We start from the raw sequence: 60,948 nt of genomic DNA, 5'->3' as shown, positions 1-60,948 counted from the left end.
AACCACAATGAGGTACCATCTCACAACGGTCAGGATGGCTGCCATTAAAAAGCTTACAAACAATAAATGCTGGAGAGGGTGTGGAGAAAAGGCAACCCTCTTACACTGTTGGTGGGAATGCAAACTAGTACAACCACTATGGAGAACAGTGTGGAGATTCCTTAAAAAACTGAAAATAGAACTGCCATATGACCCAGCAATCCCACTGCTGGGCATATACCCTGAGGAAACCAGAATTGAAAGAGACACATGTACCCCAATGTTCATTGCAGCACTGTTTACAATAGCTAGGACATGGAAGCAATCTAGATGTCCATCAGCAGAAGAATGGATGAGGAAGTTGTGGTACATATACACAATGAAATATTACTCAGCTATAAAAAAAGAACTCATTGGAGTCAGTTCTGATGAGGTGTATGTATGAAATTGGAGCCTATTATATAGGGTGAAGTAAGTCAGTAAGAGAAACATCAGTACAGTATACTAATGCATATATATGGAATTTAGAAAGATGGTAATGACAACCCTATATGCAAGACAGCAAAAGAGACACAGATGTAAAGAACAAACTTTTGGACTCTGTGGGAGAAGGCAAGGGTGGGATGACTTGAAAGAATAGCACTGAAACATGTATATTGCCATATGTAAAACAGATGACCAGTGCAAGTTCGATACATGAAGTAGGGACCCAAAGCCAGTGCTTTGGGACAACCCAGAAGGATGGGGTGGGAAGAGAGGTGGGAGGGGGGTTAGGAAGGGGGGACACATGTACACCTGTGGTTGATTCATGTCAATGTATGACAAAAACCATCATAATACTGTAAAGTAATTAGCCTCCAATTAAAGTAAATTAATTAATTTTTTAAAAAAGGAATGATAGAGGCAAGATCACTATAGATGCTGCATACATTAAAAAATTATATGAGGATTCATGAATAACTTTATGTTAATAAATTTGACAACTTAGATGAAATGGGAAACTTTCTAGAAAAATACAACTTACAAAAATTTTGAATAATCCTGTATCTTTTAATGAATTAAGTCCATAATTTGTAACATTCCGTTAACAAAAATATCAGATTCAAATGGTTACACTGGTAAATGCTACCAAACTTTAAGGAAAGTGATGAACAATTCTAGAAAAAATCTTTCAGAGAAGCCAACAAACCTTAATACCAAAGACCTACCAAAGACATTACAAGAAAAAAAATTACAGACTAATATCCCTGGAGACTTCCTGGTGGTTCAATAGTAAAAAATCCGCCTTACAATGCAGAAGATATCAGAGACGTGGGTTGGATCCCTCAGTCAGGAAGATCCCCTGGAGAAAGGCACTGGCAACCCACTCCAGTGTTCTTGCCTGGAGAATCCCATGGACAGAGGAGCCTGGTGGGCTATACAGTTCATAGCGTCGCACAGAGTCAGACATGACTGAAGTGACTTGGCACACACACAAGGGGAATAAGATCCCATCTATCTTGAGGCAAGTAAGCCAGTGAGCGGCAACTACTGAGTCATACGATCCAGCATGCACTCTATAGCCCAAGCACCAAAACTAGAGAAGCCCTTGCGCCACAGTGAAGACCCAGTATGGCCAAACTAAAAAAGAAAGAAAGAAAGAATATAGATGGAAAAAAATTCCAAATGAAATACTACAAATCAAATACAGTGTTATGTAAGAATGATGCATATCATGGTTTTGTGAGTTTATTCTAGAAAGACATAACTGGCTTAACACTTAAAAAAATCATTCAATATAATTTTAACAATGTGATCATCTTAAAAGATATGGAAAAGGACTTTGCTGGTGGTCCAGTGGTTAAGAATCTGCCTGCCAATGAAGGGGACATGAGTTTGACTCCTGGTCCAGAAAGATTTCATATGCTGCAGAACAACTAAGTCCATGTGCCATAACCACATTGCTCATATACCACAACTTTTGAAGCCCCTGCACCCTAGAGCCTGTGCTCTGCAACAAGAGAAGCCACCAGAATGAGAAGCCCATGCACCACAATCAGATTAGCCCCTGCTCGATGAAACTAGAGAAAGCCCACACAGCAATGAAGACCCAGTGCAGTCAAAATACAAATAAATTAGTTAAAATTTAACAACAACCAAAAAAGATAAAGCATTTTATAAAATTTAACACCCATTCATAATAAAAAACTATTAGCTGACTAAAAATAGAAGGAAACTTTCTCAATTTGATAAAATTATTTACCTAAAACTTACAAATAACATCACAATGGTGAAATAGTGAAAGTTTTCCCCTAACAAGACAAGGTTATCTGTTATCACCACTTCTATTCAACACTGTATTGGAGTGCCTGTCAGCGTAATAAGGAGAGAAAAAAATTTAATTGCAAAGGAAATTGTAAAACTGTACTCATAAATGACATGATCATGTACATAGAATATCCAAGGAACATACAGACTACTAGAATAAGTGAATTTAGCAAGGCCATGTGATACAAAGTCAATATATAAATATTAATAGTATTTCTAATGGCACCCCACTCCAGTACTTTTGCCTGGAAAATCCCATGGATGGAGGAGCCTGGTAGGCTGCAGGGGTCGCTAAGAGTTGGACACGACTGAGCGACTTCACCTTCACTTTTCACTTTCACTTTTCACTTTCATGCATTGTAGAAAGAAATGGCAACCCATTCCAGTGTTCTTGCCTGGAGAATCCCAGGGACAGGGAAGCCTGGTGGGCTGCCGTCTATGGGGTTGCACAGAGTCGGACACGACTGAAGCGACTTAGCAGTTATACTTGTAACAAACAACTGAAATATGAAAATGTAAAAATAATACGATTTACAATGGGATATGAGTTCCATCCCTGTCAGGAATGGAACCTGGTCAGTTCCATCCCTGCCCACATGTTGCAGAGCAACTAAGCCCATGTACCACAACTGCTGAGCCTGGGCATCACAGCTACTGAAGCCTGCATGTCCTAGAGTGTTGTCCACAACGAGAGAAGCCACCACTATGAGAAGCCTGTGCGCCACAACTAGAGAGTAACCTCTACTCATGGAAACAAGAGAAAGCCCACGTGCAGGTGAAGACTCAGCACAGCCAAAAATAAATAATTATGTTTAAAAAGAAAGTGAAAAGTTAAGTCACAGACTGGAAGAAAATATTTGAAATACTGCAAAGGATATATATCTGCAAAGGATTTGTAACCAGATTGCACAAAGATTCTTACAACTCAATTCTAAAACCACTGAGCTTTTTAAAAATGGGCAAAAGATTTTCACAAACACTTTGCAAAGAAGATATATAAATGGTCAAGAAATTAAGTGGAAAGACGTTCAATATCATCAGTCATCAGGGAAATTCCAATTAAAAACACTATGAGATAATACCACATGCCCACAAGTATGGGTAACAGTACAAAGCGTGGAGAGGCTATGGAGCTACTAGAATTTTTATATATTGCTATTGAGTGTGTAAATGGCACAACCTCTTTTGAAAACTTTTTGGCAGTGTCAACTAAAGTTAAACATTATACTTACCTACTACCTATAAAGTTAAACATTCTTCCTACCTATGACTCAGCCAGGCTTCAGCAATATGTGAACCGTGAAATTCCTGATGTTCAAGCTGGTTTTAGAAAAGGCAGAGGAACCAGAGATCAAATTGCCAACATCCACTGGATCATGGAAAAAGCAAGAGAGTTCCAGGAAAACATCTATTTCTGCTTTACTGACTATGCCAAAGCCTTTGACTGTGTGGATCACAATCAACTGTGGAAAATTCTGAAAGAGATGGGAATACCAGACCACCTGATCTGCCTCTTGAGAAATTTGTATGCAGGTCAGGAAGCAACAATTAGAACTGGACATGGAACAACAGACTGGTTCCAAATAGGAAAAGGAGTGCGTCAAGGCTGTATATTGTCACCCTGCTTATTTAACTTATATGCAGAGTACATCATGAGAAACGCTGGACTGGAAGAAACACAAGCTGGAATCAAGATTGCCGGGAGAAATATCAATAACCTCAGATATGCAGATGATACCACCCTTATGGCAGAAAGTGAAGAGGAACTCAAAAACCTCTTGATGAAAGTGAAAGTGGAGAGTGAAAAAGTTGGCTTAAAGCTCAACATTCAGGAAACGAAGATCATGGCATCTGGTTCCATCACTTCATGGGAAATAGATGGGGAAACAGTGGAAACAGTGTCAGACTTTATTTTGGGGGGGCTCCAAAATCACTGCAGATGGTGACTGAAGCCATGAAATTAAAAGATGCTTACTCCTTGGAAGGAAAGTTATGACCAACCTAGATAGCATATTCAAAAGCAGAGACATTACTTTGCCAACAAAGGTTCGTCTAGTCAAAGCTATGGTTTTTCCTGTGGTCATGTATGGATGTGAGAGTTGGACTGTGAAGAAGGCTGAGCGCCAAGAATTGATGCCTTTGAACTGTGGTGTTGGAGAAGACTCTTGAGAGTCCCTTGGACTGCAAGGAGATCCAACCAGTCCATTGTGAAGGAGATCAACCCTGGGATTTCTTTGGAAGGAATGATGCTAAAGCTGAAACTCCAGTACTTTGGCCACCTCATGCGAAGAGTTGACTCATTGGGAAAGACTCTGATGCTGGGAGGGATTGGGGGCAGGAGGAGAAGGGGACGACAGAAGATGAGATAGCTGGATGGCATCACTGACTCGATGGACGTGAGTCTGAGTGAACTCTGGGAGTTGATGATGGACAGGGAGGCCTGGTGTGCTGTGATTCATGGGGTTGCAAAGAGTGGACACGACTGAGCGACTGATCTGATCTGATGACTCAGCAATTCCACTTGGGCACACAAGAAAACTGAGACCAGAAATCCAAAAAATAAAAGACTTGTTAAAGAATAAAACATCTTCTTCATTACACCAAAAAGTGGAAATAATCCAAATATTCATCAATAAGAGAATGGACAAAACTTAAAAACACTACATTGTGTAATGATTCCAAGCACAGAAAGTATATACTGTACAATTTATATGACGTTCAAGAACAAATTAAAGTATCAGATGTTCTCCAGACTTATTGTGGTGATCATTTCACCATTTCACCATATACAAATATATTCAGATGTATAAATTCTGTACACCAGAAACTAAATATATATCAATTACACCTCAGTAATAAAAAAACAAACAAAAATGAAAGGAATCTATGGTGATAAAAGAAAACAATGCCTGCTTCTAGAGGTGGGTATTGGCTGGGAAAGTGCATAAGAAAACTTTGTATGACTCCTCTGCTCCACATCCATCAGGTCATTCTATCTCTGAACCGTTTCTAGAATCATGTACTTTTCATGATCTGCACTGTCCCTACCCTAGACCACATCCCAGCAATCTCTGATGTGCAGGTCAGCAGGACCTGTGTCTGAGGAATGAACGGAAAGACAAGAGCCCCAGAGACTCATCTGATATGACTGTTGTTCTCTATGTGAATGAGCCATTACCACAAAATTTTCATTCCCTACTGATCCAGAATTTTAACTGATTTTCTTTTGTGCCTCAGTTGGTTTTCACAGCATTTCCAGTCCCTTAACCACGGAAAAAGATATTGTTTCTATAGGGAAATGTATTCTGATTTTCAACAATTTATTAAAATTGCTTAACTTTATAGAACCCAGCCATTTCTTCATTGGAGACTTCCCACCTGTTTTTTTCTTAATGGTATTTTTAAGTATCTTTAAATCTTTTTGATGGGTCTATATTCTGTGTTTCCAATCATCTTTGAAAATCACAAGGGAAGGGGCTTCCATTGCTTGTTTTTGTGCACAAGAGCATGGCATGCCGCTCTGGATGCATAGGAAGCACAACTGAAACAGGACACTCCCAGCATGTCCTCTGCCTGCCCTTCGTCTATAGAAAAACTTTAGTCAAAGTTGAGCATATATATGTGCTGTGCTTAGTCGCTTAGTCGTTTTGGACTCTTTGCAACGCCATGGACTGTAGCCTGCCAGACTCCTCTGTCCATGGGGATTCTCCAGGCAAGAATACCGAAGTGGTTTACCATGACCTCCTCCAGGAGATCTTCCCAACCCAGGGACTGAACCAGGGTCTCCTGCTTTGCAGGCAGATTCTTTACTAGCTGAGCTACCAGGGAAACCTGAGTTTGTATATACTCACTTGCAAACTTGCAGTTACCTTAAATAGAGAGAAAATTTGAGTTAAAGTTTAAAACATTTCACAAGAATTTAAAAACGACATCCATGCCAAGTTTGAAAGTAATTAATTACAAGATAGTGAAAGTAGTAGAGCATTAAAATAAAATTACATTTTAAAATACTAATTCTTAAAGGTAATTCCTGTATTATTCTGAAATGGTAAAACTGATTCAGTAGGGAGAGACTACTATTCAGTTTATAAACATATTCATCAGTTTTCCTATAACTAGGAATCTGTAGTAAATTCAAAATTATCCAATTTATAAATAATTTCATTTTAGGTTACACTTCCAGTAAAACACTTTTCAGAATTTTATTTTTAAAAGTACCTATTGTAAGTTCACATTTATAACTGAAAACTTTTATGAAAGATATCAGTCTTTAAAAAGCTACAGGTCCAAAAAATATTGATGCTAAGATTAATTAGAGTTATAAAAAGTTGTAAAAGCAGTTGTAAAAAGCAAAACTGAGAATTCAATAGCACAAACAAAATAGCAATTGATTTATCTCTCATATAACTGACCAAGATTAATAGATCAGATTAGGAGATCCAGTCATTTAGAGCCTCAATCTGATGGTGGACCTACTTCAATACATAGTTTCCAAAGGTCTCTCTAGTTATCAATATTCTAGGCCACAGGTAAGAAAATAGATCAGAAATTCAGGGCAAACCAGGGCAAACTATTGCCTTTTAAATAGGCTGGGCAGAACTTGTCTAGTCACCTCTTTTTACATTCCTAAGTGAGGACTTAGTCATATTTAGACAAATAGCTGCAAGGGGAACTGCCGGGGACCAGCCCCGGCTGATCCAGGGTATTCGAAGCGGGGACGGCGTCGGCGAGGATCAGGAAACAACTGCTTAATTAAACGTTAATTAAGGATATAAAGAGTAATAGAATGAGGATAGCTCAGTGAAGAAATTCAGTGGAGAAAAGAGGCTGAAATAAGGATAGCTCAGTGAGGAAATTCAGTGGAGAAAAGAGGCTGAATAATTCAGCCAGAAGGTAAGAGAAAGAACGACATGGTGAGACCAAGTTTCGGTGAACAAGGCCCGCACTTTATTTTCCAAAGTAGTTTTTATACCTTAAGTTATGCATAGAGGATAATGGGGGAAGGGGTAGAGTCATGCAGTAAGCCAGGCTTTCTTCCTGCAAACTTATCATATGCAAAAGTTTAGGTGATTTGCATCATCTTCTGGCCCGGAGGCCTTTTTCTCTAAAGGTGATTATTCTGAAGTCAGGCGCCAGCCTCCAAAAAGCATTAGATAAAGTTGCATTCCTACAGAGCAAAGGTGTGGTGGGCTATAACAAGAAAAAGAATTAACTCAAGGGTCCCAGGTTACAAACATTAAAGCTACTACTTACACCAACTATATTAATCAATACACTGCCAGGGACACAGCAGGTAAGGGATATGGAGACTTAGCAGCAAACATTGGCCCAACAAGTGAGAATCCCTTCACCAATACAATTTCTAATCAATCTTTAACTGCTCAAAGGACTCTGTATTTAGACAGTTTAGAACATCTCACGCCTCTCAGTTTGGGAGGCTCTGAGCAATCACATGTGGCGGAAAAACCTATTCAGGCAGGCTAGAGGACTTCCAAGGGAGTTTGTAGGTTGAAACACTGTCACACCCAGGAATTATTAACTGGAGCTGTAAGCTAACTCTTTTTTCAGAGAGGTAGTGGGGGACAGCCCCCCGTAAAGTCAGAGGTGTAGGTGAAAGCACAAAGCAGAAAGTAGGCAGACTCTGGTTTTGGGGGTAGATTGCTCGAGAATTTCCAGGGAGACTCCTGAGGCTTGATCCCGCCTTTGCGTATGTCAAGCCTCCTTCCTCATGACCTTTGCCACGGGCGGAGCTCGCTCCCCACAGGGAACTGGGAAATACAGTTGTTATTTGGGTAGCCCCATCGCATCTACAGTCCTATAATGCTATATAATATGAGGAAAACAGATTTCAATGAAGAGTTAGCAGTCTGACACCCCTCTAGTCACTAAAATTCTGTGTTCTTCCTTCTGTTCTGCTCATCCCCACGCCAAGGGAGACAACTCCAAATTCCATCCAGGTGCCAAATCCATCTCAAATTCAGGGATCTCTGGGTAACTTGTAATCACCTCCCTCAGACATGGGTTGGTTTCTTGTGGTTGAGCACCTCATTAATGCAAAGGAAGTCACTTGCTTCTCCAATACCCGATAAATCATGGTCTAGTAGAAGAGACAGGATGATTGTATGAGAACTTCTTGTTCTTTAGTATTCAGTGGCCCTTCCACCACCATAAATCTTGGGCAGTGATAAGATGAGAGGTTAATATTTTGAAATCTCAACGAAGATGCGTTTAGGTAACTGAAAAAAGAAAAGACCCTGCTTTTTCTTTCTAGGAGAAAGTAACACTAGACAGAAGAAAAGATATTTGGTGACAAAAGGCATTCTATTTTGTGGTATTTGATGGTGAGGACACTAGTTAAATAAGAGATTTCTGAAGCAAAGTGAGAAAAGAATCCAGAACAATAGTTAATAGTGGCTTTTTTAGAAAAATGAGAAGTTTTTTATTAGCTCATCTTAATATCACTCGAGAGATAAATGGCATTTTGATAAATAAGAACCATATCAAAAAAGACAGAACCACATTTAAAAAACCCACTTTTTAAAACTACTGAGAATTTGAACTCTCTCCTTAAGCTTCTTTCCCTTTATCCTCCCATTAGGCTATGTTGATGTCACGTTTCCCACTGTGCATGTATGTGTCTGTATGTTCATATAATTCAGACCATATTGTGAGCAGAAGTCTTTCTGACGGAGCCAAATGATTTCCCAAACCGAAGATCTATTTTTAAACATATTTTAAAGTAGTCAAAATAAGACAAGCTATGATCAGCTAAAAGCAGTTCAATGAAAGTATAAACTGTAAAGGCAGGATTTAGGCAAAGAAAAGAGAGATGAGAAATGGAAGGACTTGTGACTAAATTACATGTAAAAAATATTCTCATAAAGGAGAATTATATATGGTGATTGACACCCAGGCCCAAAGCCAGACTGCCAGTGTACCCCCTGCATTTTCACTTGCAAAACACACACATTATGAAGTTGCTCAGAGGATTACAGGTGTCCATTCCCAATTACATCTGTTGCACCATACAAAGTAAACCCTTGAAAAATAACCATTGGTCTGGGAAGGATACTTTTGGGGTGAGGTAAGTCAAAACCCAGTTTTGGCATTATTGGCATCAAACCATCTTCAGTAAAGTTGACTCAGGGAGTAGTACAAGGTGCACAAAGATGCATGGTATCAGCCATAACCTACCTCTCCCAGAACCCCTTCAGATCAGATCAGATCAGTCGTTCAGTCGTGTCTGACTCTTTGCGACCCCATGAATCACAGCACGCCAGGCCTCCCTGTCCATCACCAACTCCCGGAGTTCACTCAGACTCACGTCCATCGAGTCAGTGATGCCATCCAGCCATCCCATCCTCTGTCGTCCCCTTCTCCTCCTGCCCCCAATCCCTCCCAGCATCAGTCTTTTCCACTGAGTCAACTCTTCGCATGAGGTGGCCAAAGTATTGGAGTTTCAGCTTTAGCATCATTCCTTCCAAAGAAATCCCAGGGCTGATCTCCTTCAGAATGGACTGGTTGGATCTCCTTGCAGTCCAAGGGACTCTCAAGAGTCTTCTCCAACACCACAGTTCAAAAGCATCAATTCTTCGGCGCTCAGCCTTCTTCACAGTCCAACTCTCACATCCATACATGACCACAGGAAAAACCATAGCCTTGACTAGATGGACCTTTGTTGGCAAAGTAATGTCTCTGCTTGTGAATATGCTATCTAGGTTGGTCATAACTTTCCTTCAAAGGAGTAAGCGTCTTTTAATTTCATGGCTGCAGTCACCATCTGTAGTGATTGTGGAGCCCAGAAAAATAAAGTCTGACACGGTTTCCACTGTTTCCCCATCTATTTCCCATGAAGTGATGGGACCGGATGCCATGATCTTCGTTTCCTGAATGTTGAGCTTTAAGCCAACTTTTTCACTCTCCACTTTCACCTTCATCAAGAGGCTTTTGAGTTCCTCTTCACTTTCTGCCATAAGGGTGGTGTCATCTGCATATCTGAGGTTATTGATATTTCTCCCGGCAATCTTGATTCCAGCTTGTGCTTCTTCCACCCCTGCGTTTCTCATGATGTACTCTGCATGTAAGTTAAATAAGCAGGGTGACAATATACAGCCTTGACGTACTCCTTTTCCTATTTGGAACCAGTCTGTTGTTCCATGTCCAGTTCTAACTGTTGCTTCCTGACCTGCATACAAATTTCTCAAGAGGCAGATCAGGTGGTCTGGTATTCCCATCTCTTTCAGAATTTTCCACAGTTGATTGTGATCCACACAGTCAAAGGCTTTGGCATAGTCAGTAAAGCAGAAACAGATGCTTTTCTGGAACTCTCTTGCTTTTTCCATGATCCAGTGGATGTTGGCAATTTGATCTCTGGTTCCTCTGCCTTTTCTAAAACCAGCTTGAACATCAGGAAGTTCATGGTTCGCATATTGCTGAAGCCTGGCTTGGAGAATTTTGAGCATTACTTTACTAGCGTGTGAGATGAGTGCAATTGTGCGGTAGTGTGAGCATTCTTTGGCATTGCCTTTCTTTGGGATTGGAATGAAAACTGACCTTTTCCAGTCCTGTGGCCATTACTGAGTTTTCCAAATGTGCTGGCATATTGAGTGCAGCACTTTCACAGCATCATCAATGGACCCTGATTCTGACCCAATGTGTGAAGTCCTATATCATTACATTGGTCTTTTCTGCATGATTCGAAAAAATCTGTTACTTTTTAAAAGTGGATATTTTGTGTTTTTAATTGCACAGGTAACTGTGTGAGAAAAAGAGCCTTTTAAAAGTATTTTTAGTTTTCTGAAATTATGTTTGTGTATTGTCCTCCCTACTAAACTCTAAGCTCCTCTAAGTAGAAAACAATCCACTCACTCCTCACTGTACCCCAGCACCCAGGTCAGTGCATGGATATTTTAAAGAAAATTTCTATCAGTAGCATAGAACCATTTGAAGTGAAGTGAAAGTTGCTCAGTTGTGTCAGGCTCTTTACAACTCGGTGGACTGTAGCCCGCCAAGCTCCTCTGCCCAAGAGATTCTCCAGGCAAGAATACTGGAGTGGGGGAAAAAAAAAAGGATACTGGAGTGGGTTGCTATTTCCTTCTCCAGGGGATCTTCCCAACCTAGGGATTGAAGCCAGGTCTCCTGCATTGCAGTCAGATTCTTTAGCTGCTGAGCCACCAGGGAAGCCCAAATAGCAGAGGGGGCATCCCTGGGTGGGCACGAAGAATTGATGCTTTTGAACTGTGGTGCTGAAGAAGACTCTTGAGAGTCCCTTGTACTGCAAGGAGATCAAACCAGTTAGACCTAAAGGAAATCAACCCTGAATATTAATTTGGAAGGACCGATGCTGAAACTCCAATACTTTGGTCACCTGATGCAAAGAGCCGACTCATTAGAAAAGACCCCGATGCTGGGAAAGATTGAAGGAAAGAGGAGAAGGAGATGACAGAGGGTGAGATGGTTGGATGGCGTCACTGACTCAATGGACATGAGTTTGAGCAAGCTCTGGGAGATAGTGAAAGACAGGGAAACCTGGGGTGCTGCAGTCCACGGGGTAGCAAAGAGTCAAATACGACTGAGTGACTGAATAACAAGCATAGAACCAAAGACCCAATTTGGGGGGTTGAGACCAAAAGGTGGACAAGGGGGCCCCGAAGTGGTTTATCAGATCTCCCAAGAGACAGATGTTCTCCACTTAAGCTTTTGGAGCAAGACTTGCTTGGTGGTGGTGTTGACAGTTTCCCTTCGCCAGGAGGCGTCTATCACTTTAAGATAAACACCAGGAAGTTAAAAGTGAATGGGAGAGGCGAGTGACGGAAATTCCGGCTGCTTGGATCTCCCCCTGAGAGTATTTGAGAGTTCGAGCATCTGCAGCTGAAAAACCGAGAGGTTGTAGGGTTAATCCTTTCTGCTTAAAGCGGGTTGGCCCACTTTTTATTCCCTCAGCTGGGGAAAAGGTTGCGGCTGAGTGGGCGGGGTTTTGGCTGACAGGTGTGGAGCCGAACAGCCCCGCCCCATTGGCTATTGCTGATGTTGGTATTTTGTTGCTTTATATATCTTCGAAAAGAGCCAAAATTGCACTGTGCTCCAGATCGCAGCTGTAGGATCTGCTGGTGTTGAGGCAAAGGCATTGAGTTCGGGTATCCCAGCCGACCTCTCAGCTCTGTGTCTCAGGTCTGGGTCTTGCAGCCGCAGGGCTCTCCCATCCAAGGTGTAATAATTCCCTGTGGCTAGGAGGACACTGGTATCTGGCTTCCTCGAAGGTATCTGCTCTTTCAGCCTTTATTATTGATGCCACGGCCAAGTCTTACCGAAGGATGTTAATTGATGTGTGTTTTCTATCTTTTGTCATCCTTTCTTTCAGACAGGTTACACTGACCCAGCCCCGAAGATCTCTGGAGACCATGGCCAAGAAAAGAATTGCTGTGATTGGGGCAGGTGTGAGTGGGCTCACGTCTATCAAGTGCTGCCTGGAAGAAGGCTTGGAGCCCCTCTGCTTTGAAAGGTCTGATGACATCGGAGGGCTGTGGCGGTTCCAGGTAAATCTCTTGGTTCCTTAATACTTGGAACTCTGGCTGTAACTAGGTGCAAAAGATATTTTATCTTGTGTCAGGAAATATGATGGGCTTCATAGTGATTCAGCCTGCTAGACTTCAGTTTGCTGATCCCTTCTCAGGTTCTATGCAGGTTCCTCTTTCCCAAGGCTGGCAGCAAAAATGGGACAGAGATATCACTTTTTTTTTCCTTTACTGATGACTATGAAAATGGCACAGAGATCATTTTCATTTACAGATCTTCCTTGATTGACAATGAAATTACATCTTGATAAGCCCATCATAAATTGAAAATATCCTAAGCTTAAAATACATTTAATACACCTAACTTGGTAAAGAACCTGCTTGCTATGCAGGAGACTGCCTACAATGCAAGAGCCCACCTGCAATGCAGGAGAGGCAGGATTGATCCTTGGGTTGGGAAGATCCCCTGGAGAAAGAAATGGCAATCCACTCCAGTACTCTTGCCTGGGAAATCCCATGGACAGAGGATACTGGTGGGCTACAGTCCATGGGGTTGCAAGAGTTGGACACGACTTAGTGACTAAACCACCCCCTAACACCATAGCTGCACCTAACCTGTCTTAAATGTGCTCAAAGCACTCACTTTAGCCTACACTGGCAAAATCGTCTCACACAAAGCCTATTTCATAATAAAGTGTTGAATATTTTATAATTTATTGAATACTGTACTGAACATGAAAACTAGAACGGTTGTAAACTGATCAGTTGTTTACCCTCCTGATCTGTGACTGGGTGGAAGCTGCCACTGCCCAGCAGCACCAGAGTATGGTACAAAATATTGCTAACCCAGGAAAAGATTAAAATTCAAAATTTGAAATATGGTGTCTATTGAATGAATATTGCTTTTAAACTATTGTAAAGTAAAAAAAAAATCACAAGTTGAATCATGGTAAGTAAGTTGAGGAGTGTCTAATAAGTTTTGCTGCTATCTGGAAGAGGGCAACAATCTCCATGGTGGCAGGGTGTAACAAAACGACAATATGTGAAGTGGCTAGAAAATTTAGAGTGGTTACTCTTGGTCTGCATTAATCAGTAAGTGATCTAGAATATAGTTTACAGCTCCTAGGAATTCCTCTTTTCAGTCTCTTCTAATCTTACTGTTTTTTGTTTGTTTATTCCTTCCTTCCTTCCTTTTAAAAAATTCTAGTAACTTTAAACAATTCTCTAATAATTCCAGTCCCTGAATAGGATATAAAATCTGGCCTAAAAGAATCAAAAAATTCTTTGAACTTTTTCTTTGCTTGAGAAATCAAATCAGTAGTCCTATCTTCAGAGGAGGGCAGATAGCATGTGCAACTAGATTGTCTTGTCCTTGCACAGATAAAGTTGTTGCTTTAATAAGCACACCCAGCCCTGCAACTAACATATTAAAGTATCATCTAACTTAAATGATAGTTAAGCTTATTATATGTTAAAGAATATCAACCTCTTTAACTTCCTCCAAAGCAACATCCATTGGGTTTACTTCTAAACTCACTTTTTAAAGCCAGTGTTTCATATTTCATAAAGACAGTGTTTGCCAGTTACTTAAAAGTGGTTTCACACCATCCCTTAGTTGAACAACAGTGCCACTGTTTTGCTTCTTGCCTCTGTCTTAGCGACTAACTCTGACAATAGTTCTTATTCAGATCTAGGGTGAATACCCCTTAGCACACAACCCATGCCTCGGTCATAATCAGTCTTGCACGTGGACTGAAAAGACTGTTAATTAATATTTTGTAATCAATAGAAAATTTTACTTTAGAAACCCAGCCACAACATAGTGTAGAGTTTAAGAGCATAGTCTGGGTTCAAATCCTGTGTCTGCACCTACTAGCATTACTGTGACTTTGGAGAAAATCATTAAACCTCTCTGTACCTCTATGTTATCATCTTTAAGAAGGAGATACCCACTTCACAGAGTTATTGTGGAGGTTAAGTGAATAATTATGTCATCACTAATAACAGTGGCACAATAAGTGCTACACACCAGTTGTTATTCAGTAGGCCAAATGTGGGGCCCACACAACTGAGCGACTGAACTGAACTGAAGCCTCCTAGGCAACTACTGATCACTTAAGAAATCGGTTGAAGGTTCACCATCCTACCCGATTATCAGGTTTCTAGCTTTTATCTCCGAAGTGGCTTAAACTTCTTCTCTGTTAAAAACTCAACTTGAAGTTTGTTCTAATGATACTCTTGGCAAAATTTCAATACCTTATAAACTGCTTACTTGAAAATAAATAAGCTATATTTCATCGTAATGCTCTGACTTCTGTTAAGACAGACCACATCTGGGTCTATTATATATAACGCATATTTTTACATATATTATATGCACACACATACACACCACTATAATTCTAGAGCCAAAGGCCATGCCTGGCATGTATTAGGCACCAAACATACTTGCATTTTATAAATGAATCCTTGAAATGGAAAATTTCTTGGGTGGCTGCTTAGACTGCTTATGGAAATAGACCTTCATTCTCATATATCCCAGTTACACAGCTGTGAAGCCTGTGGCATTATAAACATTTGTTAATTGCAGATTAAGCATGTTTCACATGTTGATGCTGGTTTCCTCAAATATTCCTTTGAGATCTGCTTTTCTTTTACCTCCTTGCTTGTTATTTGGAGCCTTCTCCCCCACCCTACCCCCCTTCACATTTTTATAATTTCATTGGGGGTTTCATATATAAGATCATCCCAAAGTGAAGTCACTCAGTCGTGTCCGACTCTTAGCAACCCCATGGACTGCAGCCTGCCAGGCTCCTCCACCCATGGGATTTTCCAGGCAAGAATACTGGAGTGGGTTGCCATTTCCTTCTCCTGATCATCCCAAGCACACTGGAATTCCACTGTTGCTACGAGGTGTCCAATAAGTCACTGGGGACTCAGGGCTTCCATTTTCTTTCTTGTAATAGGTCTCAGGGATTCAGTATGTATGCCTTTCTTCTTGACCTCTTCATTAATGTTAGATCAGACTGAGGGTGAAACATAGGTAGTGATGTGAGACATATTGCTTTAATATTCATTACTACAGTATTACTTTATAAACAAAGTGGCTTAAAATGATAAATCGCTTGGGAAATGTTGAGGTTTTAATAAGTATGCAATGCTGTAGAATAATTTTTAATTTTAGTTAAATTTAGTTTAATTTTGGAGAAGGCAATGGCACCCCACTCCAGTACTCTTGCCTGGAAAATCCCATGGACGGAAGAGCCTGGTAGGCTGCAGTCCATGGGGTCGCTAGGAATCGGACACGACTGAGCGACTTCACTTTCACTTTTCACTTTCATGCATTGGAGAAGGAAATGGCAACCCACTCCAGTGTTCTTGCCTGGAGAATCCCAGGGACGGGGGAGCCTGGTGGACTGCTGTCTCTGGGGTCACACAGAGTCGGACACGACTGAAGTGACTTAGCAGCAGCAGCAGTTTAATTTTAGTTAAATTTTTAAAATCTCAATGTATACCATAGCAATGCTTCTCAAACTTGAAAATGAAAATGAATCACTGGAGATTTTGCTAAAATGTACATTCTGATTCATTAATCTGGGGGTGGTGCTAAGATGCTATATTTCAAATAAGCCCCCAAGTGATGTTGATCCTGCTGATTATTACATTTTGAGTAGTAAAATTCTAAAGTGTATATGTTATACAAAGGTACCATATTGATACAATATAATGTAAAGTAAGGCATATTTAATACATTTTGATTTAAAATATAAAATTAAGTGATAACCACTCTTAGATGGATAGATCTTTTAAATTCTTAAATATATCTCCCTCCGAAAAAGACAACTGAATGGATACAAAAGTACTTAGAAGGTTAACTATAGAGCAGTGGCTGTTAACTTTGGCTGCACACTGAGCAATCACCTGGGAACTTTAATAAACTTTAGCAAATACTGCTATCAGCCCATCCAGATTCTGGCTTTATTGGCCTGGAGTGCCAATAAAACTTTCCACTAGTTATTTCTAATGCCCAACCAACATGAAAACCTTTGGCCTTCAGCCTTTACCCCTGCTTTCCCACATGATAAATGAGGATGACATTGCATCTTTAAAACAAAATCAATAATGGTTTATTAAATAAACATTTCTGGACCTCAGACTATATTAGACGATGGGGAAACAGAATTATATAACCTCCTGCCTCTGCCCTTAGATATTTTGCAATTTAGCTAAGAATGTGAGGAGAAAGGACTTCTGAGGTGGATGGGATAAACTCTGGTTCCCTGAGCCTTCTAGGGCCAGCACATGACCTCATATCAGTAGATTTCAACCTTATCTACATATTAGACAGGCAGTAATTAAAACAGGGTCTCTGGGAGAAGGGACCAGGCATTAGTATTTTAGAGTTCCCCATGTGATCCCTGTGTGAAGACAACATTGAGAACAGTCCTAAGACAGCTGGGGTCCAATGGGATTCTGAGAGTCTGTCAAAGGAACAGAAGGTCCACACTGTTCTCATTCCTCCCACTGAAGGTAAGTCATTTTTCTCCGTTCTTCTGCCCTTACTAATGCCTCCAATCCCTTCAGTTTAAATTACATTACCCTATGTCCCCATTATTTTTTTTTCACATGAATTTCCTATTCAATGCAAGTCATGTGCTTAGGCAGGAAATATGATCAAGGTATGTCTGTATAGGGAAGATTATTCACTGATAGTAGAAAATACTAAAATGCGGGAGTAGAAGCTCCTTTTTCTACTCACTGACCTGATACTGCTCTGCCCTCACTTATAAAGTAGTGAGCTGACAGTAATAAGCACTACGAAGGATCTAATGGGGTGTTTAGAAGGGCTTGAAGGTTTTTGTGGACATACAATATTTCATTGTCTTAATTATTTGAAAATTAATACAAATATATGATTATTGTCACATATAATGGGTAAGATCTGTGATTCATTTAGCTCAGTGACCCCCAACAGACCTGCTGTGGAAAGCATTGGTCTACTCCTTCTATATGGAAACTTCGAACCTTTGGAAAACAAGGACAGACGTGTATTTTTTAGCATTAAGATCGTGAGGTTTTTTGTTTTGTTTTGTTTTTTTATTTTGGCAGCTCTGGATCTTGGTTGCAGCATGCAGAATCTTTAGTTGCAGCATGAGAACTATTAGATGTGGCATGTGGGATCTAGTTTCCTAACCAGGGATCGAACCCACGTCCTCTGCTTTGGTACAGTGTGGAGTTTTAGCCGCTGGACCACCAGGGAAGTCCCTGCGGTGGCTGCTTCTGCTGCTGCTGCTGCTGCTAAGTCGCTTCAGTCATGTCCGACTCTGTGCAACCCCATAGATGGCAGCCCACCAGGCTCCCCCGTCCCTGGGATTCTCCAGGCAAGAACACTGGAGTGGGTTGCCATTTCCTTCTCCAATGCATGAAAGTGAAAGTGAGGTTGCTCAGTCGTGTCCGACTCTTAGCGACCCCATGGACTGCAGCCTACCAGGCTCCTCCATCCATGGGATTTTCCAGGCAGGAGTACTGGAGTGGGGTGCCATTGCCTTCTCTGAGGGAAGTCCTTAATATAGTGTTTTTATTACTTTAGAAATATCTGCTGAATGAATGAAGTCAAATTTAATAGTTAGGAATATTTCTACCCCTGCCCTCACAAACACCTTGTTTTCAAAAGGACCTAACCACTAATTAATTTTTTAATGTGCTATTACAAACAATATGTTTAAATAAACTTTAATTTTAGAACTGTGTTAAGTTTACAGAATTATTAGGAAAATAGTACAGAGTTCCCATATACCTCATGCCCAGATATTGTTAACATCTTACATTAGTGTGATAATATTTGTCATAATTAATGAACCAATATTGATACATTATTATTAACTGAAGTCCATGCTTTATTCAGATTTATTTAGGTTTATTTTTCCTAATGACCTTTTCCTGTTCCAGTTGTCCTGTCTCCTTAGGCTCCTCATGGCTGTGTCAGTTTCTTAGCCTTTCCTTGTTTTTGATAACCTTGACAGTTTTGAGAATCACTGGCTAGATATTTTATAGAAAATCCCTCAGCTGGGATTTGTCTGATGTTTTCATCATGGTTAGACTGGGGTTATGGATTTTGGGGAGGAAGACTTTAGAGGTAGAGTGCCATTCTCATCACACCATATCAGTGTTACACTCTATCACACTTGTCACACTGATTGATGTTAATCTTGATGACCTGGCTGGAAATGGTGTTTATCAGAGTTTGTCACTGTGAAGTTTCTTTTTTTTCTCCCATGTCATACTGTACTCTTTGGAAGAAAGTCACTATGCACAGTCCACATTTAAGGGCAAAGTTGGCTATTCTAGGCTTTTTGTCCTTCCACATAAATTTTAGAATCAGTTTGTCAACATCTACAAAATAGCTAGCTGGGAGATTGACTGGGACTGCATTGAATCTGTAGATCAAGTTGGGAAAACTGACATCTTAAAACAATATTGAGTCTTCCAATCTATGAGTAGAGAATAAGTTTTCTTTTTTTTTTTTTTTAAATTTTTAATATCAAAATGAATCCACCACAGGTATACATGTGTTCCCCATCCTGAACCCTCCTCCCTTCTCCCTCCCCATACCATCCCTCTGGGTCGTCCCAGTGCACCAGCCCCAAGCATCCAGTATCGTGCATTGAACCTGGACTGGCATCTCGTTTCATACATGATATTTTACATGTTTCAATGCCATTCTCCCAAATCTTCCCACCCTCTCCCTCTCCCACAGAGTCCATAAGACTGTTCTATACGTCAGTGTCTCTTTTGCTGTCTCGTATACAGGGTTATCGTTACCATCTTTCTAAATTCCATATATATATGCGTTAGTATACTGTATTGGTGTTTTTCCTTCTGGCTTACTTCACTCTGTATAATAGGCTCCAGTTTCATCCACCTCATTAGAACTGATTCAAATGTATTCTTTTTAATGGCTGAGTAATACTCCATTGTGTATATGTACCATAGCTTTCTTATCCATTCATCTGCTGATGGACATCTAGGTTGCTTCCATGTCCTGGCTATTATAAACAGTGCTGCAATGAACCCTTCTGGTTTCCTCAGTGTGTATGCCCAGCAGTGGGATTGCTGGATCATAAGGCAGTTCTATTTCCAGTTTTTTAAGGAATCTCCACACTGTTCTCCATAGTGGCTGTACTAGTTTGCATTCCCACCAACAGTGTAAGAGGGTTCCCTTTTCTCCACACCGTCTCCAGCATTTATTATTTGTAGACTTTTGGATTGCAGCCATTCTGACTGGTGTGAAATGGTACCTCATAGTGGTTTTGATTTGCATTTCTCTGATAATGAGTGATGTTGAGCATCTTTTCATGTGTTTGTTAGCCATCTGTATGTCTTCTTTGGAGAAATGTCTATTTAGATCTTTGGCCCATTTTTTGATTGGGTCATTTATTTTTCTGGAGTTGAGCTGTAGGAGTTGCTTGTATATTTTTGAGATTAGTTGTTTGTCAGTTGCTTCATTTGCTATTATTTTCTCCCATTCTGAAGGCTGTCTTTTCACCTTGCTAATAGTTTCCTTTGATGTGCAGAAGCTTTTAAGTTTAATTAGGTCCCATTTGTTTATTTTTGCTTTTATTTCCAATATTCTTGGAGGTGGGTCATAGAGGATCCTGCTGTGATGTATGTCAGAGAGTGTTTTGCCTATGTTCTCCTCTAGTTTTATAGTTTCTGGTCTTACGTTGAGATCTTTAATCCATTTTGAGTTTATTTTTGTATATGGTGTTAGAAAGTGTTCTAGTTTCATTCTTTTACAAGTGGTTGACCAGATTTCCCAGCACCACTTGTTAAAGAGATTGCCTTTAATCCATTGTATATTCTTGCCTCCTTTGTCAAAGATAAGGTGTCCATATGTGCGTGGATTTATCTCTGGGCTTTCTATTTTGTTCCATTGATCTATATTTCTGTCTTTGTGCCAGTACCATACTGTCTTGATAACTGTGGCTTTGTAGTAGAGCCTGAAGTCAGGTAGGTTGATTCCTCCAGTTCCATTTTTCTTTCTCAAGATCACTTTGGTTATTCGAGGTTTTTTGTATTTCCATACAAATTGTGAAATTATTTATTCTAGCTCTGTGAAGAATACTGTCAGTAGCTTGATAGGGATTGCATTGAATCTATAAATTGCTTTGGGTAGTATACTCATTTTCACTATATTGATTCTTCCAATCCATGAATATGGTATATTTCTCCATCTATTTGTGTCCTCTTTGATTTCTTTCACCAGTGTTTTATAGTTTTCTATATATAGGTCTTTAGTTTCTTTAGGTAGATATATTCCTAAGTATTTTATTCTTTTTGTTGCAATGGTGAATGGAATTGTTTCCTTAATTTCTCTTTCTGTTTTCTCATTATTAGTGTATAGGAATGCAAGGGATTTCTGTGTGTTGATTTTATATCCTGCAACTTTACTATAATCATTGATTAGTTCTAGTAATTTTCTGGTGAGTCTTTAGGGTTTTCTATGTAGAGGATCATGTCATCTGCAAATAGTGAGAGTTTTACTTCTTCTTTTCCAATTTGGATTCCTTTTATTTCTTTTTCTGCTCTGATTGCTGTGGCCAAAAAACTTCCAAAACTATGTTGAATAGTAATGGTGAAAGTGGGCACCCTTGTCTTGTTCCTGACTTTTAGAGGAAATGCTTTCAATTTTTCACCATTGAGGATAATGTTTGCTGTGGGTTTGTCATATATAGCTTTTATTATGTTGAGGTATGTTCCTTCTATTCCTGCTTTCTGGAGAGTTTTTATCATAAATGGGTGTTGAATTTTGTCAAAGGCTTTCTCTGCATCTATTGAGATAATCATATGGTTTTTATTTTTCAATTTGTTAATGTGGTGTAGTACATTGATTGATTTATGGATATTGAAGAATCCTTGCATCCCTGGGATAATGCCCACTTGGTCATGGTGTATGATCTTTTTAATGTGTTGTTGGATTCTGATTGCTGGAATTTTGTTTAGGATTTTTGCATCTATGTTCATCAGTGATATTGGCCTGTAGTTTTCTTTTTTGTGGGATCTTTGTCAGGTTTTGGTATTAGGGTGATGGTGGCCTCATAGAATGAGTTTGGAAGTTTACCTTCCTCTGCAATTTTCTGGAAGAGTTTGAGCAGGATAGGTGTTAGCTCTTCTCTAAATTTTTGGTAGAATTCAGCTGTGAAGCCGTCTGGACCTGGGCTTTTGTTTGCTGGAAGATTTTTGATTGCAGTTTCAATTTCCGTGCTTGTGATGGGTCTGTTAAGGTTTTCTATTTCTTCCTGGTCGAGTTTTGGAAAGTTGTACTTTTCTAAGAATTTGTCCATTTCTTCCTCGTTGTCCATTTTATTGGCATATAATTGTTGATAATAGTCTCTTATGATCCTTTGTATTTCTGTGTTGTCTGTTGTGATCTCTCCATTTTTCGTTTCTAATTTTATTGATTTGATTTTTCTCCCTTTGTTTCTTGATGAGTCTGGCTAATGGTTTGTCAATTTTATTTATCCTTTCAAAGAACCAGCTTTTGGCTTTGTTGATTTTTTGCTATGGTCTCTTTTGTTTCTTTTGCATTTATTTCTGCTCTAATTTTTAAGATTTCTTTCCTTCTACTAACCCTGGGGTTCTTCATTTCTTCCTTTTCTAGTTGCTTTAGGTGTAGAGTTAGGTTATTTATTTGACTTTTTTCTTGTTTCTTGAGGTGTGCCTGTATTGCTATGAACTTTCCCCTTAGGACTGCTTTTACTGTGTCCCACAGGTTTTGGGTTGTTGTGTTTTCATTTTCATTCGTTTCTATGCAAATTTTGATTTCTTTTTGATTTCTTCTGTGATTTGTCGGTTATTCAGCAGCGTGTTGTTCAGCCTCCATATGTTGGAATTTTTAATAGTTTTTCTCCTGTAATTGAGATCTAATCTTACTGCATTATGGTCAGAAAAGATGCTTGGAATGATTTCTATTTTTTTGAATTTACCAAGGCTAGCTTTATGGCCCAGGATGTGATCTATCCTGGAAAAGGTTCCATGTGCGCTTGAGAAAAAGGTGAAATTCATTGTTTTGGGATGAAATGTCCTATAGATATCAATTAGATCTAACTGGTCTATTGTATCGTTTAAAGTTTGTGTTTCCTTGTTAATTTTCTGTTTAGTTGATCTATCCATAGGTGTGAGTGGGGTATTAAAGTCTCCCACTATTATTGTGTTATTGTTAATTTCTCCTTTCATACTTGTTAGCATTTGTCTTACATACTGCGGTGCTCCTGTGTTGGGTGCATATATATTTATAATTGTTATATCTTCTTCTTGGATTGATCCTTTGATCATTATGTAGTGACCTTCTTTGTCTCTTTTCACAGCCTTTGTTTTAAAGTCTATTTTATCTGATATGAGTATTGCTACTCCTGCTTTCTTTTGGTCCCTATTTGCATGGAAAATCTTTTTCCAGCCCTTCACTTTCAGTCTGTATGTGTCCCCTGTTTTGAGGTGGGTCTCCTGTAGACAACATATGTAGGGGTCTTGTTTTTGTATCCATTCAGCCAGTCTTTGTCTTTTGGTTGGGGCATTCAACCCATTTACGTTTAAGGTAATTACTGATAAGTATGATCCCGTTGCCATTTACTTTATTGTTTTGGGTTCAAATTTATACACCATTTTTGTGTTTCCTGTCTAGAGAAAAGTTTTCATTTATTTATATCTTTGATTTTCTTCTTCTGTGTCTTATATTACCTGGATATAAGTCTTATACATATTTTGTTAGATTTTTACCTAAGCATTTAATTCAGGGAGTATTATTATAAATGGTATGGTTTTTAATTTCAAAGTCCAATTTTTCAATTCTGGTATATAGGAAAGCAGTTGGCTTTTGTATATTACCTCTGTAGCCTGCAGTCCTGCTATAATTGCTTATGGTTTCCAGGAATTTAAAAAAATTCTTTGGAATTTTCTACATAGATAGACAGTCATATCATCTTCAAATAAAAATCATTTTACTTATTCCTTCCCAATATTTCATTTATTGCCATTTCTTACCTTATTACATTAGTTAGGATTTCTAATACAGTGTTTAATAGAAGTGTTAAGAGAGGCTGTCCTTGCCTTGTTCTCAATTTTATGGGTAAATTGTTCATTTTCTCAGTATTAAGTATAATGTTGTTGTATTAGTTGCTCAGTCGTGTCCAACTCTTTGCAACCCCATGGATGGTAGCCCACCAGGCTCCTCAGTTCATGGGATTCTCCAGGCAAGAATACTGGAGTGGGTTGCCATTCCCTTCTTCAAAGTATCATGTTACCTGTAAGTATTTTGTAGATGTTCTTTATCAAATTGAAGGTGTTTCCCCCTATTCCTAGTTGGCTGAAGGTTTTTATCATGAAGGTGTGGTATAAATATTTCTACAAAAATAAAAGAAAAATCCTACCTCCTTAATAAATCAATTTGTTTTTCCTACCTTCAAGTTTTATTGATTCATAATAAATAAAATATATAACAGGGGAGAGATTATGCAATGTGTAATTATGTAAACTTGGGTAGACACAGGCATACAGTTGCCCCAGGCATACATAATATTATATTTGGTGATTACAATGTAAATTTAATTTTGTATATTGCTTTTTCCACTTAAAGTTATAGCATAGGCTATTTTCAGTGTTCCTTTACAGATTTCAAAATCACATTTTTAAGTGTCTCTAAATTCAATCTCTATAATTCACTCATTAATTCATTTCAAATCATTTATTAAGCATCCACTATATATCAGGTTGGGAAGATATATACTTTCTGGAGTAGGAAAGGGCAACCTACTTCAGTATTCTGGAAAATTCCATTGTCAGAGGGGCCTGGCGAGCTACAGTCCATGGGGTTGCAAAGAGTCAGTCAGACACGACTGAGTGTGCACGCACACACACACACACACACACATCAGAAATACAAAAAATAAGGCACAAACTCTACTTTTGGGTACCTCACAGTCATAGTAACAAATGTAGACTACTGTGTATTCTAAGTCGCCTTGATGGCAATATGAGCAGAGAGTTTTGGCAGTTTGGAGGTTGAATGGAGGCATTTAACTCAGTGGAGAGAACAAGAAATACTTCTCTAAAGAAGTCATATTTGATGGGACTCTTGAATGACTGATAAGAATTTTCCAGGAGTTTGTCGGACGTTTGGCGGGAGCAACTGTTAGTGGGTGTCGCTGTCATGTCTGGTCGCGCTCGTCTCGCCCAGGCTTGCAGTTCCCGGTGGGGCGGGTGCACCGCCTGCTGCGCAAAGGCAACTACGCTGAGCGGGTGGGGGCCGGCGCGCCCGTCTACATGGCAGCGGTCTTGGAGTACCTGACCGCTGAAATCCTGGAGCTGGCGGGCAATGCGGCGCGAGACAACAAGAAGACGCGCATCATCCCTCGTCACCTGCAGCTGGCCATCCGCAACGACGAGGAGCTGAACAAGCTGTTGGGCAAGGTCACCATCGCCCAGGGCGGCGTTTTGCCCAATATCCAGGCCGTGTTGCTCCCGAAGAAGACTGAGAGCCACCACAAGGCAAAGGGCAAGTGAGGCCGGTCTCCGCAAGTCCTACCCAGCTCTCCTGTAGAAGGGGCATCTGTAAAATCAAAAGGCTCTTTTCAGAGCCAAAAAAAAAAAAAAAAATTTTCCAAATGAAGAAGCAGTAGTATTACAAAAGTTTAAAGTTGTGCAAGAGTCTAGAATGTTTCAAAAACAATTTAATGACTCAGAACCTTGAAGTTAATTGAGGGAACAATAAATGCAGATAATAAAGTAGATTAGGATTGTGCAACATGCTGAGTTTTAGAATAAGAAATCTGGTTTCCCACATGGAATCAGTGGAAGCCAGTAAGCAGTGGGCTGATAGGATCTGCTTTGAATTTAGCAGGATACTTAAGAAGTGGTGTGGAAGATAATTTCTACATCATACTGAGATCATAATTTATTAAACCATTTGCCTATTGGGAGAGGGGCCATTTTAAGTGATTTCTAATTAATAGCTATTTTAAACTATAAATTGAATATCTTCATGCATTTGATTTTATATTATTTTGCAATTTTCCTTACAACAAATTTTTATAAGATAAAAATATCTTATTCAACTCTTTTTGGAATGAATTTGATGTATTTCATTAGTTTGTTAAGCATTATGTGAAATTTACTTCTTTTTTCTATATGTACCTTTCTCAATGTAATTCAGCATACATCTATTAAATAGCTACTAAGTGCTATTTATAATTTTATATACTGTGGGAAAGATCATAAATATAAGTCAAGGGGTTTACAATCAAATTGGGGAGATAAAGAATGTATAAACTATAAGACATTATGGAGGTCTCTGAATCCTAAATTGAAAAACAAACTATAGAAAATGGAGCAGCATCCAAAAGTTTAATTAGAGAAGAGATACAACCATACCCTAGTAGAACACTTTGGTTGAAATTTGTAGGATAGGTTAGAAGATACTTGAAAAGAGACTTGTGAAAACATTATTAGCAGCCAACAAGAATGAGATCTGAAGTACAGGGGAAAGAAATGGGAATGATCAATTCGGGATTCTGAAATTCAAAAATTCTTCTCTAAAAACCAGGGGAAAATCATCTCTAATGTGGGCAAAGCCAATGAACACTCTCCTTTATGGCCATTGAATGCTCAGGAACATCCAACATCCAAATATCTGTTTGTTTATGGAAAAAAGTGAGGACTCTCTCTGCATGATAAACAACCTTTTGTTGTTTAGTCTCTTAAGTCATGTGGACTCTTTTGCAATCCCATGAACTGGCAGGCTCCTCTGTCCATGTGATTTCCCAGGCAAGACTGCTAGGGCAGATTGCCATTTCCTTCTCCAGGGGATCTTCCAACCCAGGATTTGAACCTGTGTTTTCTGCATTGGTAGGCAGATTCTTTACCACTGAGCCACCAGAAAAGCCCTAAAAAGGAAGTGCATGGGTGTGTGCTCAGTCGTGTTGGAATCTTTGTGATTCCATGGACTTTAGCCCACCAGGATCCTCTGTCCGTGGGATTTTCCAGGCAAGAATGCTAGAGTGGGTTGCCATCTCCTACTCCAAGAGAGCTTTCCCACCCAGGGATCGAACCCACATCTCTTGCACTGGCAGGCAGATTCTTACCACTGGGCCACCTGCAAAGCCCAGAAAGGGAAAAGGGGGTCTAAGTTGGTTAAGGTAATTGACCATAATCAAAACAATTTTTAAAAGAGTTGAAAAATCATCATTTGTGATGTTTCAGTGAAGGCTAATATAGCTGTCTGGATAGATACTGTGCTATTTTTTGTGGTCAGTACAACACCCCTGTTTGTGTGTGCTAAGTCACTTCAATCATGTTCAACTCTTTGCAACCCTATGGACTGTAGCCCACCATGCTCCTCTGTCCATGGGATTATCCAGGCAAGAATACAGGTGTGGGTTGCCACGCCCTCCTCCAGGGCATCTTCCCAACCCAGGGGTTGAACCTGTGTCTCTTGCGTCTCCTGCATTGGCAGGCAGATTCTTTATCCCTGAGCTACCTGGGAAAATCTTGAGGATTTTGCTAAAAAGGCAGGTTCCAATTCAGTAGGTCGGGGTGGGGCCTGAGATTCTGCATTTCTAACAGTCTCCCAAGAGATATCTCTGCCTGCTAGTTCACAGATCATACTTCAGGTAGCAAGGATCTAGAGTAGTGATTCTCAAATACAGTGTATTTGTTGGGCATTAAATGGTTCTGAGACCAATGCCAGTGTGTGTGGGTGTGTATGTGCATGGGTGGGGGATGGTCCCCAGACACCAACAGACAATGTTCAGATACTAGCAAGATGTCCAAGAATTAAACTCTATTCTATTTACCCAGAGATAGTTTCAGATTCCACAAATTGAGAGCTCAGTCCTACAAGACTGCCCCCTAAGCCCTACTGTAGACACCAAGTCATAAACTCAGGTTATTACCAGTGCTTCTGATGAACTGGCTGCAGTTTGGAGATTCCAAGGACCCCTCCTTGGACTTTGGACTTCAGATGCCAGTCGTTACCAGGTTGTTACCTATACTTCTGACCAACTGGCTAGAAATCAGAAATTCCCATGACCCTTTCCTTGGGTTTGCTTAATTTGCTAGAGCAGCTCACAGAACACAGAAAACCCATTTACTCACTAGATTACCAGTTTCTTATAAAGGTATGTAGCTTGGGAACAGCCAAAGGGAGAGATGCACAGGGAAAGGACACTGAGCTTCCATGCCCTCTCTAGGCACGCTGCTCTCCTGATCTTTTCAGGTTCACCAACCTGGAAGCTCCCTAAATCCTACTCTTTTGAGTTTTTATGGTGGCTTCATGACATGGGAATGATTAATTAAATCACTGGGCATTGGCTACTGATTCAACTTCCAGTCCCTCTCCCCTCCCCAGAAGTCAGAAGAGGGCAACTGAAAGTTACAACCCACAGGGTTTGCTCCATTGGTAACGAGGCCCACCATTATTTGCTTTGTAAGAGTCACCATACTAACACAACAAAAGACTTTAATTACTCTCAACATTTGGGAAATTACAAGAGTTTTGGGAGCTCGGAGCTAGGAACTGTGGTAGAAAGACCAAATATATATGAGAAATATATTTTGACCATCTGGATGACCAAATATATATTTCTTATAAATCACAATATCACAGACATTTATTTCATTTTTATGTTACAAATAATGCGATCAACATACATTAACATAAATTTTTGTCTGAATACTGAATCTTTTTTTAAATGGCTAAGTGTCAAGGGTTTTCATATTCTTGCCGCATTACTCTCCAGAAAACATTGTACTGAGATTTCATTTTTGCTAACACTGAATAATTGTCTTTTAAATTAGTGAAAATAAGGTAAAACAGGAACACATAGTGGACAGAATTATAAATTAGTACAGTGTTTCCTGGAGAACAGTGTTGCAAGTACATGAAAAACCTTGAAAGTAGTACTCAGATGGGAGTCTCTTGTCATTTTAATCAGGTGACAAGTAAGACTGGACACATACTATGACCTCTTTGCTTCCATGTTTAGAACATCAGCTGGGATAACTAGGACTTCTGGGGGCTGGCTACACATCTCTCTATCACAAACATGCTCTTCATGTGGATAGCTTGGGCTTCCTCACAGGATGATGGTCTCAGGGTAGCTGGACTTGTTACACAGCTGCTGACTTCTACTAGAGGAAGCTTTCTAAGGAACCCAGGTGGAAGTGGCAAGACTACTTAGCACTTAGTTTTGGAAGCCATTCAGTATCATTCCAACTGCATGCTGTTGGTGAAAAGCAAGTCATAAAGACAACTCAGATTCAAGGGGAAGAAACAGCTCGAGGGTACAAATCCTGGGAGATATAAAGGGATGTGTGTGTATAACTTTTTTTTTTTTTATTGGCGTTGCAGATAACTTTTCAAATGTTAATTGGCTGTTTATAAACCATGACTTTAATTCTCAAGCTGCTATGAATGCTTTTTATTTACTGCAGGAAGAACCTGAAGAAGGAAGGGCAAGTATTTACAAGTCAGTGATCATCAACACTTCTAAGGAGATGATGTGCTTCAGTGACTATCCCATCCCAGATCATTATCCTAACTTCATGCACAACTCCCAGGTCCTGGAGTATTTCAGGATGTATGCCAAAGAATTTGACCTTCTAAAGTACATTCAATTTAAGGTAGGGAATTTTGTGGGTATCTCTGTGTTTGAAGTTGTTTGCAAAGTAAATGAATAATGTGGTTTCATTTAGCAGTGCTTATGTGTAGCTTGGTTTGATATGCTCATGTATCTATCCAATAGACTCCACACTGTGTCTTCTCTCTGACTGAAAAGTATCAGTGGGAAAGTCTCTCTTCTATGTATTTTGACTACAGATCCAGGAAGCAACCTTCATTTCATTGCCTTCATTCTGTATCATTTGATTACAATAAACAAATGAGAACTGACAGGTATGGACACTTTGAAACCTTCTGGTGCCACAGTTTGTTCTACAACTTGCCACTTAGCCCTTTATGCTTTCTGAAGTGCTTTCCAATGCATTTTTTATGTGACGACAACAACCCCATGAATTAGTTATTGAACAGTTATGAGAAAGCAAATAAGTCAACTCTGGTGTAGAGGAAAGAACACTGAATTGAGGAAAAAATCTTAAGTTTTATTCTGCTGCTAATCTACTTGTGACTTCAGGCAAGTAAGTTCCTCAACTTTGATGTGTCTTAGTTTTATTTTTAAAACAAGATGATTGTAGTATATCACCTCCTTGGTTCCTTCCTGCTGTAAAATCTTCCATGATATTTCTATCATTTTAAGCCATGACCATAAAAGAACCAGTATTTCTGACAGCTGGCAAAAAGCCCAAATCTTCTACTTTCTGATCATTCTACTAAATCATGCCTTTTTCTATTTAACAACAAAATTAAAATGGCAATATCCAGTAACGACTTCCAAAGTCAGTCGTTTACAGCCTAGTGGTGCTTCTCTTCACTTGTTAAAAACACTTAGGTTTGTTATCACACTAAGCAGTGAAGAAACAAATACCAAAAAAACAAAACAAACAAAAAAACAGTGATTTAACAGTCTTAAATACAGAGTTACAGGGTGATAAATGCCCTGAGATCTATACATTGCAGCTCAGAGGTGGGACACTTAACCCATCAGAGCTTGAATTATCAGGTACCAAGGACGTTTTCTTAGAGGAGATAATACCAAACTAAATGTTGAAGGGTGAGTATCTCCAAATGAAGAAAGCATAAAAGGATGGTCCAGGCAGAAGCACCGGCCTGTGTAAAAGTAAGAACATGCTAGAGAGGAACTATAAATAATATAGGATCACTTGGGTATATAAGAGTGGTATTTCTATCAGTCCACCAAGACATTATGGTCATAAATCCTAGAAGCACATAGGACATACTCTTAATGTTTCCTTAGACTAGATAAAGTAACCCGTATTTGTTTTTAAAGCTAAAAACTATACCACTGACTATCCCATCTTGTATCTTCTTTCTTTCTAGTTATTTGTAAAATGGGCATTTATGGGAGTCAAAGAAGTTCATTTACACAAAACATGAGCCACTGAGATGTTTTTCTACTCTATTAGGAAAGGGAGCCTTATTAGCTCAGTCACACATTTAAGACTAGACAGTGAGAACAGAACTTGAGATAAGAAAGCATCAGAAGATCTCAGGATGTCTGGGAGTATGGGGAGGAATAGGCATTTAGTACATCAAGTGTCTTAGAAACACAAGAGAAGCCCAAATTTTATTTAAGTATCATATTGCCTTAGGGTATGGTCCAGGGCATATGGTCCAAGAAGGGCTTCCCAGGTGGCGCAGTGGTGAAGAATTCACCTGCCAATGCAGGAGACACAGCAGACTTCGATCCCTGTGTCAGGAATATCCCCTGGAGGAGGAAATGGCAACCCACTCCAGTATTCTTACCTGGAAAATCCCGTGGACAGAGGAGCCTGGTGGGCTACAGTCCAGGGGATCGCAAAGAGTCAGACATGATTGAGTGACTGAGCATACACAAATGCATGGCCTAATAAAACTAGTAATTTGCACTTTTCTCAGAGAAGACAATGGCACCCCACTCCAGTACTCTTGCCTGGAAAATCCCAAGGATGCAGGAGCCTGGTAGGCTGCAGTCCATTGGGTCGCTAAGAGTCCGACACAACTGAGCGACTTCACTTTCACTTTTCACTTTCATGCATTGGAGAAGGAAATGGCAACCCACTCCAGTATTCTTGCCTGGAGAATCCCAGGGACGGGAGAGCCTGGTGGGCTGCCATCTATGGGTCACACAGAGTCGGACATGACTGAAGTGACTTAGCAGCAGCAGGAGAGGACAGTGCAACGTTAATTTGCCAACTCATTTGAATTAGGTTGCCTCATGAAAGTTTTCTCACTCTGACCAAGGCGGTGGTGGTTGTGATGGTTTAGTTGCTAAGTTGTGTCCTACTCTTGTGATCCCATGGACTATAGCCCGCCAGACTCCTTTGTCCATGGGATTTTCCCAGGAAAGAATACTGGAGTTGGTTGCCATTTCCTTTTCCAGGGGATTCTTTCCAACCCAGGGATCAAACTCTGGTCTCCTGCATTGCAGGCAGAATCTTTACCAACTGAGGCATGGCCCAAGAAAAGTAGTCATTTGTACTTTTCTAGAAGGAGAAGATAGTGCACCGTTAGTCTGCCGACTCTGTTTTATTTAGCTTGCCTCGTGAAAGTTTTCTCACTCTGACCATAGCCCGAAACAAAAATAGTTCTTATTTGTAGAGTATGAATATCAAATATCCCTGCCTTAGCCCTCTTATGTGGTATCAGCCCTTTCGTGTAACCCCGTGCAAAGACATACCTGTCAGGGAAGATGACCACTGCATATCTGTGGCTACAGTCCCCCGTGGTGATCCCTTTTCTTCTTAGACCACTGTTTGCAGTGTGAAGAAGCAACCTGATTTCCCCACTTCGGGCCAATGGGAGGTGGTCACGGAATCTGAAGGGAAAAAGGAGGTGTATGTCTTCGATGGAGTTATGGTTTGCACTGGCCATCACACCTATGCTCACTTACCCTTGGAAAGCTTCCCTGGTAAGTACCTACTAAGCAGGAAGACCCTTGAACCATGCCTGTGACCTGGTCCCTAAAGAATGGTCTGAGTGATTCCTACCTTGGGATGAAATAAGGCTTATCCTAATTCTGCATATTCTCCTGAAAAATGTCGTGGTAACTTGTATTAATAATATTTGGGAGGTAGAAATAACAGTAACATGGGGGTCTAGAGGAAAATTAGAAGGCTTTATATTTAGTTTCACAATGATTATAGTTTTTCTAAGGATAAAAAGAGTTGATCTGCATTAGACTGAACGAGGGCTTTAAAAAAATTTTATTGGAGTATAGATGATTTAAATATTGTGTTTTGAAAAGTTTCTGCTATATAGCAAAGTGAATCATATATCCACTCTTTTTAAGGTTCTTTTGCCACACAGGTCATTACAGAGTATTGAAAAGAGTTCCCTGTGCTATACAACAGGTCCTTACTATTGCTGTTTAGTTGTCAAGTTATGCCAGACTCTTTTGCGACCCAATAGACTGTGGCCCACCAGGATCCTTTATCCATGGGATTTCCCAGGCAAGAATACTCAAGTCAGTTGCCATTTCCTTCTCCAGGGCATCTTCTCAACCAAGGAATTGAACCCATGTTTCCTGCATTGGCAGGTGAATTCTTTACCACTGAGCCACCAGAGACCCCTTATTAGCTGTCTATTTACAGTGGTGTGTATATGCCAATCCCCATGTCCCAGTTTATCCCTCCCCCACTTTTCCTCCCTATAGAAGTTTGTTTTCTATAACTCTTTCTGTTTTGTAAATAAGCTCATCTGTGCAATTTTTTTAGACTCCACATATAAGAGATACCATATGATATTTGTCTTTCTCTGACTTATTTCACTCAGTTTGACAACCTTTAGGGGCATCCCTGTTGCTGCAAATGACATTATTTTGTTCTTTTTCATGACTGAGTAATATCTCATTGTATAAATGTACCACATCTCTTTATCCTGAATGAAGGCTTTTTTTTTTTTTTTTTAAGCAATGGAGGAAACAAACAGAAATATTGAGTTTCTAAGCAAGAAAATAAAGCTTAAAGAAAGAGTTAAATTACAGTCTTTGGCCTGGATTTTCATTTTGAGGGGAAAAAATACTATATATGTGCTCAGTTGCTCAGTTTTCAACTCTTTGTGTTACCACTGGAGTGGGTTGCCATTTCCTCCTCCAGGGGATATTCTCAACCTAGGGATTGAACCCATGTCTTCCTGCATTGCACATGGATTCTATGTATACTCTAGAGTATATAAAAACATATATACTACAATTGAAATGGAAGTAGGTATTTACAGAAGATGAGAGGGTGGGGTGGGCAAAATAGGTAAAGGGGATTAAGAAATACAAACTACTAATTATAAAATAAGTCACAAGTAATATAATATACAGCACAAAGAATGTAGTCAAAATACTATAATATTGTTAGAGAAGAAAATGGTAACCCACTCCAGGGTTGTTGCCCAGAGAATCCAATGGACAGAGGAGCCTGGTAGGCTGCAGTCCGGAGGGTCACAAGGAGTCTGACACAACTGAGCATCTAAACCACTATAATATTGTAATAAGTTTGAATGTTGCATAATCTATAAAATATCAAGTTACTATGTTATACATCTGGAACTGATATAAGTCAACTACAAAAAAAAAAAAAAAGAAGAAGAAGAAGAAGATGAAAAGACAAGAGAATGTTTTCTGAAGTAGTTTGGATTTGTGAGTCCACAAGTCCAAAATACAAACAGATCCTGAGGTAAGCAGACTACTTATGGTAAGGAAATCACAAGGTTTGACTCTGGGGCTATGGGAAAAGAAAACAGGCAAAAATATTTAAAAAGGTGACAGTGTGCTTGAATAAAAGGAGAACACATGGAGAATGTATGCATAAACTCTACAGACTGCAAAAAAATTGAATGACCATTACCCATTAATTATTTTTCCTTCTGTTGTAGGAATTGAGAAGTTCAAAGGACAATACTTACATAGTCGAGATTTTAAGAATCCAGACAGTTTCACTGGAAAGAGAGTCATTATAATCGGCATTGGGAATTCTGGAGGGGACCTGGCAGTGGAAATTAGCCACAGGGCCAAACAGGTTTGAATTAGTAAAATTATTTACTTTGCTTCACCAAGGAAGCCGCAGGACCCAACGGAGGTGTATATACCTGCACACAGCCCATCAGTGCCAATGGCAAATGTAGGGATTGGTTTTGTAGCCTCAATTGGCAACATCATGATTGATGATGTGACTGAGCCAGGTTACAAGTTAAGATTTCCATCATTTATCTGGTCACTGTAAGGAATTCAGTTATGACCAAGGACTGTGCCCATAATCGCTCTCAGCTGTCTCTTCGGAGGGTGCTTCTGGCTTTGAAGAAGACCAAGTGATTGCTGGGAGAGCTTGTTAGAATGCAGCATCCAGTGGGGACCACCTGGTGGCCAGCAGAAGTGCTATGCTCTTATTTTGAAGGAAAGTGTACTGGGTCATTGAAGGCTTTTCACTCATAGGCTGGTAGGGGAATTTTCCCCTTCACTCTTCTTCACTCCCCAAATGAAAAAAAAAAAAAAAAAAGCAGTCTAATCCTCTAAAGACAACAGACATCAGTATGAAAAGCATCCACATTGTAGCACATGCAAGCAGCTCTTCCCAGCTTCCGTGTACAATTAGTTAACATAGAATTACATCCACAGTAAAGCCATTTCTATGTCCTTGAGGGTTTTTTGATTGTTTTTTATTTTTTGTGTATCATAGATTTTGAACTGTGAAGAAAGTATCTTCATTATAAATTCCTAGAAAAAGACATCATTGTCTTTCTGGAATCATAAAGATTCATGTCTTTATAGAATCATAACTTTTTTGGCATAGTTAAATGCCTGGTTGTTCTTCAGTAACTTTAATTAAACATACATTTTAAATTACTTTAAAAAAAATTACTTTTAAAAATAGAAGTTTAATGCCACAACTTTGTTAAATAACCTTTACCCAGAAATTCCATTCAATAACAGTTCTTCTCAGGTTTATCCCCATCTATTGCCACAAAACTGATTTTATATGTTACTCCATGAGTTAATTCAATGAGCATTTATTAGGAAACAGTTATGTAAATAATAAAGGGTAAAAATGTACGTGGGTGATGTGATAAAAGACTTTTCAAAGTACGTGGTAGGGACCCAAGGCATGAGCTTTCTTTAATACCATTGGCTTGTTAAATTGTCAGCTATAGAGAAGCTTGGCCTTACAAGCACTCAGTTCAGTTCAGTCACTCAGTTGTGTCTGACTCTTTGCAACCCTATGAATCACAGCACGCCAGGCCTCCCTATCTATCACCAACTCCCGGAGTTCACTCAGACTCACGTCCATCGAGTCAGTGATGCCATCCAGCCATCCCATCCTCTGTTGTCCCCTTCTCCTCCTGCCCCCAATCCCTCCCAGCATCAGAGTCTTTTCCACTGAGCCAACTCTTCACATGAGGTGGCCAAAGTATTGGAGTTTCAGCTTTAGCATCAGTTCTTCCAATGAACATCCAGGACTGATCTCCTTTAGAATGGACTGGTTGGATCTCCTTGCAGTCCAAGGGACTCTCAAGAGTCTTCTCCAACACCACAGATCAAAAGCATCAATTCTTCGGTGCTCAGCTTTCTTCACAGTCCAACTCTCACATCCATACATGACTACTGGAAAAACCATAGCCTTGACTAGATGGACCTTTGTTGGGAAAGTAATGTCTCTGCTTTTGAATATACTATGTAGGTTGGTCATAACTTTCCTTCAAAGGAGTAAGTGTCTTTTAATTTCATGACTGCAGTCACCATCTGCAGTGATTTTGGAGCCCCAAAAATAAAGTCTGACACGGTTTCCACTGTTTCCCCATCTATTTCCCATGAAGTGATGGGACCAGATGCCATGATCTTCGTTTTCTGAATGTTGAGCTTTAAGCCAACTTTTTTACTCTCCTCTTTCACCTTCATCAAGAGGCTTTTTAGTTCCTCTTCACTTTCTGCCATAAGGGTGGTGTCATCTGCATATCTGAGGTTATTTATATTTCTCTGGCCAATCTTGATTCCAGCTTGTGCTTCTTCCAGGTCAGCGTTTCTCCTAATGTACTCTGCATATAAATTAAATAAGCAGGGTGACAATATACAGCCTTAACGTACTCTTTTTCCTATTTGGAACCAGTCTGTTGTTCCATGTCCAGTTCTAACTGTTGCTTCCTGCCCTGCATACAGGTTTCTCAAGAGGCAGGTCAGGTGGTCTGGTATTCCCATCTCTTTCAGACTTTTCCACAGTTGATTGTGATCCACACAGTCAAAGGCTTTGGCATAGTCAGTAAAGCAGAAATAGATGTTTTTCTGGAACTCTCTTGCTTTTTCCATGATCCAGCAGATGTTGACAATTTGATCTCTGGTTCCTCTGCCTTTTCTAAAACCAGCTTGAACATCTGGAAGTTCACGGTTCATGTATTGCTGAAGCCTCGCTTGGAGAATTTTGAGCATTACTTTACTAGCCTGTGAGATGAGTGCAATTGTGCGGTAGTTTGAGCATTCTTTGGCATTGCCTTTCTTTGGGACTGGAATGAAAACTGACCTTTTCCAGTCCTGTGGCCACTGCTGAGTTTTCCAAATGTGCTGGCATATTGAGTGCAGCACTTTCACAGCATCATCTTTCAGGATTTGAAATAGCTCCACTGGAATTCCATCACCTCCACTAGCTTTGTTCGTAGTGCTGCTTTCTAAGGCCCACTTGACTTCACATTCCAGGATGTCTGGCTCTAGGTCAGTGATCACACCATTGTGATTATCTTGGTCATGAAGATCTTTTTTTGTACAGTTCTTCTGTGTATTCTTGCCACCTCTTCTTAATAACTTCTGCTTCTGTTAGGTCCATACCATTTCTGTTCTTTACTGAGCTCATCTTTGCAAGAAATGTTCCCTTGGTATCTCTAATTTTCTTGAAGAGATCTCTAGTCTTTCCCATTCTGTTGTTTTCCTCTATTTCTTTACAAGCACTGAGGAACCATAAATTGCCAAAGAACAAGGCAGCAAGAGTGGGTTAAGGTAAGGTGGATATGTTTCTGATAAAGGTTTGTGACATATGTATTATTGTCACTATTTTATACATAGAGAAGTTTTTACTATTTTTTAAATAGAGGATAATTGCTTTATAATGTATTGGTTGAGAACTTTTTAACTGAAGCTCTGAGCATTTACATTACTTATAACCTATATTTTAAAAGTTACATAGACTGCACACAAAATCATTTGATTCCTAAGACCATGCATGCTCTTTCAACTGTGACACATATAAAGTGCTTAATTATGATAGTGCTTAAGGGCACCATTGGTGAGAATACATGTATGAAGTATATGATCATCCCTCTGTAGACAGGTCACCTTTTAACAGGAGGACTTAAACAAAAAACCGTGAAATAAGGACTTCCCTGTCAGTACAGTGGTTAAGACTCCACTGCAGAGGGTGCGTGTTCAATCCCTGGTTGGGGAACTAAGATCTCACTTGCTGCATGGCATGGACCAAAAAAAAACAAAAAACAAAAAAAACCCCACAAAACATTGTACTTAAATAGCTTGCTGCTGCTGCTAAGTCACTTCAGTCATGTCCGACTCTGTGCAACCCCATAGACGGCAGCCCACCAGGCTCCCCCGTCCCTGGGATTCTCCAGGCAAGAACACTGGAGTGGGTTGCCATTTCCTTCTCCAATGCATGAAAGTGAAAAGTGAAAATGAAGTCGCTCAGTCGTGTCCGACTCTTCACGACCCCATGGACTGCAGCCCACCAGCCTCCTCCATTCATGGGATTTTCCAGGCAAGAGTACTGGAGTGGGGTGCTATTGCCTTCTCCGCTTAAATAGCTTACAACCCTGGAAAGTATCTCTAGAGAGTGTTATAACGTAGACAAAGTGATGCTTTTGCCAAGTAGCTGAATACCAAACTTTTATTAGCTCTGAATGTGGACTTGAGCCAGCAGATGACACAGAAAGAGTGACCAGCTCCCATGTTGTTCTACTCGCAATATTCAGTTTTTCCCTTAAATAACTGAAACATTTCTTAAGCACAAGCTTTGGCATAGGTAAGACTTAGGTTAGAAATTCAGCTCTACCACTTAGTAGCTATATGAGTTCAGGCAAATTATTCATCTTCTCCATGTTTCTCATCCATCAAATGGACATAACATTACCTACCTCAAGAGGTATTTATTTATTGATCAAATAAAAATACAGATAAAGGACCTAGTACAATGACTTACGGGTTATAATTCTCAATAAATGGAAATGGTGATGATGGTATGTTGGGAACTAGAAGATGTATGTGCTATACCTTCCACCTTGGAGAAAATACATTCGGAAAGACAAAAATCAGAATATACAATGTTAAATATCAGTATAGTTGATGTTTTTTTGTAATAATGCAAACAATGTCAAAGAAAAGATTAAAGGTTTTAGATTAAATGATGTCCACTTGCTGTCAGCTTTATTGTCCCCTGATTTTAGATGAATTGGACAGGTGATAAGTGCTAGAGAAGTTCAGAAAATGGAGAGAAAATTATCAGCCAGAATGATCAGTGGTATCTTATGGAGGAGGGAGACTTGATTCTGGATCTTAAAAAGGAATAAGCTTTGGAGAATTTAGGGAATAGGGGGCCTTTCAGGGAGGCATAATGACATTAAACAGAAATGCAGTGGTAGCTTACAGCAAGATATATTCTTGTTCAGTGAATATACCAATTTAATTGTAAGCTTAGTGTTTGAGAAGAAAATGGCAGGAAATTTAAATAAATAAAGAGATAGGCAGGGAATAAAAAGCCAGATTAATGAGTTTGAACTTCATCTTGAAAAAAATGGGTTCCCATTTCTTCAGAGAATGGCAAAAGCAAAAATTATTTTTTCCCCATTCTCAGGTTTTCCTCAGCACCAGAAGAGGGGCTTGGATCCTCAATCGTGTAGGAGACTATGGATATCCTTTTGATACAATTTTGTCATCTCGATTTAATCATTTGCTGAAGAAGATTACTGGTGAATCAGCAACAAATAGATATTTGGAAAAAAAGATGAACCAAAGGTTTAATCATGAAATGTTTGGCCTGAAGCCTAAACACAGGTATGTTCCAAGGCTTGGAGTTGGCAGGGATGGCCAAAGCAAAGTATAAAGGCTGTGCCCACAGACTAACAGTAGAGCTTATCTCTACCTGTACATGAAACAGATGCACAGAATCAGAAATCAGATTTCTACCTTGCCCCCACGGAAGTCCAAGATCTACTGGTCTGTAATTTTCAGTCTAGAATTCTCCTTGGCATTAATCATTTTATCATTCTCCAAGGTACGAGTTCTTTTTACACGATGCCCAACAGCAACAATAAAATGGTAGTAGAGGGCAGTGCATCCTTCACTCATCTAACAACTGAGCATCTGAGCCAAGCAGTAAACTGGCTTGAGAATACTGAGACTCAAGACCTAATAGTAATACTAACATCTTACCTTTCTGAAGACTTAATATAAGACAAACATGGTGCTAAATGTGTTACATGCATGATCTCATTTAGTCCTCACAGTAGCCCTATAGGTTGGTACTATTTTGATCTCCATTTTGCAAATATAAAAATTGACAATTAGAGAAACTAACTTGCCCGAGATCAAGTAAGCAATAAATGAGAAATGGCTAGTTCTTTAAATACTCTAACAAGAAGACAGATGGTAGAATATGATGTTATAAGAGAAATGCATGGAGATTATGAAGGACAGAAGTCTTCACACAGAAGTGGACTGTGATAGCATTTCCAGAGGGTGATTTTAAATGCTTTTTATTCCCTCCAACTTTTAATTTTTTTTAATGTTTAGATTTACTTGCTATAAAATAGTAAGTACAATGAACACCCATATACCCTTCATTTAGGTTGACCTATTATTACCATTTCACTATATTTCCTTTCTCTCTCTTTCTGGAGGTATATAGATCCATACATATATAGTATCTATATATCCATGCATGCATTCATACATTTTTTCCCTGAACTATTTGAGAGTAACTGCTGCTGCTGCTGCTGCTAAGTCGCTTCAGTCATGTCCGACTCTGTGCGACCCCATAGACGGCAGCCCACCAGGCTTCCTGGTCCCTGGGATTCTCCAGGCAAGAACACTGGAGTGGGTTGCCATTTCCTTCTCCAATGCATGAAAGTGAAAAGTGAAAGTGAAGTTGCTCAGCCGTGTCTGACTCTGAGCAACTACTTGTAGTCAATAAGACACTTTACCCTACATTCTTTAGCATACATTGCCTAAGAAAAAGGGCATTCTTCTACATAAACATAATATAATTACCAGACTTAGCAAACTGAACATTGATAAACTACCATTATCTATTGATAATATATTGCATATTCAAATTTCCCAAATTGTTTCAATAATACTTGTAGCTTTTTATTTTGGAGCCACACTGTGTGGCTTAAAGTGCAGAGTCCTAACCACTGGATCACCAGGGAATTCTTTGTAGCTTTTTTATTTTTAAAATCTAGGATCCTGTCAGGTATTATACCATGGCATTCAGTTGTCATCTCTCTTTTGTCTCTCTTAATCTGAAATAATTCTCTATTTTTTACACGGATTTTTGTTTTTTTTAAGAATTGAAGCCATTTGTTTTGCAGGAAGTCTCTAAATTTGGACTTTCATAGTTATTCTTCCTCTATTATATTTAGATTAAATGGTTCTGGTGCCAATACTCATAGGTTGTGTTGTGCCTTCTTGGTGGATCACATGAGAAACCAAATGACAACAGTTTATTGCATATTAATGATGTTAAATTTGATCACATGGATTTGGTAGTAGCTACCAGGTTTCTCTTCTGTAAAGATATTTTTTTCCTTTGAAATTAATCAGTGGGATGATACTTGGAGAGTGTGTTTCCCAACAAACTTTCAGCCATTTATTTGACCCAATTATGGAAACTGTAGCATCCAAAACTTTGGGAATCACAAAAATAAACTGAGTCTTTATGAAATAATAGGAGATAGTCAAACAAAATGGGTAAGGAAGTAGCGTTCTAATTATAAATACAAGGTCTTAGAATAGCAAAAAATACATTATGCTGTAAGACCTGCATATAGTTTTGTTGGGCTGGACTACTAGGCAGAGATAGAAGAGTGCCTGAGTACATCTCCAGGTTCGCTGGAAATAAATAAAATAAAAAGTTTAGAACGAAGACAGTCCAGAGCCATCATCAAAAGGTTTTAACCGAGTGGCATAATAATAATAAATACATTTTTGAACAATCACTCCCAAAAAAATGTAGAACATAGATTGAAGGGGGATGGAGCAGAAGACCCTGAAGACAACTATAACAGTCCAGGTGAAACAGAATGAGTAAAACAATTCTGAAGATGTTTAAAGGAGAAAGGGTGGCCTTGGTAACCAGATATAAGACTCACAGTTCTGTGATTTGGGCAACAGTGTGGAATTGTGGTACTGTTAGTGAAAAGGAGTAAGTTTGGAGAGAAAGATGAAATGAGGTTAGAATGAGAACAGAATCACAAACCTAAAGGTTTGAGTCAAAGAATTACTAAATGCAACAAGCCAGTAATACTGTTTAAACAGACCAGTTCCTGAGAAGAGGCCAGCTCTGTCCGAACATGACAGGCTGAGGATTATCAGAGCCTGTTAACACAATATCCAAGGATTCAGACTGTTTTTAGAAAGGTCCAAATTCTGCAAACCTGTCATTTTTTTGTCACCTTATCCTATACTATTTCTAGGAAATACCACTTACCATGCCCAGAGGATCTCAAGGGAGTTCATAAAAAGCCATTTTGATATAAATCCTAAAGTCCTAGGCTGCAGGACCTTAGGCAAGTCACTTAACTTCTTTAGTCCTCAGTTTCCTCATCTATAAAACCTGGATAATGGTAACTGTCCTGCCTCCTTCATTAGGTTTATGTTAATGTATGTAAAATCAATTTATAAAAGTAAATTACTATACACATGTAGTTCATTATACAGTTTGGAAGATGATGGTTCAAGTCTACCTCCTGGGCCTTTGAAACTAAAATGAGGCTCAGTAGGATGCTGATAATACAGTTCTGCAGACTTTCTGACATATGGATAGAAACCACTAGACTGTGGCCTTATTATGTCACCAAGAGCATTATTATTCCTTGAGAAACCATACATGTACTTTTCAAATAAGACCATTCTTCCCTTACTTCTCCAACATCTCCCCTTTCAATGCCTTCCACAGTCCAACATCTACTCTGAGATCGTCCTTATCTTTATCAAGCTGGTGTATATTAGACTGTTTCCAAATTTCATGAATAAAGGGAGACTATTGGCATATTGATTAACCACCTCAATTGAAGCAGAATTTTACTTACATGGTAATGATTTCTCTCTCTCTCTCTCATGATCTCTCTCATTTCTCCTTTATCATCATTCACAGAGCTCTCAGTCAGCATCCAACAGTAAATGATGACCTGCCAAACCGTATAATTTCTGGCTTTGTGAAGGTAAAAACAAATGTGAAGGAGTTCACAGAGACAGCAGCCATATTTGAGGACGGCTCCAGGGAAGATGACATTGATGCTGTTATCTTTGCTACAGGCTATAGCTTTGCATTTCCTTTTCTTGAAGATTCTGTCAAAGTAGTCAAAAACAAGGTATCCCTGTATAAAAAGGTCTTCCCTCCTAACCTTGAAAAGCCAACTCTTGCAATCATAGGCTTGATCCAGCCCTTGGGTGCCATTATGCCCATTTCAGAGCTCCAAGGACGCTGGGCCACTCAAGTATTTAAAGGTAAGTGACCATGTAAGATGATTACCTGATTACTTAGCAGTATGTTTAATTATATTTATGTTCTTGCTTATAAATAGCCAGATAGATAGTATGTATGATTAAAACAGTGCCTGGCACAAAGTTAGTGCTCAAAAATTAATTGTTGAGGGAATATAAAGTAGTAATTTATAACCATGGACCTATAGCAAAATCTCCTGGGAAATTTTCCCAAAATAGGCATGTTTTGCTGGTGGTATTTAGTTAATAAGTCCGAGATGGAGCTGATATAAAATCATTGAGAAAATGTTCCCCAGGTGATTAAAATGTGCACTCCAGATTAAAATCCACTCTTCTAGATTTTAGAAAATGGATACATATTTGTGAAGCAGTCTTCTTTTATTATAGTTAGAGAAAGTCAAATATAGAAGTGCTGTGACTTGATTTCAGCAAAAAATTAAGACCTGGTAAAGACTAGTCCAGAATATAGAAGATTCAGCCACTCAAATTCTCAATTTCCCCCTTTATATTCCCTTTTTCAGAAAGTTTTGGCTATGAGAACATGAGAAAAAACTGTAGGGTTTGGGATAGTAGGTTCAGTATGAATTAGCAGAATAATGTGGCTTCTAAAAGACTTAATTATACCTGACATCATTAAAAAACTATAATATCCTGGAATTTACAAAATTCTTCTCTAAGTCAGACCACACTGTGGTCAGACCACACCTAAAGATATTTTAAAAGTGAAACTGGAGTACATTAAAAGGAGAGAGATAAGAATGGTTAAGGGATTTGAAAATGTGCCATTTGAAGTACTAAAAAGGAGCTGACATATAGATTCAGGGATCAGATCTGATAGACAGAGTACCTGAAGAACTATGGATGAAGGTTCATAACATTGTATAGGAGGCAGTGATCAAAACCATCCCTAAGAAAAAGAAATGCAAAAAGGCAAAATGGTTGTCTCAGGAGGCCCTAAAAATAGCTGAGAAAAAAAGAGAAGTGAAAGGCAAAGGAGAAAAGGAAAGATATACCCATCTGTATACAGAGTTCCAAAGAATAGCAAGGAGAGATAAGAAAACCATCCTAAGTGAACAATGCAAAGAAATAAAGGAAAATAATAGAATGGGAAAGACTAGAGATCACTTCAAGAAGATTAGAGATACCAAAAGCACATTTCATGCAAAGATGGGCATAATAAAGGACAGAAACACTATGGACCTAACAGAAGCAGAAGATATTAAGAAGAGGTGGCAAGAATACACAGGAAAACTATACAAAAAAGATCTTAATGACCTAGACAACTATGATGGTGTTGTCACTCACCTGGAGTGTGAAGTCAAGTGGGCCTTAAGAAGCATCACTACAAATAAGGGTAGTGGAGGTGATGGAATTCCAGCTGAGCTATTTTAAATCCTAAAAGATGGTGCTGTGAAAGTGCTGCAGTCAAAATGCCAGCAAATTTGGAACACTCAACAGTGGCCACAGGACTGGAAAAGTTCAGTTTTCATTCCAATTCCAAAGAAGAGAAATGCCAAAGAATGTTCAAACTACCACACAATTGTACTCATTTCACATGCTAGCTAGGTAATGCTCAAAATCCTTCAAGCTAGGCTTCAACAGCGTGTGAACCAAGAAATTCCAGATGTACGAGCTGGATTTAGCAAAGGCAGAGAAACCAGAGATCAAATTGCCAACATCTGTTGGATCACAGAAAGAGCAAAAGAATTCCAGAAAAACATATACTTTTGCTTTACTGACTATGCAAAAGCCTTTGACTGTGTGAAAAGTGAAAGTTGCTCAGTTGTGTCCAACTCTTTGTGACCCTATGAAATTCACCAGGCCAGAATACTGGAGTGGGTAGCCTTTTCCTTCTCCAGGGGATCTTCCTAACCCAGGGATCAAAGCCAGCTCTCCCTCATTGCAGGCGAATTCTTTACCAGCTGAGCCACCGGGGAAGCCCCTTTGACTGTGTGGATCACAACTGTCTGTGAAAAATTCTTAAAGAGATGGGAATACCAGACCACCTCACCTGCCTCCTGAGAAATCTGTAGGCAGGTCAAGAAGCAACTGTGAGAACCAGACATGGAACAACAGACTGGTTCCAAATCGGGAAAGGTGTATTTCAAGGCTGTATATTGTCATCCTGCTTATTTAACTTATATGCAGAGTACATCATGCAAAATGCTGGGCTGGATGAAGCACAAGTTGGAATCAAGATTGCTGGGAGAAATATTAGTAACCTCACATATGCAGATGACACTGCCCCAATGGCAGAAAGTGAAGAACTAAAGAGCCTCTTGATGAAAGTGAAAGAGGAGAGTGAAAAACATTCAAAAAGCTAAGATCATGGCATCCGGTCCCATCACTTCATGGCAAATAGATGGGGAAACAATGGAAACAGTGACACACTTTATTTTCTTGGGCTCCAAAATCACTGCAGATGGTGACTGCAGTGATGAAATTAAAAGACGCTTGCTCCATGGGAGAAAAGCTATGACAAAGCTAGATAGCATATTAAAAAGCAGAGACATTACTTTGCTGACAAAGGTCCACCTAGTCAAAGATATTGTTTTTCCAGTAGTCATGTATGGCTGTGAGAGACCATAAAGAAGGCTGAGTGCCGAAGAATTGTTACTTTTTAACTGTGGTGTTGGAGAAGACTGTTGAGAGTGCCCTGGCCTGCAAGGAGATCCAACCAGTCCATCCTAGGGGAAATTAGTCCTGTATATTCGTTGGAAGGACTGATGCTGAAGCTGAAGTTCCAATACTTTGGCCACCTGATGTGAAGAAGTGACTCACTGGAAAAGAGCTTGATACTGGGTAAGATTGAAGACAGGAGGAGAAGGGGATAACAGAGGATGAGATGGTTGGATGGCATCACTGACTCAGTGGACATGAGTCTGAGTAAGCTCTGGGAGTTGGTGGTGGACAGGGGAGCCTGGCATGCTGCAGTTCATGGGGTCACAAAGATCGGACATGACTGAGTGACTCAACTGAACGGATTCAGAGTTCTTATAAAAATTACAGCTTCTTCCCTAGTGAATACTTCATGGTAGTAGAGAAAAAGAAACTATGGTGATAGATGGGAGTGAAAACTAGTACAACCACTATGGAGAACAGTGTAGAGATTCCTTAAAGAACCAGAAATAGAACTGCCATACAGCCTAGCAATCCCACTGCTGGGCATACACACTGAGGAAGCCAGAATTGAAAGAGACACACGTACCCCAATGTTCATTGCAGCACTGTTTACAATAGCTAGGACATGGAAGCAACCTAGATGTCCATTGGTAGAAGAATGGATAAGGAAGTTTTGGTACCTATACACAATGAAATATTACTCAGCTATAAAAAAGAATGCATTTGAGTCAGTCCTGATGAGGTGGATGAAACCAGAGCCTATTATACAGAGTGAAGTAAGCCAGAAAGAGAAACACCAATACAGTATATTAATGCATATATATAGAATTTAGAAAGACAGTAAAGATGACCCTATATCCAAGACAGTCAATGAGACATAGATGTAAAGATCAGACTTTTGGACTACGTGGGAGAAGGAAAGGTTGGGACGATATGAGAGAATAGCATTGAAAATGTATATTACCATATGTAAAATAGATGACCAGTGCAAGTTCGATGCATGAAGCAGGGCACTCAAAGCTGGTGCTCTGGGACAACCCAGAGGAATGGGTGGGAGGGAGGTGGGAGAGGGGTTCAGGATGGTGGGACACATGTACACCCATGGCTGATTCATGACAATATATGGCAAAAACCACCACAATATTGTGAAGTAATTAGCCTCCAATTAAAATAAATAAATTTTTTAAAAAAAGATTAGCAAAAAAAAAAAAAAAAAGAGCTTTCCCAGATTTCTCCAAAGTTCTTTCATTTCTTTTCTTTTTCTTTTAATTTTTTGGCCACACCACAGGGCACATAGGATCATAGTTCCCCAACCAGGGATTAAACCCGTGTCCCCTGCATTGGAAGCATGGAGTCCTAACCACAGGGACTACCAGGGATGTCCCAGAGTTCTTTCATTTCTTAATTCTTTAATTCTATCCAGTAGATTGTGTACTCCTTGAGCGCTGGACCAGCAATCCAATGCAAGTAACCCATTAAGTTGGCTAATTCCAGTCATATTAAGTGGATCTTTTAAGTGGTCAATTAAGTAAGAGGAAAAAATTGCATTAAAATAGGCCACAGTACCTTAATATATTTTGAACAAACAACTGAGACTCTTCCAGAACAAGTGAACTATTGAGAGGATTAGGGAAAAAACATTTGGAAGATTCTGCATTACGGCTGTGGGATTAGGGGATTTTAGGGGAATTGTATAAAAAGCCCAGTTTTCTATGCTAGCAGAGCTTAGTGCTAATTCCTCCAGCTTTCTTGTAACACTCGGAAGGAAGGAATCATCAGAGAATCCCTATAAATTTATCAAACTTCCAAAAGGAACCCTGAGTTTCTTCTAATACTCATACCCCTACATTCTACCTACCAAATCTCTTGCCTTTCTCATCCCTGAATTCTACCCTCACTGTGCTGATTTTAAGCCTTTAGAATCAGCTAATTTCACACATGCCCAGCTCAGCCTGTCTTCTTGCCTGATGTGTTCTTTCCTACCAAGTCCCAATTCTCTTCTTCCTTTGTTCTCTAGAATTACTATTCTCTTGTTAAGGAAATATTACACCCTTTTGTAGAACACTAAGTCTACTTGCTTGCCTTGACCAAAATCTAGTTTTCTTTAATCTTTGTCTCTTTTGTAACCTCTCAAGAGCCCTTGCAAGGATCCCACTTTCATTTAGTAACTTTCTTCCCTTGCAAACCATATGAAATGATACAATTCTCTGGATCACAAGGAGGCATTATGTCATAGCATGGCATGTTCCTTCACAAATTGGATAAAGGCTGCTTTTTCAGGCCTATCTTTCACTTCTTTTACCATATATCCTATCATTTTCTAGATCCTATCATCTTCTAAATCTTCTAGCTGACTTACCCACTAAGCAGCAAACACAGCAGGTAATATGTTGAAAGCTCTTTGTTTTTCTGGCTGCAAACTGGGTCCACCTTGCAGGGCACAGGCTTCTCTAGTTGTAGTGCGAGGGCTTAGCTGCTCTGCTGCATGTGGGTTCTGAGTTCCCTAACCAGGGATTGAACCCACTCCCCTGCATTGGAAGACAGATTCTGAACCACTAGACCACCAGGGAAGTCCCTGAAAGTTCTTTAAATACAAGAGTCAAGTTTATTTGCCTTTGTCTTCTAAGACTAGACCAATGCCTAGCACATGGGAGGCAGCTAATAAATCTCTAGTCAATGAATGCAAGTCCAGCTTTGGTGGTTTTCTAAACTCTACAGTTGTTCAGTCCCTAAGTCATGTCTGACTCTTTGCAACCCCATGGACTGTAGCATGCTGGGCTCCACTTTAGAGTTGGGTTTAGAGTTGGATACAACCAACGGAGGAAATGAACAGGCTTTTTCTACACAAATAAGGAGTAAAGGGGAAGGCATACAAGACAGAGAAAACAGCAGAAGCAAAGGCATAAGGTATGAGTACCTTTAGAGTTGGCTCAAATTTTCTCTATGGCATAGTGCCTATAAATTCCTGGCAAATTGTTAAGTACTATCCTACCTTTGTTTAGCCATGTCCTTGATGTTGGTGTTAAATTCCTGCTACTGGAACTCTTTGTGCATTGGTGCATAAATTTATTTGTTAAGACTGGGTATTGAGTTGCCTTTAACCTTACCCCTCACTCTCACCAAATAAAAAAGCTTGTAAGGTAAGGTTTATTTCCCAAGGGACTTAAGGCATAAAACAGATTGACAGTTTATTTTTACTTCCTTCTCTCTGTGGTATAAAGCCCCTTTGTGATTGAGTACAAGAACAGATGTGTTTCCCATCATCCTCCCACCCTTTTACTTTGAACCTAACTTTTCATATAATTTTTATCATTTTCTCATGTCCATATCTCATTTCCCAGTTGAAAGACTATTTTAGGGAGGAGGTGGATATTGGTTGGAAAGCAGATTAGGAGAAATTTCTTCCAAAGACAAAGTGGGAAAGAGTAAGCTACCAAAGTTAATATGGTTATATTCTGGTGGTGGAAGGGTAAGGTGATCAACTGAATGTGTAACTTCCTTGGTACAGAAAACTAGCCTGTATTCCTTTGAATTCTCCATAGCAAGGTCATTGTTAATAGGATTATTATTCATACTGAGGTAATTTTACACATAAATTTTTGATTTTTTTTTTTTTCTCTTTAGGGTTAAAGACATTGCCCCCACAAAGTGAAATGATGACAGAAATAGCTAAAGTTCAAGAGGATATGGCAAAACAGTAAGAATTCTCCCAATTTTTCCACTCAATTCTTAATAAGAGCAATGTTGTACTATATTTATTTTCCTTGTGTTCATTTAAGGATTTAGATATTTTGAAGGAAAGGAAATAATAGTTTGTCACAACAGAATAGAGAAATACCACCAAGTGATTTGAGTATGGATGGGAAAGGAGATAAGAGCTTAAGAAAATCCTATGTGTAAGGCCTAAAAGAAAAGTCAAGTAGGAAAAAGTACACGGAGGGAAAACCAGGTATGTTATTTTGGCAAGAATTACTTGAAGGGCTGTTAGAGCTGCCAGAGAAAGGAGGGGCAGCAATGAATTAATGAGGGGTGGATATGGTCAAATTACAAATCTGTAGGTAGACTTGCAGATCTGCAGAGGACATTTGCTGGCTGGCCTGTGACAGCATACTCAGGCCCCAGTAGCTCTTGGTATGAACAGTCTATATGATCTGGGAAGGTGGTACCGTCAGCTAGCTGCTTAGTGCTTATTTAGCAATCTGAATTTCAGAACTTAAACTTATTCACTGGGGGATTTTTATTTGAACGAAGTTGATGTTGATCAAGTCCTAAAAGTCAGAGGCACAATCACCCCATGCCCAAAGATGTGGTTTTCTTCAGTTATATGATTATACCAGTGTAACTCTCCCTTCTGGGAGGAAGAGAAAGTTTTTATTTAACCCTGATACCCTTTCTAGATGCCCTCCTGTTTTCCTCCTTCCTTTCACTGCCAAACTTCAACAATATAAACATTCTGTATTACATGTTCTAAATTGGCACCCTTTTCTCCATTGTAACTTCCATCCTTATTCCTGAAATTGCTCTCTTAAGAGTCATCCATGAACAACTTAATTTTTCTTTCACTACTGAGTTTGGTGCTTTTTAACACCTCTTCCTTCTTGGAGTGCTTTCTTTCCCTGGCACTATTTATTATTTTTATTATTAATTATATTTATTATTGGGCTTCCTAGATGGCTCAGATGGTGAAGAATCTGCAGGCAGTGCAGGAGACTTGAGTTCCATCCCTGGGTTGGAAAGATCCCCTGGAGAAGGGAATGGCCACCCACTCCAGTATTTTTACCTGGAGAATTCCATGGACAGAGGAGCCTGGTGGGCTACAGTCCATGGGGTCACAATATTATATTATTTAAATAATTTATTATATTTATTATTTAGTATGTATTTATTATCAATTATTATATTTATATCATGTATTATATTTATTATATTATTTAAATATATGTATTATTACCCCATTTCAATTTTCCTCCTTTCTTTCCTTTGACTTACCTTCTGACTGTGAGCAGTTCCTAAGGACAATATTTAACTTTTATTGAGGGTCAACTTTGTGCAAATACTAAATGTTTTACATGTATGAGTTTATTTAATTCTTGAAACAATCCTACAAAGCAGGTACTAGTGTATCTCTGTGACATCTTCCTGAATACCACAGCTGTTGACCCACTACATGCCTGTAAACCCATGAGCTAACATAATACCCATAAGGGAAAGCTCTCAAATTCTTTCCTGTCTTACCTTCTTCTCTTCTAAACTTTAGTCCCATTTCACAAATTCCTTTGCCTATCTATCAGTTCCTCAGGAATTCTATCTTACCAGTTCTATTTTAAATTTATTTTCTATCATTTTTTCTGCCTTGTTTTTTATAGTTTCTTTTGGCGTTTCTATTTTTATTTTTTTAAAAAATTTGTTGGCTGTACAGCATGTGGGATCTTAGTTCCCTGACCAGGAATTGGGATCTTAGTTCCCTGACCAGGAATTGAACCCATACTCTCCTTCACCCATCCCTCCTCCTCCTGAATTGGAAGTGCAGAGTTTTAACCACTGGGCTGCCAGGGAAGTCCCTTTTCCTGTCCTTTTTGGATTTCTAGTAAGCCCATCTAATCTCAGTTAACCTGACTTGACTTTTCTCATATTTCTTTTCTGTCCCACTGTTCTTTCTTTTTTTTTAATAGAAAGTAAAAAGAGAAAGTCATCAGTTAACTCTTTAAATCCCACTGGCTTCCCCGATCCCACTAGTGATAAAGAACCCACCTGCCAATGCAGGAGATATAAGAGACGTGGGTTCATTCCCTGGGTTGAGAAGATCCCCTGGAGGAGGGCATGACAACCCTCTCCAGTATTCTTGCCTGGAGAACCCCATGGACAGAGGAGCCTGGTGAGCTACAGTCCCTAGGGTCGCAAAGAGTCGGACATGACTGAAGCGACTTAGCATGCACTTTTCACATATGTATTGTACTGTTACCACATTTTCTCTCCCAAAAGCCCATTTTGCTCTTCAAATCTGTACTTGGTGTAATCATTCCATCTGGTTCCATTTGGAGGAAACTTGTAGGATAAGTCATCCTCCCCCTCCTTTCAGGATTCCAAATTAATGTTGGTCCTGAGAAGTCCTGCCCTTTGGACTCCACCTCCCTCATGAAACAATTGAGGATCCCAAACTTGAGAATTTTTGTGGTGGGTTCTTTCTGACAACATCAGAGTCCTCTGTATCTCGATCTGCTATGTTTGCTTCCATATATCCACCCTTATTTTCTACATCATTCTTCCTCTACTGTAGGTAGTGCCCACGAATACTCTGTGCTTACATTCTATACTCATTGTTGCCTTCTTCCTTCACTGTGCCATTCCCTTGACTTGTAATGCTCTGCTCTTTGTTCTCACTTTATCTATTTCTTCCACATCCTTCAAGAACTTAACATAGCTCTGTTTCAACTACCCTCCTCTACATTTCTATATTTATCAGCCTAAAACCACATGATTTAACAAAGTCTTGAATTCTTCTCTGTTTCATGTGTACCTATCTACTCCAGTAGATTATAAAGGTCCTTAAGGATAGAGACAGTGTCTTTTCTTTCTTCTCTGTTTTCTGTAGTTCCTATCCCAATATTGAGCCAATAGCAGGTACTCAGAAAGCACTGATTGATTGAATTGTTAATAGGCCATGGTTTCTGTCTTCTCTGCTTCAGGTTTGTGGAAAGCCAACGCCATACCATTCAGGGAGACTATATAGGTACCATGGATGAGCTTGCTGATCTGGTGGGTGTCAAGCCCAATCTTCTGTCCCTGGCCTTCACTGACCCCAAACTGGCATTCCAGTTATTTTGGGGACCCTGTACTCCAGTCCAGTATCGTCTACAGGGTCCTGGAAAGTGGGATGGAGCTCGAAAAGTGATCCTTACTACACAAGATCGTATCAAGAAGCCACTAATGACAAGAATACTTGAAACCGATAATTCTAACACTTCGACAATAACAATGGCCAAGTTTGTGTTGGCTGTTGTTTTCTTTGCCATGGTTATGACCTATCTGTAGCTGTTCCATTGTCATGGTCCCAGTTTTCTTTGAAAGCTGAATCTACAGATGCCTTTGGAGCCTGACAAGATTGAACAACTTTCATTGCCCAAAAAGAGATATTTCATATTGCCCAGAAATCTACTTTTCTTTCTCTTTCCAAAGCATTCATTCTTTTTCCTTTTTTCCCTACAGTGAAATCTCAGCATTTCATTTCTATTGACTTACTTCCCTTACTCTTATGACTCATTACTTTTTCCTTCCAGTAATTCCTGGACCATGAGCTTAGATACTCTTTTAGTCATCTTTGTTTCTCCTTAGCAGAATTCCTGGCATGTGGCAGGTGCTTAATAAATGTGTGCCGTCATTTATCAAATATTATGGTGGGGAACATAAGCCAATATCTACATAAGAAATGGGTGACTCCATGTAACTGTGCTTCTGACAGTATTTTCTACTAGAAGCTGAATCTTTTGTTGTTTTTAATATATAACTAAATGTATTTTTCCTGAGAGATAAGAGAAAAAAGTTGTCTTATAACTGTTGTACACACCTAAGATAAGATATATAGATACTTAAACATTTTGTTTCACTATGTATTCACTAGTATATCTGATACCTGGTCATTTTATTCTTTTCCGCTAAGTAACACATCTCTATTTTTTCAATGAGAACTACCTTCAACTATCTAGGTTCATGGATCGTTCTAACAATCTAGCAGCTGCCAACAGGCTCAACCTGACTGGAAAAACTGGGATTTTAAATTAGCGGTCCAGTCCTTTTTGATCTCTCAGCTGTCATGTTAGGATACAAGACTTTATCTTAGGAACTGTGATAAGTAGCCATCAACTGCTATAGTATGACACACAAATGTGACTGGATTTCCTCCCCCACCCCCAACTCCCACTGTCTCCCCTCCATACCCTCCCACACACAGAAAGTCAAGGTAATTCAAAGAGGTCAGTTATGTAATACATTAAAATTGATGATAACTAAATATAGGGGGTATTCTACTTTTAACAGTTATGTCAGAAATTGCAAGTTGTGAAAAACAAAGCAAATGAAATGAAAACCAGGGACTCCAGTTTATGTCCAAGAGCTGCTGTTGATTCTGTTTTCTCATCTGTAGAATTGTTGCCCTGTTTTTGTGCCTTAGAGAAGTTAGCTAAGTGTTAATTGTTGGGCACACTGAATTTCATGAAGAAAGGTACTGGATGTACCAATCAGATGTGTGTTCATAAAGATGCTGTTGTATAATACATTTTGGGATTGCTCTCTATTACTTAACAAAAGAATAAGTTTGAACAACTGAAGAAACAACACTAGAAATTATTTTCTTTCCCAATATAAATAAGAGAACCAGAAATGTGAGAACTACAACTTCTTCTTAATCATATAACTATTAATATTTGTACAATTCCCTGCTATTTTGCCTGTGGAAAAACCTTTTGAGAATGAGAAGGTCTTTTGCCTTCCATAATTCTTGTGATACTTGGGATTTATCCTCTATTAAAATGGACCTAGTATCTTTTTTTTTTAATTGGAGTACTTGCTTTACAATGTTTTGTTAGTTTCTACTATACGGCAAAGTGAATCAGCTATATGTATACATATATCCCCTCTGTTTTTGGATTTTCTTCCCCATTTCCTCACCACAGAGCACTGAATAGAATTCCTTTTGCTATACAGTAACTTCTCTAAAATGGACCTAGCGTTTTCTAATCTGCAGACTATTCTAGTGCAAGAGTAAATGAAAAACCACTTCTTTTTCATTTCCTTCTTTTAACATATACATTTTCCTCTTTTAGCATGTAAGTTTGTTGAATTAATAGTCCTTTGACAACATAATTCCTAGTGATCAGTAATACTTCACTTTTATCTTTAAATAAAAAGCATGTAATTCTAAGCTCATTGACTCTCTCACTTTATGTATAATATGAAAGTTTACCAAAAAAAACCCATCATCCTAAACCAAGGTAAAATTCAGATGTGAATAGGAAAATGAACTCAAAACAAACTCAAGATACAAAGCCCTAGTTACTGATTTTCTCGTCGTTGTTGTTTAGTCGCTAAGTCATGTCTGACTCTTTTGACCTGATGGACTGTAACCCACCAGGCTTCTCTGTCCATGGGATTTCCCAGGCAAGAATACTGGAGTGGGTTGCCATTTCCCTCTCCAGGGGAATCTTCCCAACCAGGGATCAAATCCACATCTCCAGTGTCTCCTGGATTGCAGGTGAATTCTTTACTGCTGAGTCATCTGGGAAGCCCCAGTTACTGATTAATACTCATCAATTTACCACATCTTTCTTTTGTAATTATATTAAAAAGTAATATCATTTTCCTAATTATATTATACAAAAAAAAAAAAAGAGAGAGAGAAAGCTTTTTTGTAGTACCAGAAAGTAAGGAAGTGCTCAAAAAGCAAACTGGTGGGAGTATGTCATAGGGACACAGGAACCAACTGAAAATGGCCCCAGTGGCCAAAGCTGAATAACAGTACAAATAATCTAGCTATCTCGAGTGGCTTAGGCCTGCAGCAGCTTGAAGCGGGGTTTTGGTTCTCAGCCAGAGATTGAAGATGATGGTGAAAGCACCAAATCCTAGCCACTAGGCCAGTCGTCAGTGACAAGGCCCTGGCTCTTCAGCTTTGCAGAAAAGAATTCCCACTAAGAGAGAAAGTAGTGAAACCAGTAAAGTATTTATTAGGAAGAAAAAAGGTACCATATGTGTGGATAAATACATGGACACACTCCCTTCGTGGCAATTTGAATCATTTTTATGGGGCATTTCTTCCAGTTTCTTTTGGCCGATCATTTTGATGTACCTGGTTCGGTGTTCATATTTGGTATATCTCAGGATCCTCCCGTATGTGCCAAGATGGGTTCTATGGAAAAGGCCTATGGGTAAAGCATCCCTTAGCACTCCCCTTCAAGGGGACTTTCTGTGAATGTGTGGTCAGGGAGGTCTCCTGACTTCAAGAATGAGAAATACATGGCCTGGGCAGGGCTCAGCCTCCTCCCTTGACAAGATATTCTTGTTTTGGAGTTTCAGTCCACAGGGAATAAATCTCCAATCACTTCACTGGGTGGGGGGGGTGTGGTAATCTACCTCCTGCCTCACTAGTACTGGATTATAGTATAAAGTATAAAAAAAAATGCCCATGAGTCAATACTGATATAAATAAGTGATTGAGTAATAAATAGGGCAGAACAGACAAAACACCCATAGGAAGAATTTTGAACCTTTACATAACTACACTACCCTTAAGGAGTTGAATCACAATTCCCCACTCCTTAAGTATAGGCTGCAGAGAGTGACTTCCTTCCAAAGAGAACAATATGAAAAGGGGGAGAATTAACTTTGCAGTGGAGAAATCAGACAAACACTACTTCAACTGGGTGATCAAGATTAACATCAACAGTGAAGTCATGCTGACAGTATGCACTCTTGATATGATGTGATGAGAAAGGTACTTTACATCTATGGTCTTTCTCCCTAAAACCATAACCCAGTCAACCCATGAGAAAAACATCAGACAAACCCAAGTTCAAGAATGTCTTACAAAATACCTGACCATCTCAAAACTGTCAAGCTCATCAAAGAAAAAGGAAGGTCTGAAACTGCTGTAGTATAGAGGAGCCTAAGGAGACCTGATGTCTAAATGTAATGTATCTTGGATGGGTCTTGGAAAATAAAAAGGACAACAAGTAAAAGAAAATGAAATTAGTGTTAATAAACTATGGATTTTGGTTAATAACAGTGTACTGATTGGTTTATTGGTTGTGACAAATGTACCACAGTAATGTAAAATGTTAACAATAAAATAAATTGGATGTGGGATTATTCAGGGACCCTATACTATCTTCCCAAGTTTTTCTTAAAACTATTCTAAAATTTTTTAATTATTAAATAAAAAAGAAACATATTCCTTTGGTTCAGGATTTGACCCAGAGCCATAATCTAGTGGAATTTTCTCAGAGGAGAAGTTATATTGGACCGTACCATTCATTTAAATTACTTTCTTTTCCCTTGATTAGTCTACAAATTAAGCTGTTTTAATAAGGTACACTATAACTTACTATAGCAATTATTTTCCTTTGCTGAGTAAGTATAGGCTACAGTTGTAGAGGAAAAAATGGTAATATAAGGTCAAAAGACACATTTTCTTAAAATACTCCATTAATTTTTTTCTTGTAGCTGAGTATATTAAGACAGTCATCTCCACTAGCAAATTGTATGATATATTAATGACAAGTACATTCATGAATGAGATAATTTTACTCAATATTGGATCTCTGCATTGTTAATTTTATCAATAGTAATATAAAACATACTGAAAGGTTGTTGTTGAATCATGCAAAGACGCCGGGAATTCAGTCCGGGGCCAGAGACGAGGCTTGATCACTCAGAGCTTTTGTGTAATAAAGTTTTATTAAAATATATACTGAAGTATTACTGAAAGGTTGTTGCTGAATCACGCAAAGACTCCGGGAATTCAATCCGGGGCCAGAGGCGAGGCTTGATCGCTCAGAGCTTTTGTGTAATAAAGTTTTATTAAAGTATAAAGGAGATAGAGAAAGCTTCTAGACATAGGCATCAGAAGGGGGCAGAAAGAGTACCCCGCTGCTAGTCTTCAGCTGGATGTTACATAGTCACTAGCAGTCTGTTACTGAAAGAAAGGAATGTCTTAGAATGGCACCAGGCCCCTCACCCATAAGATGCATTTTGGGATAATATTGGCACCAAATGGTTCATCCTGGGCCATAAAATGATTAACTTGAATCTTGAAGAAGGGCAGATCACCATACAAATAGTTTCATTTACAAAAATTAGGGGAACAATATCTGAGTATAACAAACTGGTTTGTCAAGTAGGTTCTGAGCCAAGAGGAGGAACCGACTTGAAGAGAGTTTGGGGGTAAATGCATAGTACATTAGCATAGCTTAAGACAAACATTTCCATAAGAAAAAGGCAGTGCTTAACTTCAGGTGAAACCAGGGGTCATTATGGCAACACAGTATTTTAAGAGAAACCTCTTTTTAAATTTGTATAGAGAAGGAAAAAATATTGCTAGTTTGTTTCCTCCTGCTGCTTAAGAGAGATAAAAATGTCTGACACTTGCAGCCTATTTCCTCCATTTGGAGACCCCTGGCCTTCCTGCCTGTTACCCTCTCAATACTATATAAATATCCTCCAGACTGCCTATTGGAATTTACCAAAGTGTTGTGTTTTTACCATGCTTCTATATACATTCTCATGCTGTACCCTCCTCTTATTACATGTTCCAGCCTATTTCATATTTCACCTTCCAGATTCACTTTATCTGTTATCTCTTCCAGAAATCTCTAGATTTCCAGGATGAAACAGGTGACCGCACTACACTTGGTATATTGCTCAATTATACACGATGAATATCACAGTCACACTACATAATATCAGTTGTTTCTCTCACCTAGTTCTTCCTTGAACTAGTAAATTCCTTTGAGGAAGATACTTTATAATTAATTTGTATGTTCCTATAGCAACCCACTCCAGTACTCTTGCCTGGAAAATCCCATGGACGGAGGGGCCTGGTGGGCTACAGTCCATGGGGTCGTGAAGAGTTGGACATGACTGAGCAACTTCACTTTCTCTTTTCACTTTCATGCTTTGGAGAAGGAAATGGCAACCCACTCCAGTGTTCTTGCCTGGAGAATCCCAGGGATGGGGGAACCTGGTGGGCTGCCGTCTATGGGGTCGCATAGAGTCGGACACGACTGAAGTGACATAGCTTAGCAGTGCCCAATATAGTGTCTGAAACATGGTAAGACCTAAGTAAATTAGTGATTAGTTAATTAAATAAATTCAACATGGGAGATAACAGTATGAATGAGTTTTTTAAAAAGTAAATAAAATAGTGAATAATATGTTACCATTTTATTAAAAAGTGATCAGGAGATTAAGGGGTTCTTAACACTTTGAAATGTTTGTGGGCCAAGCACGTTCTTCCAGAAAATATTCTTGGATAAATCTTTGATCTGAGTCAGTAGGTCATCTATAATATTCTGTTTGGTTTGAAACACAAGTGATATGTCCTATCTATAACGTATTTCCTTGATCAAACGCAGGGTTTAAAAAGTCAATCTCAGCACAGGAAAGAAGATGGGGGACATGTCTTCCTCGATCCTGCTTGCTGTCCTGGTCCTCAGTACTGTTTCTTCATGTTTTGTCACATTCCCCAGCTTCTTTAAAGTATCCACTATCACTTCTGTTTGAAGTTCTTTAGAGACCTCCTGTTTACTCTTCATTCAGGGAAGATTTGAGCACCAAGCTTTCCACCTTTATATATAATTACTCCTGTAGTTGATTTTTTCAGCAGTTTTTTTTAACCTCAATTTTTTATTGATATATAACTGACATGCATTGTTAGTTTCAAATGTACAATATAATGATTTATGCATATATTATTAAGTGATCACCATGGTAAATATGGTTAAGATCTATCACCACAAATAGTTAATAAATTTTTTTATTAACTATTAATTACTGATGATGAAAGGTTGTTGTTGAATCACGCGAATACACCGGGATTCTTGGCCCCCGGAGGAGAAGAATTCAATCCGGGGCCAGAGACGAGGCTTGATCGCTCAGAGCTTTTGTGTAATAAAGTTTTATTGAAGTATAAAGGAGATAGAGAAAGCTTCTGACATAGGCATCAGAAGGGGGCAGAAAGAGTACCCCCCTGCTAGTCTTTAGCTGGATGTTATATAGTCACTAGCAGTCTGTTAATTAAAGAAAGGAATATCTTAAAATTCAGAATGGCACCAGGCCCCTCACCCATAAGATGCATTTTGGGATAAACGGTTTATCCTGGGCCATAAAATGATTAACTTGAATCTTGAAGAAGGGCAGACCACCATACAAATAGTTTCATTTACATAGATTAGGGGGAACAATATCCATACTGGTTTGTCAAGTAGGTTCTGGGCCAAGAGGCGGAACCGACTTGGAGACAGAGTTTGGGGTAAAGGCATAGTACATTAGCATAGCTTAAGACAAACATTTCCATAAGAAAAAGGCATTGGTTATCTCTAGACTCGAGAATAGCTAACTTCAGGCGAAACCGGGTGTCATTATGGCAACACAATATTTTAAGAGAAACCTCCCTTTAAATTTGTATAGAGAAGGAAAAAATATTGCTAGTTTGTTTCCTCCTGCCGCTTAAGAGAGATAAAAATGTCTGACACTTGCAGGCTATTTCCTCTATTTGGAGACCCCTGGCCTTCCTGCCTGTTACCCTCTCAATGAGAACTTTAAAGATCTACTCTGTTAGCAACTTTCAAATGTACAACAGAATATTGTTAATTATAGTCACCATGGTGTACATTATATCCCCAGGACTTATTTTACAACTGTAAGTATTTACCTTTAGGGGCTTCCCTGATGGTTCAGGCGGTAAAGAATCCACCATGATTCCCATGCCTGGAGAATCCCCATGGACAGAGGAGCCTGGCGGGCTATACAGTCCATGAGGTTGCAAAGAGTCAGACATGACTGAGCCACTAAGCATGGCACACTTACCTTTAGACCTCCTTCACCCATTGTGCCCATGTCCTGCCTCTGCCAACCACCAATCTTCTCTGTGCATCTGTGAGTTTAAGTGTTTTATTTTCTAGATTCCACATATAACTGAGATCATATGCTATTTCTCTCTGTCTTACTTATTTCATTTAGCCTAACGCCTTCAAGGTCCATCCATGTTGTCGCAGAGGCAGGATTTCCTTTATTTTTATTGCTAAATAATATACCATTGTGTATATATACCACATATTCTTCATTTCTCCATGAATGGACAGTTTGGTTGTTTCCATGTTTTGGCTATTATAAATAATGCTGCTATGAACATGGATGTGTAACCTTATTCTGTAGTTGATTTCCACAATTATGTAAGTAACACTTTCACCCATCCAATGTATTAGTTAGGATTAGTAACAGTAACCCAAAGTAACAGTGGGTTAAACAAGGTTAAAATTTATTTCCTTCTCATATTAAAAAGTCTGGAGGAAGATAGTCCTGAAGTGGTATAGCAGCTCCATAGCATCTCTTTCTGCTCCGCTCTCAGCATATGGCTCTGTCTTATGGTCCAAAATGGCTACTGGAGCTCCAGC

At 39.3% G+C, this 60,948-nt stretch overlaps 2 protein-coding genes across 5 annotated transcripts; both read left to right on the top strand.

The window, feature by feature from the left end:
• The first annotated feature begins 12,082 nt into the window (after positions 1 to 12,082).
• FMO5 (flavin containing dimethylaniline monoxygenase 5) lies at positions 12,083 to 54,704 on the top strand. 4 transcript variants are annotated; one of them, XM_070366921.1, is made up of 9 exons: positions 12,083 to 12,171; positions 12,647 to 12,821; positions 29,286 to 29,474; positions 32,215 to 32,377; positions 34,333 to 34,475; positions 39,294 to 39,493; positions 42,816 to 43,168; positions 49,412 to 49,484; positions 52,474 to 54,704. In XM_070366921.1, the coding sequence occupies exons 2-9, from the start codon at positions 12,687 to 12,689 to the stop codon at positions 52,817 to 52,819; spliced, it is 1,602 nt and encodes a 533-aa protein (XP_070223022.1). In that variant the 5' UTR covers positions 12,083 to 12,171; positions 12,647 to 12,686; the 3' UTR covers positions 52,820 to 54,704. The 4 variants fall into 4 exon arrangements, with proteins under 4 accessions (XP_070223022.1, XP_070223026.1, XP_005907079.1 ...); XM_070366925.1 differs by having other exon boundaries at positions 12,104 to 12,545; positions 12,651 to 12,821; XM_005907017.3 differs by having other exon boundaries at positions 12,104 to 12,545.
• Positions 23,839 to 25,429, top strand: LOC106701392 (histone H2A type 2-A-like). Its single transcript, XM_014481919.2, has one exon. The coding sequence runs from the start codon at positions 25,119 to 25,121 to the stop codon at positions 25,356 to 25,358; it is 240 nt and encodes a 79-aa protein (XP_014337405.2). The 5' UTR covers positions 23,839 to 25,118; the 3' UTR covers positions 25,359 to 25,429.
• Positions 54,705 to 60,948: the final 6,244 nt, after the last annotated feature.

The sequence above is a fragment of the Bos mutus genome, chromosome 3, assembly GCF_027580195.1.
Source record: "Bos mutus isolate GX-2022 chromosome 3, NWIPB_WYAK_1.1, whole genome shotgun sequence".
Lineage (NCBI taxonomy): Eukaryota > Metazoa > Chordata > Mammalia > Artiodactyla > Bovidae > Bos > Bos mutus.
The sequence above is the reverse complement of the archived record's forward strand: the minus strand, read 5'-3'. Positions and strand labels throughout refer to the sequence as shown.

Coding starts and splice junctions, on each gene's coding strand:
- FMO5 (XM_070366921.1), top strand. CDS start 12,687: ATGGCCAAGAAAAGAATTGCTGTGATTGGGGCAGGTGTGAGTGGGCTC. Junction 29,475..32,214: donor TAAAGTACATTCAATTTAAG/GTAGGGAATTTT, acceptor TTTTCTTCTTAG/ACCACTGTTTGCAGTGTGAA. Junction 32,378..34,332: donor ACCCTTGGAAAGCTTCCCTG/GTAAGTACCTAC, acceptor CTTCTGTTGTAG/GAATTGAGAAGTTCAAAGGA.
- LOC106701392 (XM_014481919.2), top strand. CDS start 25,119: ATGGCAGCGGTCTTGGAGTACCTGACCGCTGAAATCCTGGAGCTGGCG.